We start from the raw sequence: 56492 nt of genomic DNA on the forward strand, positions 1-56492 counted from the left end.
CTTATCAGAAGTGGTTCAGAGAGGAAATAACATATATACATACTCAATTAGGTATAGAAATCTATCTTATCCTAGAGGAAAATAGGAGAGGAAAGGAATGGGAGAAGGAGGACAGGGGGAGGAGAGGGGGATGTAGGTGATAACCAAGAGGTAAGATCATGGGAGAAAGTCAGATACAATTTGAGGAGGGACAGGGTGAAAGGAGAGAAAGAATAGGGAGTAGGAAAGAATAGTATGGAGAGAAATACAGCTACCAATAGAAACTATGGGAAAAATATTGAGGTAATTTCTCTGATGGACTTATGATAAAGGATATTGTCCATCCTAAAGGCAGAACTCATGATTTCTGAATATAGACTAAAGCACCTCTTTTTTTTATCTCTCACTTCATTTTTATTGAGGTTTCCTCTTTCTTTGGGAGGAGGGGAATTATATTTATTTTTGCAACATGACTACTGTAGTAACATGAAAATAAAATTATCAAAAATTATCTCTCCTAGATCTATTTTGCAGGTTGTTTCTTTTTCCTAGAAGTACTTTATATTTTGATCAATTTTTTAACCTTTGATTTTGTCTGATGGAATCTTGGCCTCATAGATTCATTAGTTTCTATTTGTCCAATTCTAATTTTTAGGGTTTTATTTTCTTCAGTTAATTTAGTGTTTCCTTTTCCAATTGGTTAATTTTGCTTTTTTGCTGAGTTGCATTCACCTTCCAGTTTTTTATTTTGGATTTTAGATGATTTTCATTTCTTTTCCACTTGGTTGATCTTATTTTTTGAAGGATTACATTCTTTTTCCAGTTATTTATTTTCACTTTTAAAGGAGTTGATTTCTTTGGTCAATTTTTCACAATTTTCCTACAAGGCTCTCATTTACCTCCCCCCCCCCATTTTCCTTCTTTTTCTCTTCTTTGGTTTTTAAATTCTTTTTAAGTTCTTCTATGAGGTTTTAGATTTTTTTTGAGACTTCCCACATAGGGAATTTGTCATTGCTTTCTTCTTCTGAGGTGCCATTTTTGTCATCTTTATCTGCATATTTGCTTTCTGTGGTTAGAACTCTTTAGTTTTTTTCCTCATTTTGATTGTTGAGCCCTGCTCCTGGGGTATAGAGAGTATATTACCAGGCTTTTTGTGCTGGGGCTAGGGGTCTGATCACTTGCCAAGATGTTGCCTATGCAGCCCAGGCAATGCCTTTTTATTGTTTCATCCTTTATGTCCAGGCTCCACCTATGTTTGTTCCCAACCCAATCCTGTATTTTTCCCCAGCGTTCTCAGGGATCAGACTCTGGGGTTGGGACCATCCCTGTTGGCCTGCTTATCCAACTATCAGGACTTGTGCTGTTTTCTAGCTACCAGGACCTGGGCTGCAATGTGGTTAAAAACCTCTTGATGTTTTGTCCACTCTCCCATCTAACTGAGCTTTACTTGCCCTTTTCCCCCAAAGAGACAGATTTTCTCTTAAGATCTTCCATTATGTCTTACAATTGAAACTTGTTTCAATCTTTTTGTTGTTGTTGTTTGTTTTTGATGGGGTCTGTAGCTTTAACTCCTGTGTATAAACTTCATTTGACATAGTGAAGGAAAAAGCTCTGGGAGCATGCTAGCTTCATGCCACCATCTTGGCTCTGCCCTGGATGTTTGCCTGGGGTATTTTCAATATATTTGTTGAACTTAGTAATAACACGTGTTCAATGAAACTCATAAGCTAGGGAAAAGCAGTTATACTTTCTACTTTGTTTACAAAATTGTTTCTGTAATGATCATTATTTTTCAGATTACTTATGACTTACTCTGAACTTACTATGAGATGTAGCCAAAGTCTGAAGGGTTCCCCCCCAAAATCAGTGTGATAAAAAACATAAGCATCCTATTTAAAAATTCTAGAAAGGGGAAAAAATTTATGTAGTCCATTTCAATTTATGGTGAGTTGAAAATTCTTTTCATTTGACTTGTTTGTTGTCATTACTCTAAATAAGTATGTTTAAAATTCTCCTAGTTCATTTAAATCCTCTTCAGTAAGGCTTTCATCAACAGAAATAGCATCAATAGCTTCATTTTCCTGTTCTTTATTATTCTCTTCCAAATCACTTTAAGTCCTGAATTTTTCAAGACTGACCACAGTAATAACAGTTTCATCCACTCCTTTGAAATATGCTGGCCCAAATCTATCATCTATTTATTTATTTTGGTTTTTTGCAAGGCAGTGGAGTTAAGTGACTTTTCCAAGGTCACACAGCTTGGTAATTATTAGGTGTCTGAGGTCAAATTTGAACTCAGGTCTTCCTGACTCCAGGGCCAGTGTGCCTCCTGCTGCCCCTCTATATCGTTTATTCCTACTAGATCTTCAACCTAGTCACAAACTGTTCCTTGAGTGTATTGGTATCATCTGTTTCTTCATAGGCATTGATCATCAGTACTTTTTTTGCCTTAAAGTCTGCTTTTCTCTCCATATATTTTAAAGTTTATCAATCTTTTCTTGTCTTCTTCTTTTCTTCCAAGCAAGAAAAGACTCCAAAACATTTGGCCCTAAAGGAGAATGCTCTTTCTGTTAGATCTAATGAAATTTTGTCTTTTTTTCCTTCTTTCTTTTTTCTTTATTTAATACAAAAAGAGCATGATGTATACATATAGCTCTCACCATCTCCAGGGCAAACCCCAAACTAGCCATATTTGTTGTTTTCAATAGCCTCAATAAAATGCTTGCTGACCAGTTGAATTTATGGGGGGTTTTCCACCTCACAGTGCTTCTTGTTCATTAATTATTCCATCTTTTTCTCATCCCAATTACCCATGGGATCTTTTCCAAGTTCTTCATCTCTTACATTATATAAACACTTCGCTTTTCACATTTTCTTTCCAGAGATAAATCATGGAAGAACTTGCATTTATCTCCTTTAGTGTACTGTTTTTGCTTGAAGAATGTACAAACTACTGATTTGGGATCTACACTTACTTTCTGAGCAGTAGTTACTGATTTGAAGAGCTCATTAATTTCCTGAAATTCTTTCTTATTGTCATCTTTCTTTAATTTTTTTATCACCTTCATTTTGTGCAGCCTGTCATAGAATTTGCTGACCAAATTTAACTTGATGAATCACAGCCTTGATGAACTTTTGTTGCTTTGCCGTACCTTCTTGTTACCTCTGGCCAAAGTCTGGTTCTTATTGCCTCTAGCCAAAGCATCACAGAGAGGATCCACGCTCTCTTGACCCAAATGGTCAAGGAATGGGGGAAGCAGAGGTCACTGCCACCCAATTAGGAAGGGAAATTCCTTTGAAGTAATATTTCTTGGTTCAAGAGCTAAGTTTAATCTCTTTCAGGGTATAGTTCCAAACTATTTTTGTGAATGACCAATATGCAATTCCACCAACATTTGTCATTTTCTTCTTTTATTAAATTACTTTAATTTCCATTTTCTAATTATTAGTAGTTTGGAGCAAATTCTCCACCTATACACATATCTTTCATCTTCCCTTGAGAAGTACCTGTTCATATATTTTAATAATTTGTCAAGTTGTGGATTAGCTCTTGTTCTTATAAATCTGAATTTGTTTCTTGTGTATCTAAGAAATGATGCCAATGTTTTTCCAATTAACTATTCCCACTATGCTCTTAGCTGTAATGGATTTATTTGTGGGAAAACTTTTTAATATTATGTAATTAAAATCATCTGTGTTGGTTTCTGTCCTTGTTTTGCCATGAACTCTTTCTCTTTCCAGAGATCTGACAGGAAATTTCGTCCTTGCTTTTTTCTTTATGAGATACTCTTATGTTTTTTTTTTCCTGCCTCACAATGCTTCTTGTTCATTACTCATTCCATCTTTTGTATCCATTTTTACTTTATCTTGTGATGTGAGGTGCTGGTCTAAAGTTAATTTCTAAAAAAAATTGTGCATGGATTTTTTTCAGACATTTTTGTTATAGAGTCTTTTTTTGAATGCTTCACTGTTTGGTCTGAGCAGAATCTTTCAAGTTTCAAAGGTCTAGAGTAGAAATATCATACTCAGGTGCAAACAACTGGCAAAACTCCCAAGGAGGCTGGAACCAGATTAAAATATAAATGGGAATTTTAAAAAATAAATAAAAATATACTACAAAATAGATATTAATTTGTGGTTTTCTAAGTCAATATGTACCTGGAAGGAATCCATTTTTATTTGACTTTGACCTTACTGGCCTAAAGAACTTGGGAGTTTCTACCTTCTGACTGATATCCTAGCATCAGTCCCTTGGTACAACAGTGACTGGCAGCAAAGTCTGCATCAGGAGCCAAAGATAGACTGGACTCACAGCTCTACAAAGACTCTAGTCAAAAAACTACATCTATGAATACTTCCATGGATTGAAGAAAGAACCATTTGAGCCTACTTTTACCTGACTTTTCTATAGACTCATGGAAGAATATTTTAGAGACATTTGGAGAAACATTTATACCAATTCACCTTAGTAAATAGTCCTTTAAGCTACTAAAGACTGGCTGACTAAATTGTTTCTCAACTAATAATCTTGGGAGGAAGCACAAAGGCTCAAATCACCCCAGAATCCTTAAAAGTACCCATATAATCCTGAAGGAGATGGGTAGCTAGTCAGATTCTGGGGACCTGAGTGGAACTGGAAATGGGTTAAGAATCCTTAGAATATATGTGGGCTACATAATCTTAAAGAATCTCCTCTAATAAGACATAGATAAATAGATAGATAGATAGATAGATAGATAGATAGATAGATAGATGTATACATGTATATATGTATATATACACATACAGACACACACATGCATAATTCTTTGATAAATGCAAAAAATAACTATTCTATCACCTTCAGGTCATTAATAACAATTGAGACAAAGAACAGGGAGAAATATTTGTTAAAGATGTTTGCTACAGACATGGTGCTTAGGACTTCAAATTCATTGATTGAAAATAAGGAATACCCTATAGATGATGATTATAGGATCATAGATTTATAGCTGGAAGGAGCTGAGGAAATTGAGGTGAGATAAGTTAAGTGACTTACTCAGGGTCACATGCCTCAGAAGGACCTGAGGTCATATTTGGATTTATGCATTCCTAACTCCTGAATTAGCCTCTCTGGTGAGAGGATTTGCTGAGCCCTTCTCAAAGCTGCTCATTCATCTTTCGTATCCACCTCTCACCAAACTCCCTTTGGTGGTCCCAAATCACATAAGTTTTTTTGTCCTTCATTCTCAAAGAATACCACGGGCAAGTGATACCATGAAAAGCGCATGAATTGTATTTGAGTGGGGGGTGCTGGGCTAAATCACTAGCTTCTTTTTCTCCTCCAGAGTCATCTGGATCCAGTGGTCAGGTATGAATCAGGACAAATGGAGATGGCCCTGGATGTGAGGCAATCAGGATTAAGTGACTTGCCAAAGGTCACACAGCTAGTGAGTTTCAAATGTATCTATCATCTAACTCTATCTCTATCCATCCAAGGGCAGCCATATGGTGCAGTGGATAGAGCACTGACCTTGGAGTCAGGAGGATGGGAGTTCAAATCCTAATCACATGAAGACTTTTCTTGCCAGAATGGACAGATGAGGAAAATTTGCTGAAGCAGGTGCTGTGGAGTGTTTTGAGGTTAGTCAGACATCAAAGATGCCAAAATCATCCATTACATCTTGGCCCATCTCTAGATGTCTTAATTTTGAATTTCCACTGAACTTAGATGACTCTGGAAGATAAAGTGAGGCTGACTACTCTGTGCAACTCTGCCTCCTTAAATCCAATCCATGCACATTAAGACATTACTTAAACTATCTTACTATTTTACCCCAAAATCTTGATGTCTCTGGTCCTTTTCAAAAATAAAGAACAAATAATTCCTGATTCAAATATGAGTACTCCATTATATTATTATCTAATTGGTGTCCTTCTACCAATCTTGTTTGTGAATGGTTTGGGGTTGATGGTTACAGGCCTCAAGAGCACTGACAGTTCTCCTCAATAAGAGGAGAAGAGAAGAGAAGAGAAGAATTCAAGATATATCCAAGAAAAATCATAAAATATGTACAAATAATGACATTGTAGTTATTTGGAGAGTCCTCAGGGCTGATCTTTCTGTACACACATTTTAGAAACATAGAATTAACAGATTATGAACTGGTCCCAGAATTGTGGAGGAGTTAGGAAACACCCTGAGTTGCACATTTTTCATGACCTCAAGCTTCTTCCTGAACCAAAAAGCCAGCTTTTTTACATCAATATTCATCTAGTAATGCAATCTGGCTGTGAATCATGGAACAGTATAATCTCTAAGGAATCACAATTGTGGGTCACATAAAGGGCAATGGAGACATGCAAGTTAGATATAAGTAGATTGGAGGGTAAGAAATATCCTCAAAGAGAGATAAGAAGAAAGGTATAAATGATGGGTATCCTGAATGCTACATTGCTACTTATGTAATCGAGAAATCAAAGTAGCCTCCAAGCCTGTCTATTAATGCAAAAGAGACAACCATTCCCCCTACCCCCACCCTGGCAATAAAATTGCTCAAATGCCATCTATATTTCTTTCTAAATCCAAATTATTTACCTATGAAGGGGACATTACCTTATATTCTTCCAAAGTTGATCTGTTTTTATTATTTAAACAAAAATATCTTATGCCCATTCAGCAAACTGTTTAATTTTTTGAAAGATTACCTTTATATATCTATATGATATACATGATATGCATGTATTGGAGCACATGTGCAGGCGACATCAACTTGTTCCTGAGACATTGGAGGTTGCTGTTTGTACTTCATTCTTGAAGAGAACCATGAAATCAGGACATAATACCATGACATGAATTGTCAAGTGAATTGGATTTAAGTGAGGGCTATGCAAATGGTGAATGGTTTTGGGTTGATAGTTACAAGCCTCAAGAGCACTGCAAATCTACTTCAGAGCCATCTGGGTCTAGTGGCCAGTCAGGATCACTGGAAATGACCCTGGATGCAGTGACTACTTCCTTTTTTGCCAAATCCTTTCTCATAAACTCTATGCATTTAATTATCATCTCTATGTCCCAGTTCCACTTATTCAAATGTCTGTTGTTGTTGTTGTTGCTGTTTGAGTTGTATCCTACTTTTTGTGACCTTGTGGACCACAGAATGCCAATACTGTCCATGAGGTTTTCTTTCTTGCTAAACTTCAGGTGTTCACATGGACTTTTTATGCCCAACCTTTGGGAGAGCATTTCGAGCTTGTATTAATCAGATCAGCCATAACTGGACACTGCACCTTGTCTCTAATATAGTGATGTCATTTTGGTCTTCTTCGATAATGAAGAACAAGAACCAACCAACTGGAGTAGTTCACCATTTCCTAATCCAGTACTTTAAGGCAAACAGAGTTAAGTGACTTCCCCAAGGTCACTTGGTTAATAAGTATGAACAGATCTTAATTCAGATCTTCTTGACTCCATGCCCAGTGAACTCTACATCAAGTTACCTTGCAGCCTATTAGATGTTTCAAATTGGATATCTGGTGGGTATTTCAAACTTTGCCAAATAAATAGAAACAATTATTGCCATTTTCAGTTTTCCTTCTTCCTCCACTGAAATCCATTCCCCTTTTAGAATTTCCTTATTTCTGTTGAGGGCAAGACCATTCTTCCAGCCCCCACATTGAAAATGAAATTATTCTGTCAAGTCTTCTCTAGGACTTATCCAGTCGGCAGACAAGTTTTGACAACTGGACCTCTGGCATCTGCTTCATACTGTTCTCTCACATGACTTCTCAGGTTCTTATTATTTCTGACCTGGACTATTTGCAATAGCTTACTAACTGGAGTCCCTGCCTCAGGCCTTTCTGTCTCCAATTCATTTTCCACACAACTCCTGAAGTGATATTCCTTTATTTAAAAATTTTTTACTTTAAAAAATATTTTAAATTTTGAATTTCAAATTCTATTCCTCCTTTTAGTCCCTTCCTCACTCATTGAGAAGGTAGGCAATATGACACTCATTATACATGTAAGGTTATATAAAACATTTCTATATTACTCATGTTGAAAAAAATCAAGAAAAATTAAAGAGAAAAAATATAAGAGAAAAATGAGAAGAAAATCTACTTCATTCTGTATTCAGATTCATTATTTCTCTCTCTGGAGTTGGATAATACTTTTCATCATGAGTTCTTTGAAATTATCATGCATCATTCAGAGTCTTTCAGAGTTGGTTATCATAATATTACTATACAATGCTCTGGTTCCATTCACTTTCCTTTTGTTAATGCATATAAATCTTCCCATGTTTTTCTGAAATCATTTGCCATTTCTTATAGCACAATAGTATTCGATTGCAATCATAAACCACAGTTTGTTCAATCATCCCCCATTTGATGGGTATCCCCTCAATTTCCAATTCTTTGCTACCACAAAAACAGTTGCTATGAATATTTTTGTAGGTTCCTTTCCTTTTTCTTTGCTCTCTTTGAAATACAAACCTAGTAGAGGTACTGCTGGATCTAAGGGTATGCACAGATTTATAGCCCTTTGGGCATAGTTCCATCTTGTTTTCCAGAATGGTTAGATCAGTTCACAACTTCACCAACATTGCCTTTGGGTTTTGGCTCAAGCTATATACTTCATTCCTGTAATATATTCCCGCTCACCACCTATTTCTGTTATTTGTTGTTCAATTGTTTAAGTCATATCTGATTCTTTATAACCTGAATTTGGGTTTTCTTAGAATAGATACTAAAATTGCTAGCCATTTTCTTTCCAGCTTATTGTGCAAATTAGGAAACTGAGGCAAACAAGGTTAAGAGATTTGTCCAGGGTCCACAGCTAGGAAGTGTCTGAGATTAGATATGAACTCAGGAAGCTAAGTCTACTCAGTTTCAGTCCCAGTACTTCATCCATTGTGTCACCCATGCTTATTATACATATAGCTGTTGTCTCCCTTAAAGAATATCTAGAATATAGAGCATATGCTTTTCTGAGTTGGGTCTGTTCTATTTTTGTCTTTGTATTTCTAGCATCTAGAACAGCTCCTGGCATTTAATAAATGCTTGTGAATAGCTTAATTATGTGGGAAAGATGCCAATCTCCACCTTTCATGATTAAAGAAAAGATGTCTTCTCATTCAATCTAGGGCCTGGATGAAGATGAAGGTTGGTGAAAGCAATGCCCAGAAGAGAAACATTATCTAATGGAGTATATCATGGCATTATCATAATATTTATTATCAATTTATAGCATTATTTATAAAGCATTAACAATAACATTTGTCATTAATTTTTCATTGTTTATTTATAGTATTAAAAGTAATCAGCTTCATACTCTTTAATCTAACAATAACACCACTAGATCTGTATCCCAAGGAGATCATTAAAAAGAGAAAACAATCTATTTGTACAAAAATATTTATTGCAGTTCTTTTTGTGGTGGTAAAGAATTGGAAATAGAGGGTATGCTCATCAACTGGAGAATGGCTGAGCAAGTTGTAGTATATGAATGCAAAGGAATATTATTGTGCTTTAAGAAATGATGACCAGGTGGATTTCAGAAAATCCTGAAAAGACTTACATGGACTGATGCTGAGTGAAGTGAGCAGAACTAGGAAAACATTGTACACAGTCATTGTAATAATGTGGGCTGATCACTATGATAGATTTAGCTCTTCTCAGAAATACAATGATCTAATGTAGGAGAAATGTGTCTATTTGGGGGTGGGGTTTGAAAGGCAGTGGGATTACCTGACTTGCCCAAAGTCATACAGCCAGTGTGTGTCTGAGGCCAAATCTGAACTCGAGTCCTCCTGACTCCAGGACCAGTGTTCTCTATTCACTGTGCCACCTAGCTGCCCCCATCTAATTTTTAATATTAAGGAAAAGATATTTGTGCCTGTCTGAAATTTTCTGAGGGCTTCCTTGGCAGCATGGGCCCTAATCAAATGTAAATTCCCTCCTATTGTTCAATGTAACTTCATTGTTTAAATGTAAATTCACCCAGATAAAAGCAACCTCAACTTTGCCCTTTACCCCTCCTCCAACTTTCAGCCTTTCACAGTGGTTACCTGACCTCAATCCCATAGAGGGATGGGGATCCCCATTTTACCCATGTTTTCCTGACTCTTCCCAGTACAGGAGGTGGGTAAGACTATTAAAGTTTGGATTACACTCCTCTTATGACTGAACTCACTTGAGTCAAAGTCCAGCAATCTCTTATGACTGTTTTCCTTTCTCCCTTTCCCTCAGGCATTTTTTTTCTTTTTTAGTTTTTGCAAGGCAATGGGGTTAAGTGGCTTGCCCAAGGCCACACAGCTAGGTAATTATTAAGTGTCTGTCTGTATTTGAACTCAGGTGCTTCTGACTCCAGGACCAGTGCTCTATCCACTGCACCACCTAGCTGCCCCTCCTTCAGGCATTCTTGCCTAGACCTTTGCTATTTGGTTTGTCCTCAAGCAGTATCCTGAGCTTTTTCCAACTCAGAGGCTAGTCATGAATTTTTCATTTTCAAAACTACTCTCATCTTTATGACAGCTCTACCCATTCCCCATCATCACTAAGACAATTCCAAAAAACTCAAGATGGAAAATGCTATCCACATTGAGGAAAAAAACTGATGGAGTCTGAATGCAGACCAAAACATACCATTTTCACTTTGGAGTTTTGTTTTGTTTCTGCTTTGTGTTTTCCCCCTTTTGTTCTGCTTCTTCTTTCATAACACGGCTACTGTGAAACTATATTTTACATGCTTACATATGTATAACCTATAATAGATTGCTTGCCTTCTTGGAGAGGGTAAAGGTAAGGAAGGGAGAAAGGAATAAAAATTTGAAACTCAAAATCTTTCAAAAAAATGAATGATGAAAATTGTCTTTACAAATAATTGGGGAAAATAAAATATTATCAATTTTTTAAGTAATCATTGTTATTTGGGAGAAACTGGGCCAACTATTTCAGTTGTTTCATTGATATAAGGAAGTCTTAGATGAGGAAACTCCCTTTACCAAAGCAAGTTGGGACCTGTCCTATAACACATAATATTAAAAAATTCTCCAGAGGGCTATAAAGGATTTGCCTTGTTTTACAACTAGAAAATACAGAGGCAGGATTTAAATGCAAATTTTGCAGTCTCCCGGGCTATTTTTCAGTATTGTTGTTATTTTAGATCAACAAGTATTTATGCAATAAATACTGGTCCAGATATTGGAGATGTACAATTATTTCAAAGAATGAAACAATCCCTGCTCTCAAGGAGTTTCCCTTCTAATGAAGAAAACAATATGCCCATTGGTGACTTACCTGAACAAATATAAAGCAGGACACTAGGCAGAAAACTATGAGGTCCTTAAGGAGCAAGGATATGGGCAGGAAAGAGATCAGACTAATAACACATATATATGGCACTGTGAGATTTGCAAAGTGTTTTACATTCATTTCAAGCTTCTATTGAATAAAAGGACAGCTCAGATCTTGGATGGATGCCCTCCCTATAGCTAACCACATGGTGTTTGGTCTATTTAACTCTGGTAGGATAAATGGGATGAGTCAATTTATTAGGCTGGGTGGGCTAGATCTCCAACCAGCAGCCCAAGTGCCTCCCTCCGGGCACTGATTCCACCAGAACAATACTGAGCTGTTTCCCTCTTCTGCTCCCCTCAATCTGCCTGCCACTCACCCTGCTCTCACTTCTCCTGCTCTCAAATACAATGGGAAAGTTAATCATAATGTTTTGGCTCTGTGGCTGAATGACCAGTGCTTTCCTTCAAACCTGGCCCCTTGTGGGAAATGTCAAACATACAGTTTGATCTATTTTTACCTCCTCCTCTTTCTCTTTCCCTCTTCTCAAATGCCAGGCAATGAATGATTTTCATTGTGGTGAGGAAAGTCAATTGGTTCCTTCTCTTCTTTTCCAAAAGCTCCCCCCCTTCCCTTCCTCTAAAGTACTTTCACATACTGTGGTCTTTGATCAAAACAAGTGATTCATTTTCCCATCAAACTTTACCAAAAGGACAAATCACAGATGATGTCTTGGCTTGCATGTGAATTGTATCAAGTGAGCCAGAGTTGCACTACATTTATTAAGTGCTGTCCCTGCCTCCAAGGAGCTTTCAATCTGGGGGGCGGGGGGGATACAGTATGCAAAGAAATAAATGACAAAAAACTATGAACAGGTTAAATGGGAACTAGTTAATGGAGGGAAGGTTCTAGAGTTTAGAGGGGTTAGGAAAGACTTTCTGGAAATTAGGGACTTTTAGTTGGGAGTCAGCTTAGTTGTGATGGCATGGAATTGGGTGATATTATCACAAATATCAGGGTTCTTGAAAGTGAAAAATTCATGGCTAGACCTGGAAGTATGAAAGTTCAGGATTTCTTATTCCACAAGCCTGCAAAATCCACAGATTAAATCTTTTCCTGGGGAAATAGTAAATTACTAGAGGATAGGCTGAAAAACAAAGGGCTGGGTGAGAATGCCTGAGGGAGAAGAAAGGAAAACAACCTTAAGAAGTGACTGGGCTGAGACTAGAGGGAATGAGTCTGATCTCAAGGGGAATGTGGGCCAAACTTTTGTAGTCTTGCCCATTTCCTGTGCTGGGAAGAGTCATTGGAAAAGTGGGTTAAAAGGAGACCTCACCCTCTCTACCTTAAGGGGTTGGGTGCCCACTTCAGGAGACTGAGAAGCAAGAAGTTGGAGGACTTGTAGAGGGATAAGCTGAGGTTCCTCTTATCTTGGAAAATTTACATTTAACACTGAAGTTACATTGAACAATGGGAGGGAATATGCAACTGATTGGGGCTTATCCTGCAGAGGGAGCCCTCAGAAATTATCAGACAAGCACAAATAATATTTTCATAATATTAAAAAAAAACTAGACAGATATTTCTTCTTCAACATTGCCTTCCTGAGTCAGAACCTCCTGTGATTTCATCACTGATAAAAGAAACCACATCACTCTCCTGGCTTCGAGATGACCTGAGTTCTACCAATATGTGACCTTGGGCAGCACACAATGTTATTATTATTATTAATAATAATGATATTTAAATAGCATATTAAGTCTTTACATAACACTTCCTGTTGTTTCTTTCCTGAAATTCAGTTAATTCATCTAAAAAAGAGATGATATCCTCTCTACCTACTATGCAAAGTTGTTGAGAGGAACAAATGAGATTATGAATATAGAATATAGTGAAAAGTTGTATAGTCACAGAATTGAATGGGATTTCAGAGACTATCTGATGTAAATTCTCATTTAAAAAATTAAGAAAATAGGACAAAAAAGGTTGCTTGATGTAAGGGTCCCATACCAGAAGAAATTTTGCTTCCACAGATAGTGCCAAATAAGAAATTGGCCAAAGAATGTTAAAAAATAAGCCTGTCCAGCTCCACAAGATTAATTGTCCAAGTTCCTAGTTTGGGGAGAAAAGGGGGATTGAAAGATCCAAATCAGTACTGGCCAGTTCTGACTCACAAGTTCATGACTTGGTCATAGTGCCCTAAATTAATCCATGTGCTTAATTAACTTCATACATATTAACTTCTCTACCTATGGAGGAGCTTAAGGTTCATTATAATAATATGTGATGCATATGGAGGCATGACCAGGATGAGGGAACATATCAAGGTTGGGGGGCATATAAGGTGAGGGTAGAAAGAGTTGTAAACTGGAGAAGTCTGGACCAATCCTGGCTCTTATGGAAGGAGTAAGGTTGAATTAATGGTATATAAGCTGGTTCTTGACTCTGAACCAATGTGGGATACTCTGAGAATCTCTCCAACCACTTCTCACAAGAACTGTAATAAAAAAAATCCTTTACTTTGGTCTCAAATTTTGTTCATTTGACAGGTTTGAAAGGGGAGACATTCTCCATTTGTTATACCACTAGGGGAGCAGTGAGAGATGGCACTACACTTGGACTAACCCCTCTAACCCTGCCAGGGAGTAACTAAACTCCATTTTTCACATCTTGGGATCAACAGGTTGAATTTGGACTATGGTATTTTTTGCTCATAATTCTATTCTTTGGGAATAAGCAAAGCAAGCACTAACCTTTTTGTGACGTAGACTCTCAGATATTTGAAGTTAATTATGAAATTCCCTCTAAATATTCTCTTCTTAAAACAAAATAAGTACAAGTTATTTTGTTCACAGGCTTATATTTAATATTTTTGTCGTTCATTTTTCTTTTTTTAATTAATTTTTGTTAAAGATATTATTTGAGTTTTACAATTTCCCCCCCCTTACTTCCCTCCCCCCATGTCCTTCATTTTTCAAAGAAGACTATGACATCAGGGAAGTGATGCCATGACAAGCACATATATTGGATTTGAGTGAGGGGGTGCTGTGCTAAGTCACCAGCCTCACTTTCTCTTCCAGAACCATCTGGATCTAGTGGCCAGATATGAATCAGGATGACTGTAAATGGACCTTGTGAGGCAGTCAGTGTTAAGTGACTTGCCCAAGGTCATACAGCTAGTAAGTGGCAAGTGTCTAAGGCTGGATTTGAATTCCCATCCCCTGACTCCAAGGCCAACATTGCACCAGGGCAGAAAATCTGCCTTACTCCTCTCACATTCCTAGACATAGAAGGAATACTCAGTAAGCAGGCTTACAAATATACCTTCCTTTTCCCAGACTCTCCCTGATATAATTTCTGTTATGCACCAATGTTAGATGACTCTTTGTAACACACGCATCTCTCTTGCTCTGAAAGCTTCAGTGACTCCCCTTGTTAGCCCCCAACTTTCTGAGGCTTGAGAACTTCCCCCCCAAAATCATCAAAATATTTAATGGAATATTACACAATTATGATTATAATACTATTACCTAACAAATTAAGTATATTTATATGACTTTTTATTTTATTAACCATATCATCTAAATATATTTATGAATATACAATACATGTCCTAGGATCCTCAAAACTCTGTCATTAAACAGATTAAGGTTGATTCTGAGAGCTAATCTCACCAAAGAAGCCATTAATTGTTTGACCCATTGCCTAGAGTTAATCCAGAGTTAGAGGTTTTATAAACAGCCTCTAAATTTTTCTTTCATTAAAGCTTATGTCTAGTCAGTTCCAAACATGGATAACAGAGGCATAGGCTGATGGACAGGTACTCCAGATAGCAATGAAAATGGTTGGGACAGACTACCTTAATTTCATTTAAAAAAAGATTTAAAGACACACTCAAAGGTCTCAAATAGTTTTTCAGTTGTATTTAGAAGGGACTTTAATTTGGGCTCCATTAGGGAAACAATTTGACATTCTGCTGGATCCATATCCTCTCATCCATATCCCTCTTAGACTTGTAGATCACCCAGTGGTTTAGAGGAGAGGCGTCGTCAAATATGAATGTAACCTGAATCAGATTAAAATGTAATTGGAAAATATTTAACAATACAAATAAAATACAAATAAAAATACAAATAAAAATACAATAAAATAGGTCAATGAGCAGCTAGACAATTCTTATTTATGGCTTTAGTGGTTCCAGTCTCTTTTCCAGTTTGGCAACATTGATTTAGAGTACTCCCAAAAGGCAAATATAATTTGGGGCTGCTGAAAGAGCAATCTCCTCTCCATCAGAACTGAGTAAACCCAGGTAGCTTATGTCTCTGCTCTCCAAATTCGATGCTACTTCAGCCTTATCTGTATAACCATTTTATTTATCTGGGGGGGGGGGGTTATGTGTTTCCTTTTGGAAACACATATGCATACATTTGCCTCTGCCATATGCCTCTTACAGTTTCCCAATTGCTACCAAATTTTGGGCTAAGAGAATCCAATCTTGTGATCTCTCTTCTCAGGATACTTGCAAAGATATGCAATTCCCCGATTCTTCTACTCTAATTTTCAGTCCTTGAACAGAAGAGATTATTCACAGACTCATTATTTGACAAAAATTGCTGGGGAAACTGGAAAATAGAAACATTACAAAGATAATATCATGCTAATCTTTAAATGAATACATGACTTAGACACCATAAACAAATTAGAAAGGCAAGAAAGAAATTACCTTTCAGATTAATGGATAGAGAAGCAGCTGATGCACAAGCAAGGGACAGAGCAAATCACAAAAGATAAAGTGAAAAACTTTGATTTCATGAAATTTTAAAATGTTTGTACAAACCAAACCAGCTAAAATTGGAAGGAAATAAGTAATTGGAAAAATGTTTACATCAATTTTCTTTGGTAAAGATATAATAAGAATTGGTTCAAATTTATAAGAATAATAGCCATTTTCCAACTGATAAGCTGTTAAAGATATGAACAATGTCCATTGCTCCTGATCCATTAAGAAGGAAGAAATAAAAAAAAAATCATGCTCCAAATCATCAATAATTAGGAAAATTATATTAAAATAACTCTGAGATCCTACTCCATGCCAATCAAATTGGGAGAAAAAAGAAAATGAAAAAATGCTAGAAAATAAACACAATATAATACTTTTGATGGAATTGTGACTTGGTCTAACCATTCTGAAAAAAAACTCTGGAGCTATATTCCAAAAGTGACTAAATTGTGCATACTCTTTAACCCAGAGATACTACGATTAGACTCAAATATCAAAGAGATCATAGAAAGAAGAAAAGGGCTCATGTATACTAAAATATTTATAGAAATTCTTTTTGAAGTGGCAAAAAACTTGAAACTGGGAGTGGAATGCTCATCAATTGAGGAACAGATAAATAAATTATGGAATATGAAAGTAATGAAATACCACTGTTCCATTTTTAAAAAATGACAAAATAGATAATTTCAGAGAAATCTGAGAAGACTTGTATGAAGTAATGCAGAGTGAAATGATTATAACCAGGAAAATGAATTATTTGATAAAAAAAACACTACAAAGTAAATTTGAAGGATTTAAGAACTCTAATCAGAAGAAAGACAAGTCATGCAGATCCATGTTAAAGCATATTAACTACTTCCTTAAAGAAAAGTTAAGGCTTTATGATGCATAAAAGACATTTGTTTGGACATGGTCAATGTAAGAATTTGCTTTGTTTTACTATATTTACTTATTTTAAAAATTGGGGACTTTGTTGTTGTTGTTTAGGGAGGAAGGAAAGAAAATATCTTTTTGTTTATTGAAAAAAATTTAAACCCAAATATTGCAAGGAAAACTGTCAAATCCCCTCTATTAAAAGATTTCTCTAATATAATATTATATTATATACACTTCCTCTTCACTGATTAATAAATGAGATAATGTATATAAAGTAACAGAATATTAACATATCATATAAATGCTATATATTATCATAATTGACCAAATGTTCAATGGAGGTTACTGAAAGGACTTGTAGAACATTGTCTCCTATATCTTGAACTCAGGTCCTCCTGATGCCAGGGCAGTGCTCTATCCACTATGCCACCTAATTACCCCTATTTTGATGCTACTCATTTACCCTATAATAAGGATTACAGAGTTGAAATGTTATGTGAGGACATTATTTGGCCTAGTTATTTATCTCTATCAGGTGCTGCCCTGCTGTCTCTGAGGGAGTAATAGAGTAGTTTAACCCTTGTCTGGTACTTGTCTGATGGAAAAGGCTTTAGACAATAAAAACACAACCAAAAAAACCCTTTCCTCATATCCCAATTCATAGATTTATTTCATAATTTTACATTTCTCCAATGAATTGCCTGTGTGGAAACTGGAAACCACTAAAAGAAGTCTTCATTTTTCTCAGCTTATTAGGCTCTGAAAGTCAGGCAGATAGTGGTACTTTACCACTGGAAAAAAATGACAGGTCACTAGGAAAAGGTTTTCTTCCTAATGGTCATTAATAATTTTGACTCTGTGGCCTACAGCATATTTATGTGGAGAAGCATTATCTGTCTTTTAGAATCACTCGGTAAGAGGCAAAGAAGGGACTTAGTTGGCTTTTGAAATATCCCACAAGGCATTGTGGATCAAAGTCACAATCAGAATAAGGAAAATAAGTAACTAGAGGTGACATAGAGAAATAATGCCCACAGAGAATGCCCTAGTGGACGCTTTTAAATGGACCGACTTGTAAATGAGTAAGTGGACTATGTAGGCTTCTAGGAGATATAGGAGATAAATAATCTCCCAATTCCCATCCTTGATCAAAAATCACATCATTTCACATTTATGTCAGCGATATATTACATCAAATTTCACTAAATTCACTAAATTTCACTATGTCAACATAATGGCATTAACCCAATCATATGAGACTGGACCATTTTAGCAGCACCCCCTCCAAACACAGTCCTATCCCACCTCTGTCTGGACACTGAAGATATCTTCTATCCTTCTAGAGCAGAAAGGACCTGGACTAAATGATCTTGAATGACCCTTCTAATTTTGACTCCTATTGAGTATGTGTCAGACGCTATGCTAAGCATTGTACAGAATAGTTCCTGCCCCTGGGAGCTCACGTTCGAAGTGATTTTATCTTGCCACTTAAAACAATCAAGAGGAGTGTTGCCTGAAATATTTAAACCATACTTTTAAAAACAAAAGCAAGCAATTTATTGAGAAGAACTAACTATAAAAACAGAAAATTTCAAGACTGGCCCTATTCAATACACATGACTTGTTGCTCAAAAATGTCTCACAGGAAAATTTATTTCTGTATTTCTTCTGATAAGAGACACTCCTCAGATTTCCACCAGGATCGTCCCTTAATTGTTCATTTGCTATAGACTCTTATCTCATGGGCAAAACAGTAGTGGGTACATGACTAAGTGTAGCCTTCCTTGTCACTAATGGTTGAGCAAGAGGTAACTTACTGGTGGTGACAACAGAAAAAAGAAGTGGTTAAAAGTCAGTATCAAAGTAGGTTCAGGTGTCCACAAAAGCAAGTGGCTTTACCTGAAACAGATTCATTGTTGTTTTTTTAATGAAGGATTTTATTTTCAGTTTTACAAATGTAGCCCTATTTTTGCTTCCCCCCACACACACAGAAGCCAGTCTGCTAGTCTTTACATTGTTTCTATGGTATGCATTGATCTAAGTTGAATGTGATGAGAGAGAAATCATATCCTTAAGGAAGAAAAATAAAGTATAAGAGATAGCAAAATTATATAATAAGATAACAGGTTTTTCCTAAATTGAAGATAATAGTCTTTGGTCTTTGTTCAAACTCCACAATTCTTTCTCTGGATATAGATGGTATTCTCCATCGTAGATAGCCCAAAATTGTCCGATTGTTGCACTGATGGAATGAGCAAGTCCATCAAGGATGATGATCACCCCCTGTTGCTGTTTGGGTGTACAGTGTTTTTCTGGTTCTGCTCATCTCACTCAGCATCAGTTCATGCAAATTTTTCCATGCTTCCCTAAATTCCCATCCCTCCTGGTTTCTTTTTTTTGGTTAATATGACTTTATTTGTACATTACTAAAATATTCTTGTTTAAGAGTAAACATAATACCCCTCCCCCCACAAAAATATAGAACCTCATGAGAAATAAAGAAAGAGGAAAAAAATGTGTTTCAGTCTGTGTTCTGATACCATCAGCTCTGTCTCAGGTGGATCACATTCTTTATCATAAGTCCATCACAGAAGTTACTTCCATATTTTTCCACAGTTGCTGTTGCTGATTGTAATACCCTCAATCCATTCCTCCCCACTACCATATATTATATTTTCTCTCTCCTTTCACTCTGTCCCTCTTCTAAAATGTGTTGTAGGATAGCTGAGTGGCACAGTGGCCCTGAGGCCAAGAGGCCCCAAACCCACATACCACCCCAGAGACCCAGCAACCACCTGGCCCCTTGGGTCTCCCAATCCCAGCACCTTGCAAAAAGTAAAAAAATAAAATGTATTGTATCTGACTATTCTCTCCTATGATCTATCCTCTCCTCTATCACTCACATCCCCCCACTTCCCCCTGTCCCCCTTCTCTCCTTTTTACTCTAGATGTCTATACCCTATTGAATGTGTATGCTGTTTCCTCTCTGAGCCATTTATGATGAGAATGAAGGTTCCCTCATTCCCCCTCACCTTCCCCCCTTCCATATCATTGCAAAATTTCATTGTTAAAAAAATCTCTTTTATATGAAATATCTTAGCATATTCTACCTCTCCTTTCTCTTACTCCTAGTACATTGCCCTTTTAACCATTGACTTCATTTTTACAATATATTATATCTTCAAATTCAGCTTTCTCCTGTGCTTCATCTATAAAAGCCCCTTCTACCTGCTCTATTAAATGAGAAGGTTCATATGAGTATTAACTATTTTCTATGCAAGAATACATGCAGTTCATCATCATTAAGTCCCTCATAATTTACCCTTCTCCTCCATTCTCTATGTTTCAAGTGAGTCCTGTACTTGAAGGTCAAACTTTCTGTCCAGCTCTGGTCATTTCACCAGGAACATTTGAACTCCCCCTGTTTCATTGAAAATCCATCTTTTTCCCCAGAAGAGGATGTTCAGTTTTGCTGGGTAATTGATTCTTGGTTTCATTCCAAGCTCTTTTGCCTTCCAAAATATTATATTCCAAGTCCTACGATCCCTTAATGTAGTTGCTGCTAAGTCCTGTGTGATCCTGACTGCAGCTCCATGATATTTGAATTGTGTCCTTCTGGCTGCTTGTAATATTTTCTCTTTGACTTGGGAGTTCTGGAACTTGGCTATAACATTCCTGGGGGTCATTTTTTTGGATCTCTTTCTGGGGGAGATTGATGGATTCTTTCAATTTCTATTTTACCCTCTGCTTCTAGGATATCTGTGCAGTTTTCCTGTAGGAATTCTTTAAAAATGAGGTCAAGGTTCTTTTCCTGATAGTGACTTTCAGGTATCCCAATAATTTTTAAATGATCTTTCCTGAGTCTGTTTTCCAGATCAATTGTTTTTTCAATGAGATGTTTCACATTTTCTTCTAATTTTTCATTCTTTTGGTGTTGAAGTATTGTGTCTTGATTTCTCATAAAGTCATCAGTTTCCTTTAGCTTCATTCTATATCTGAAGGATTTGTTTTCCTCGGAGAGCTTTCTTATCTCCTTTTCCATCTGGCCAGTTCTGCTTTTTAAAGCATTCTTCTCCTCAATAACTTTTTGAACTGGTTTATGCATTTGACCTAAGCTGGTTATTTTCATGTTATTTTCTTCAGCATTTTTTTTGGATCTCCTTGACTGAGATGCTGACTTCATTTTCATATTTTTTCCTGCATCTCTCTCATTTCTTTTCCCAATTTTTCTTCCATCTCCCTTACTTGATTTTCAAAATCTTTTTTGAGCTCTATCATAGCCTGAGCCCAACTTCCATTTTTCTTGGAGTCTTTAGATGCAGAAGCTTGTACTTCCTCATCTTCAGATTGAATATTTTGATCCTCCTTGGGATCATAGACAAAGTATTTGTCAATGGGTCAGGTTTCTTTTTTTTTTTCTGCTTACTCATTTTTTCAGCCTGTGCCTGGTTTTGGAGTGCTTCCTGAGCTTTTGAGTTTTATTGGGACATCCCCCCACAAGAACCTCAGAGTGTAAGGCTCTGACTGCTCTCCTGGTCTTTGAATGAGCACAAGCACACCCCTCTGCCATGGGCTGGGGTGGGGGGAGGTCCCTGTTCTGTGGTGGGGCTAGACTGCTATCAGGATCTGGACAGATCTCAGAAGATTCCTTCAAGGAGCAGCTGCCTAGAGGCTCTTGCTTGCCAGCTCCATGGGCCTGCTTCTGTTTCCTGGATCTGGGCTGTGCATGCCCTGGACATACTGCATACACTGAGTGCACTGAGTGCCGTGACCATGCTCAGGGCCTGGGCTTCGTGCTCACTCTGGCAGAGGTTTCCCTGGCTTGGGAGAGATCTTCCAAATTGTGCTTGGTTCTCCCTAAGGTGTAGGTTAGGAAACTGCTTCTGCTGCCAGGAGCCATGGCTCCCAGGTGCTCTAGGGTTGTTCTCAGGAGACTGAACTTTCTTCACTCTGGTGGTGCTGCCCCTCTAACTCCATGGAACAGTTTTTCCACTATTTTCCAGGTTACCTTGGGATGGAGAATTGTCTCATTGGATCTTTCTGTGGGTTCTGTCTCTTGATAATTTAATTAGATCATAATTTTAAGATTTTTGAAATATTTTGGAGAGAACACCTAGGAGAGGCTCTTCACCTGCTGCCATCTTGGTTCCACCCTTCCTTTTTCTTGAAACTGAATCATTGTACAGTCAAATTACTTTCATTTTTTCTTAATAATTAATTTTGCAATTCAGTGAGGTTTAGATGCAGAAAATGAAAGACTGTCTGGCTCACAAAACCAATAGCAATATCAGAATAATGTTTTTAAATGGAAAAATAAAATTCTTAAGATTAAAAAAGAAATAAATTGAAATAAAGATTTAATTTCTCCCAAGCCAAGTGCATGGACACCCTAAAATCTATTCATAGATTCCAGATTGAGAACCCTTCAATTACAGATTTATGTGGCAGGAATGGTATAGTGTCCTAAAGGCTGCACAGACTAGTAGTTTTCCCCACTATCTGTAAACCCACGATATTTCCAGAAGGATATTTGAGACTTCTTCTATCAGTCTTAGACCCTAAAACATGAGTTGCTAGGTGATCTGGAAAGAGGGGGAGAGAAGGAAGAAGTTCTTTGTTCAAGTGTGAAGAGTGAACCTCTGAAGGCATCTAGGACTAAAAGTAGGTTCCTCTTGACGCCAGATGTATTCAGAAAGATGAAAGGCTTTCAGAATCAGGACACACTCTAAATGAACTTCTTTTGATTAATGCACCAGAGCTGTATCCAAGAATGTTGGGAGAGAGGACATACTTAGCCCCCTTCCCCCAAAAAGGGAAATTTAGTAAAAGTTCATTCTGTTCCTCTAAGATAAAGCATTATCTGCAAACTTAACTAAACAAAGACAGTAGCCTATACAAATAAATAAGACCACCACAGTAGGAAAACCAGCACTGATCCTATGATACTGGTCTGAACAAGCATAAAAGGTCATTGGCCACCATCTGCTGAATGAGATGGAGAATGTGATACAGTGAAGAGAGAAACCTTAGGCTCAATAGGAGATTTAGGCTATGTGTACCATACCAACTCCTTAATGTGCTGCTAAGAGATTGAGATTAAACTGGACACATCGGAGAGGGCATTTACTGGTGGATATAACTGTATTTCTGCAGTCTTTAATATGAGTTGATTTGTTTTCTCCAAATTAATTATTCTTTAAGTCTTGTGTATCCATGGATGGTATAAGTATACTTTGTGTACCCTTATTGGTGTATCATATCCTGAAAGGATAAATAATAATAATAATACAGAGAATTAGAAGCTTCATTTGGTATCTCTGGCATAAACTTAATTCTAAATCTAGGAAGAAATCTTCTCATGCCAAATATCTCATTTTATAGATGAAGAGTTTCATTGTCTTGCCTATGACTACCCAGTTAACTAATGACAGAATCAGGATTAAATCCCTGGTCTCTTGAACTTTGTCCAATACTTTCTCCTTTATAATACTTTGACCAATAGATTGTAAGATTCTGCAGAGTGTTTCAAAGGAAAGGTAAAGATGACCACCAAATAAGGAATCCTTGAGGATCACACAAAAAGTAGTTCTATTTGCTAGGTGTCATCTGCTTAGAGGCAAAAAGATGGGCACCATGCTTCCTAGGGTAGCAGAGCCATCTGCTCATAAATATATGGGTATCAAAAGAGAAGTAAAAATGGAAATTTCAATCCCTGAATGTGAGAATCAGAAATCCTGGGTTTAAATCCCAACTCTGCCACCGACTAGCTGTGAGACCTCCAGCAGGTCACTTTGTTCATCTGCCAAATGAGAGGGTTGGGTTTGATCATGGGGTTCTTGATCATTTTTATGGATCATAGTTCCTTTTAGTAATCTGTTGAAGACTATATGCCTCTCTCAAAATAAAGTTTTCAAATACATAGAATGACAAAAGAAATTAATCATTTTAAATCATAGACCCTTTGATGGGTATCATTGGACCCCGGGTTGAGAAGCCCTCCACCACAATGGTCTCTAAATTATCTAAGCTCTACTATACCATCTTGCTTTCCTCCTATCTAGATCATGGTACAGGAAGATGCTGAAATTGATTGGCCACAAATAAATTTAACTTGATGTTTAACTGACTCATGGTCTTTGCCATCTCAGGCAGCACAATCACATTAGCAGCCCCATAACCCAATTACAGCTGGTGTGTATAGCCCTGCATGTCACTGAAGCTTCTCAATGCAAATGAGGATGGTGTGCACACCCAACTGCTGTCGAGCCTGGGCAGCTCAGCAACTGTTTCCCTTCTGAGAAATCACTGGTGGCACGAAATCTTTAGTCTATTAATAGAGATCTTCCGAGCCCTGACAATAGCAGCTCAGAAAAAGAAAGGGAGAGTACCCGCACACATAAGGCTACTGGTATTTTGACTGATGAAGGTGGAATTCAGCCAGATCCCACAGCTCATGGCTCACATGGTGCTGCTGGTATTTCAAAGGGGGAGAGCTTTTCCTTTGCAAAGGCATGGGCTTGAAAGTCACAAAATGTTACCACAATTGCTGTGTGAAGAAATGAATGCATTAACAGTACCAGTCAAGGGAAGAGGAGAGACACAAAGCTATTTCCTTGTAACTTTCTTGAGATGAGATCAAAGCAATTCACTATAGGTGGCATTTCATTCATCTAATATAGGGGTGCAGCTTAATGGGGGGCAGCTAAATGGTACATTGTATGGAGCACCAGATCCTGGAGTCAAGAATTCCTGAGTTCAGATCTACCTGAGACACATAATAGCCATATGACTCTGAGCAAGTCACGTCCCCCCAGTTTGCCTCAGTTTCCTCATCTGTAAAAGAACCTATAGAAGTAAATGGTGAACCACTCCAATATCTTTGCTGAGAAAATTCCAAATGGGGTCACAAAGAATAGAACGGGACTGAAACCACTAAACAACAAGAGTTTATTTTTCCTGGAGTCAGAGGGCAGAACTAGTACCAGTGGGACAAAGTTAGAAGAGAGCAAATTCTGATCCAATATAAGAAAAAACCTTCCTACCAATGAGGGAATGTGCAAACTCAAAAGAGAGTTCTAACCATTCTGTACACATTCTAGTAGAGACCAAATAGATGTTATAGAGGACTGAGAATGCACCAAAGTATCTCATAAAGTCCCTTCCAAACTCTTCAATTCTATCATTCCCATGACCCTGAACTTTTTCCATGTGAAAAAATAGGGTACATAAAAGACAAAGAATCATAACTGGACTTTCAGGTTCCTGATTTGTACTTCAAGGATCCTTTACATCATCCACCAAAAAATTCCACTAAAAAACAATTAAGTGCTTTTCATATAGCAGGCACTGCACTTGGAGTTGAAGAGATAGAAACAAAAATGAGTTATCTAAGAGAATAGGACTACTCCTGCCTTCCCTAATTCATGACACTGAACTACATTTTTTCTCCTATAAAATGAGAAAAGCTTTCCTAGCTCTATCCTATTTGGTAGGCATTGGCCATGATTAAAGGTGGCATTATAATAAAGTAAGATGTAGGGGAAAAAACTCCCTGATATCACCTCCATATTTATTCAGTTTGAGAAAAATTATCCAATGGTGATGATAAAGATCTTTAAATTAGTCAATAATTTTGACATGGCCTCAGAGGTATGTGTCTTTGCAAATAGGAACGGAGGAAGTCACTTATTTGGGCTGGAATCTGGATATGGGGACATGATTCTATATCTGTATCTAAATTTATATCTAAACACATGCATGTATAAACACAGTAGTGTCTCTCAATTACGTCTCAGTCTTATTTAATGGTTCTGCACTAACTGTGGGTTTCCCTAAGGGCTATTTTGGGCTACCTTCTCTTTTCATTTTATGCCATCTCATTTTATGGTATCATGGATTCGGTGATTATCTCTATAATAATGATTCCTAGACCTCTAAATACAACCCTGTTCTATTTACTGAGCTGCAGATACATTTCAATTGTCTCTTAGGCATTTTAATCTATCCTGTGGATGTCTCAAACTCATCAAACTGGATCTTAGTCTCCCTGTCTCAATCCTTTCCTCCCCTAATCTGCCAGGGAGATTTTTCTTAAATCTGAACAAGTGACTGCCCTTATCAATGAATTCCATGACCTCCAGGATCAAATATAAAGTCCTAAATTTGGCATTTAGAGTTCTTTCCAACTTGCCCCTTCTCTGTTTTTCGACTTTCCTGTGCCTTCCTTACTTCCCTCCACACACACTCCACAATCCAGTGACATTGACCTACTTGCAGTTCCTCAAACAGAACACCATATCTCCTATTGCCATGCCTTTCCATGGGCTGTCCCCTGTGCCTGAGATGCTCTGCCCCCTCACTTCTGCCACTTATTTTCCTTGGCTTACTTCAAAACTTAGCTCAAATCCTATATTCTGTAGGAGGTCTTCCCCAGTCACCACTGCCTACCCACCAGCTGCTAATGTCTTCCCCTTTCAGATTACCCTCATCTATTCTGAATGTATTTTCAAATAGGGGAGATAACCCTCATGAAACATATTCTTGAGGACAGCAACTTTTAATTTAATTTAATTTTTTGCTTTACTTAGTATCCTCAACATTTAGCACAGTTCTCAGTATATAGTAAGTGGTCCATATATGCTTGCTGACTGATTGGAAAGAGCACTAAAGTTAGAGTATCTGAATTAAATTATTGCTTCTTCTATTTACTTAGACAAGTCTCTTCCTTCTCTTTAAAAATAAGGGGTTAGAGGCAGCTAGGTGGCATAGTGGATAGAGCACTGGCCCTGGAATTAGGAGGATCTGAGTTCAAATCCTGCCTCAGACACTAATAATTACCTAGCTATGTGACCTTGGGCAAATCATTTAACCTTGCCAAAATAAATAAATGAATGAATGAATGAATGAATAAGGATTTAGTAAGAACTAAATGATGTCTAAGTTCCCTTTGGTTACAAAATGGTGGATAATGAAATTAAAATTTTATAATACCACATCATAAAGCAATACATACCATGGGCTAACTTTCCAGAGAAAATTCTTCTGCATCTCCAGAAAGCTAAATTAGTGGATGAAAAAAATAAGGAGCAATGTCCCTTCCAGTTCTAAATTTATGGTCTTTTAACTAGAAAATACAAACCAAGGAATAAGCCAAAAACATTTTTATCATGGAATATTTGAGAGGGGCAGAAGAGATGTTCCTTCAAGTGGCTTAAGATCTTATTTAAATTAATGTAAATGTTAACTGAAAGCAAAAAAATGTTGGCAAAGTGGTGTGGTCTAAGTGGATAACACAGAGCAATGGAAATCAAAAGAAATGTGTTCTGGATATAATTCTGTCACTAAGTCCCTATGTTACATTAAGTCACCAATTCTCTCTGGGGTCTTAATTTCTTCATCTGTAAAATGGGGACAGGGGGAGGATGGTTAGAATAAATGACCTCTGAAAATGTTTCCAAGATCTTAACATTCATTCTATGACTCAGATACTGGCAAGATGTCAGAGGAAAGCTTGCATGGTATTAAAATAGCTTTATATGAACAGTCTACAAAATAAAAAATTAGTTAACTGTACCTGCATTTACCCAACAATCTCCTCTTCCTTTGACAAATGATTTCCATCCTCTCTGACTTCATTTTTCTCACTCAAAAATGAGATAGATCATACTAAATGATTTCAAAGAGACCTTTGAGTTCATACAACCTATGATTCTTCTTACCCATGCCTTTAACCCAAGGAAATACTTGTTCATATTAATCTTGCTTATGATTACATCTGAAATGCTTTGGAATTTCCCAGTAAAACATCAAGCAAAATTTCAAAACCTTACACCTTCATTCAAGGTCTGCCAAAACCTAACACTACCATTAGTTTCAAGTCTTATCTCTTATTACTACTAATCCTAATTGCACTTTATTTTCACATAGTCACCTCCTGATTTCTCTCTTTTTTTTGTTTTTACTGTTTTCTATGCTTGCAATACCCTTTCTTCCCATTTTCAATGGTTGCCTTCCTACCTTTCCTCTTTAAAGCTGATTTCAAATCACCTCTCCATGAAATCCGGTGGAATTCCCCACTGACCATCCCCCTCCTCACAACTCTTTCTGATGAGCTTTCCACCAGTCATTTTATACTATCCCATTTGATTAGAAAGCATGTATGCAGTGGGGGGAGAGGGGAGGCAATATGGATTAAGTGGCAGTAAGTTTCTGAGCTGAATTTGAACTTAGGTCCTCCTGACTTCAGGACTAGTGCTCTATCCACTGCACCAACTAGCTGTCCCAGCAAGCATGTCTTAAATACTATGTATAAAGTATTAAAGTATACAATGAAAGAATCCTTGTCCTCAAGTAGGACAGCAACCCTGTAAGATAGGCACTATTATTATCCCCATTTACAGGCAAGGAAACTGAGGCAAACAGGCTTGTGACATGCCCAGAGTCATACATTCTTAAATGCATGTCTATATTGATGGATTGAACTAGGTCAATTCAACTGCCACTTAGTTTTTTTGGCTAGTTTTGGTTAATTTGGAGTCAGTCTTCTTTTCTTTCTGTGTTTTTTTCACTAACATATTAAAATAACATATTAAAAGTCATGATCCTGAGCATATACACCCCCCTCCTCCAGGCTGATGTGTTCTATGGAAAAGAGAAGAAATTATAAAAATCCTATTTTTTTAGCACTTATTTTTCCAGCTCTCTCTCTCTCTCTCTCTCTCTCTCTCTCTCTCTCTCTCTCTTTCTTGTCTTTCTTTATCTCTGTCCATCCTGACTAGCAGTACAGAAGCTACACAGGTCAATTCAGTTACATGAAAGATTTGACTGACTCCATTTCTGGCCTCTGTTTGTTTGTCTCTCCTTAGGTAACTTTATGATAACTCCCCTACCTCCACTCCCAGAGGTTCACCATATTGATACTGAACTACTTGACTAACAGTTTGAGCCAATGTGCTCTATCCTGGAGAGCATATCAGGGAGCAAAGCGTTAAGAATGGAAAGGTAAGAAAGGATTAGATTATGAAGAGTTTTAAAAATCAGAGATCATTATACTGAATTGGAGTGAGAAAAGAGGAGGCAGGAGACTAGTTAAAAGACTATTGGAATAGTAGGGGCGGGGGGGGGGGGGGGAGGTGATAAACACCTATAGGGGTAGTTATTTGACTAGAGAGAAGGGAAGATTTCCCAAGTAACATTCATCTACTACCAGGAAGCCTTCATCCCATGGTTATTACGCATCCCCAAGACAGGTACTTCAGAATCCCAGCAAAATATAATATTGGCTCCTTCTGCTAGAAAATGTTTCCAAGGTCATTTAAACCATCCCTCTGTATTCAGGCTGCGATTTCCATAAATCATTTTGGAAATCTCACCCAGCTATGAGTAATTGAAATCAGAGCTACTGAAACTAAAAACCCCCCAGGGGAGATAAAGACAGCCCTAGGGCAAGGGAAATGAACTTATTACCCAGTATAATAAAATTTCCTTGGGTGAATGACTATTAGGTTTGGGTTGGGTTTTTTTGTCTTTGTATTTTCACAACCTAACCTTGCACTGATCAGATATTTAATAAATGTTTATGAAATTTAATTAAGGTGGGAAGATGGTGGAATAAGGCAGGAAATTACCTGGTTCTGAGTCAGCAAGCCTGGGGGCAGCTGTGTCAATGATAGCTGTGACTTTGTAAACTTTTGTCCCATATTTGGTCCCCATAAAGGGAGAGGAAGAAGAGGCCGAGTGTTTGATCAGGGAAAGATGCAAGAGAGGGGTACCTCTGCTACCAAGGCACCTTAGCCCCAGATGAGGAGCAAATGGATGAATGCAGTCCCAGAGGGAGGAGACCAGGGATCCTAATTTTGATTCCATGGCAGAGTAATCGATGCTTGTGTATAGGAAGGCCAGATCAGGGGCCACAGAAAGACTGTTTGCTATGACTGTATTGCAAGGAGTCCAAGTGACTTGAAGGTATTGTGCTCAACATTCTTCTGGTTCTGTTCATGTCATTATGCATCAATTCATGTAAGTCTTTCCAGGTTTTTCCTGAAATCATCTTACTTGTCATTTCTTCTAGCCCAATAATATTCTATTACAATCATATACCACAGCTCTTTTAGCATTCCTCAATTGAAGGGCATCCCTTTGATTTCCAATTTTTAGCACTACAAAAAAGAGCTGCTAGAAATATTTTGTACAGTTTTTTGGATGTCTTTGGGACATAAGCCTAGTGGTAGTATTGCTGGATCAAAGAGTATGCACAGTTTTAAAATTCCATGGATGCAAGCCACTTAACCCTGTTTGCCTTGCAAAAACCTAAAAAAAAAAAAACTCCATGGATATAATTTCAAATTGCCCTCCAGAGTTTGGATCAGTTTACAACAGTGCATTGAGGTCCCAGTTTTCCCATATCTCCTCCAACATCCAACTTTTTCCCTTTTATGTCATATTTGTCACTCTAATTAGTGTGAGTGGTAATAATCACACTCTAATAAGTGTAAGTGGTACCTCAGAGTTGTTTTAATTTTCATTTCTCTGATCAGATAGTTATAACTTAAGAATATTATCATTATTAGAGAAGCTAGAAAGAATGTACAAAGAGGACTCAGGATTACAATTATGATGATATGATCCTTAAAAAAATAAAATTGGGGCAGGCAGCTAGGTGTCACAGTTGATAGAGCACTGGCCCTGGAGTCAGGAGAACCTGAGTTCAAATTCTGCTTCAGCCACATAATAATTACCTAGCTGTATGACCTTGGAAAAGTCACTTAACCCCATTGCTTTGCCAAAAATAAAATAAAATAAAATAAAATTGGGTAGAGAGAGATAAAATAGAGCAAATTATCTCATACAAAAGAAGTATGAATGGAAGAATTTTTAATGATGATGTTTTGTCCTTTGTTATTGAAGAAGGCCATGACATGGGGGGGGTGATACCAGGACAAGCACACGAATTGGATTTGAGTGATGGAGTACTGTGCTAGGTCACTAACCTCACTTTCTCCTCCAGAGTCATCTGGGTCCAGTGGCCAGATATGAACCAGCATAGCTAGAGGTGGTCCAGGACGCAAGTCAATTAGGGTTAAATGACTTGCCCAAGGTCACAAAACTAGAAAGTGTCTATTGTCTGAGGCTGAATTCGAATTCCTGTCCTCCTGACTCCTAGCCAATGTTCTATCCACTATGCCACCTTTTACAGTAGAGGGGGAAGTAGGATGGAGAACAGGCAGTAGGGGAACCATATTCTCATCAGAACTGGGATTAATAGGGAATAATGCATACATCTAGTTAAGTATAAAAGTCTCCTTAACTTACAGAGGAGATAGAAGGGGAAAAGGATAGGATAAAACAGGGAATTTTTTAAAAGTATGTAGATTAAGAAGCCTGCAGTCAAAAGTAAATTAGTCTTCTGAGGAGGGAAGTTAGTGGAACTGTGAACTGATAAAAACATTTTGAAGAGAAATTTGAAATTATTCCCAAAGAGTTATAAAACTGTACATAGCCTTTGATCCAGCAATGCCAGTATTACGTTTCTTTCTCAAAGTGATCATGGAAAAAGAAAAAGAACCTAAATGTTCTAAAATATTTATAGAGACTCTCTTTGAGGTGGCAAAGAACTAGAAATTGAGGGATACTCATCAATTGAGGAATAGCTGAAGACATTGTGGTTTATGATTGTGATGGAATACTACTGTGCTGTAAGAAATAATAAATAGGTAGATTTTAGAAAAACATGGAAAAACTTGCATAGCATGCAGAGTGAAATGAGTAAAACCAAGAGGATGCTGTATGCAGCAACAGCAATATTGTTTGAAGAGTAACTGAATGATTAAGCTATTCTGAGTAAAAGGAACATCAAACTAACTCTGACAGACTTATGAAGGGAAAATGCTATCCACTGTTATATGGAAATATAGATTACAGGGTTCCACATATATATATATATATATATATATATATATATATATACATATATATATATATATATATATATATATATATATAACTATATCAAAATTGGCCTTCTTTGAGGAGGTGGGAAGGAAGAGCGAAACAGCTCAGAACTCAGAATGAAATGAAAAAATAATGAAAAGAAATTTAATAATTAAAGACTAAGAAAAGCAATTCTTTTGCTTCTCATTTCAGTGCCTTCTGACCCTTGAATATCAAGCAAGTCTTCCTAATATCAGATTACAGTCTTTTATGGTCTAAACCTGTGATTTCACTAGTATTCATATCCATGATAAGGAAACTTCCTCTATTATGCTAGATGGTACAGCAGATAGAATACTGGGCCTGGAATCAGGAAGACCTGAATTCAAATGTGGTCTCAGACACTTACTATCTATGTAATCCTGGACAAATCTCTTCACTTCTGTTTCCCTCTGTATCCTCATGTGTAAAATGGGGTTGATAATCATTGTAAGGATCAAACAAGATAATAATTGTAAAGCCCTTAACATAGTGTCAGACAAATAGTAAGTGCTATATAAATAAATTTTAGCTATAGTTATTATTGTCAGTGTCTATCAGTACCTTCTCTGCAGGTCAAGAACCTAGGTTTTCTAGGCACCTAAGCTACACACACTATGCCTTCTCTCTAGTTGTTCTAGATATATCTAACATTTTCTCTTTTATCATTAATAGTAGAACCAAATATTAGCAATTGACTGTCACCTCTACCTTCATGGACTTACTTTTACATTATGACTGCTCCCCACCCACCAAAGCTGTCTCTTTTCTAAAAGTTAAATCATATAATTTCCATCAATTTTGCCTCATTTTATCAGTCCTATTTGTCTGTATCATTTGGATCTTCTGACCTTTCCCATCTCGTTGAAGGTATAATTTGTGTAAGTAATTAAATAGAGACTAGGGAAGAAAGGGATCCAGGCCACAAGATGAATCCTCAAATTCAAACATTCCTGCTGATTTTTTTTCTTGATAAAGTTTTCTACATTCTTGTTTCTTTGTCATACCATTATCATCATCATCATCATCATCATCATCATCATCATCATCATCATCATCCTAGTGCCCATTCAATTCAATCCATCAAACCTTTATTAAGAACCTATTTGGGGCTTCACATTGAGCTAGGCACTGGAGACAAAAAAAGGCAAAAATGAAGTAATTCCTGTCTTCAGAGAGGTTACATTCTACCAAGAGATATGACATGTAAGTCACAGGTAAGAAATACAAAACGACCCATGTCTACAATCATTATTCTGAGAAGTAACCCTTGGAGATATGCCATTTGGCAACTGCTCCTGTAAGAGTTACAGTCACATCACCTTTATTGAAGATACAGAAAGGAAAGTTCTTATCACCAAAACCCTTGGCATGTCCAATGGTGCAACATCTGAAACTGATAGGTTTTTTCCAGTGGCAAAGACATTAAAGAAGAGGCATCATCACCATGTACTTTTCAGCTACACTCTGAGGGTCACAGGATCTGACTTACAGCTGAAGACTTCCATACATATTGTCTTCCCCATTAGAATGTGACCTCCATGAAAGTCTGTCTTCCTTTATTCTTATATCCCTATGCTTAACATGGACTTTTGTCCACAGTAAGTTTTTAATACATGTATTATTCATTTATTCATTCATTCAATAGACCAGGTAAGGAAGGAGGAAAGTCTGAACAAGGATCAAGGCCAAGGGAGAGGAGAAAAAGAGATGGATATGAGAGGCAATGTGTAAGTGAAGAACAACGAGAATTAGAAATGATCAGATATGGCAGAGAGAGGGGGGTAAATGAAGAATAATTTGAATCTGCATATACCATCATTAGAAATGAGTCTGGAGAAGAGATGGGCTTTAAATAAGTTATGAATTTCAGTTTAGTCAGTTTAAGATCACTATGAAATATCAAGTAGAGTTGTCCAATGGACAATCAGTAATATGGAATGTAGTTCCATGGTGAAAAATATGGATTTGGGAGTCATCTACCTATAGATGAACCTATGATTGTAGATAAAGAAAAGAAAAAAATTCATATTATAAATATATATAAATTATATTTTCATAATTGGTAGTAGAATTAGATATTAGCATTTGATTGTCAGTCATAATGTTACATTATGACAGCTATGTTTTTGTTATGATTATAGATAGATAGGGAGGGAGCTATATAAAAAGAGAAACAAAGAGAGACACAAAGAGAAAGAGAGTAATTAAGGCATGTGAGAGATATTCACATTTAGTGAATGAAAAAAGAATGATGCAGCAAAGAAGAATGGGAAAGGGAGTCAAATAGGGAGAGTTCAGTATTGTCAAAAATGACAGAGAAAACCAGGTTGAGATCTGAGAAAAGGCCATTGGATTTAAGAGATTATCTGTACCCTCAGAGGGAGCAATTTCAGTCAAATGGTGAAACCAAAAGCTAGAGAGACAAGAGACTGAAAAGGAAATGGAAGCAATTAATGTAAACAGTTTGTTTTTATTCCTCATAGTTTTGTAAAAAGGGAAAAGAAAAATATAAGAATAGCTTCAGAGAATAACAAGGTCATGTGAGAGTTTTTAAAGCTAGGGAAGACCTAGTAGTGGAAAAGGAGCCAATGTATACAAGAACTTGAAGATGAGAGAAAGAGGAAATAATTAAGGGAGCAACCTCTTAAAAGAAAATATGGGATCAACAGCACAGGTGCAAAGGTGAGCTTTAGCCAGCAAAAAAAGAGAGGATGGAGGATGATGAAAAGAGTTTGTTTTTTTCCATTGTGAAGTTGGCAAATATAGACAAGAAAGAAGATAGAATTTGCATTTGACTCACTGAGAGTTCACCTCACTGGATTTGTAGTTTTAAGGATTATTCTCTCCCTAGGGACTCACACAATCCTAATAATTTATGGTACTACCAAAGATCGAACCTCAAAAAGGAGGAGACCAGAATTCATAGCTCAATATCTGGCATTTGGAGGGAAAAAAAGTCAAAACTTGGATATTTAGTTTGGTGTACTCCTAACACTCAGGAGTGCAGTTTGAATCTAAGAGTTATTTCCAGATTAACAATAGGATGAAGATGGGGGTGGGGCAAATAGATCTAAGTCTCTCTTGGAGAACAGTGGGTAGAGGAGATTCTAGAGATATCCATTCAAGCCTTTCTTCAAGTTACCCCAATGTAAACCATACTAAACAGTACAATATATAGATAACAGAAATTACATGGGGAACACACACACACACACACACACACACACACACACACACACACACCTCTTATGTCGAGAAGATTCCCATCGGCTTCACCATTGCCAAAGGAATCCATGACACTCTTCTTGGATTACTCCAATGCACTTCTGTCTCCTTCCCCTCACCCACTCAAGGGTGGGGTGCTTGCTGCTTCACATCATCACATCCCATTGAGTATCATGGAATTCAGAGATATCATTCTCATTTTCTTTCCATTTGTCTTTCCTTCTCCCTTATTTCTCAGGAAGACTGAGTAGGGTTATGAAAATTATACCCAGATTTTCTTCAAAGTTAGAAATAGTGACCAGTTTCTAACCCAAGTGCTTATAACTTAGAAGAGGGGCAACTCCTCAGTACAATGCAATAATGGGATTTGGGGCTATAAAAATCCTAGTAATTATCTAGCCCAGCTGCCTCACTTCATGTTTGAGGTACTGAGAGCCAGAAAGATGAAGGAACTTGAGGATGGAAACATAGGTTGTCAGTTAGAAGTGCCAGGATTTGAACCAGTATTATTGATTCAAAATCCATTTGTGCTTGCAGTTCTACTGGACTATAGTCTACTTGTATACTGCTTTGAACTTCCCCTATAGCTCCAATGTTCCCCAATGTCATGGGTGATGGGATTCAGTAAGAAAAATCCTGGATTTCAACTTAAAATTGCTGAGGTTAAATTCTAATTCTGCTACTTATTTGTGAAGTAAGGCAAATTATTGATCCTCTCTGGGGCTTAGCTTCCTCATCTGTAAAATAGGATGGTTCTAATTCTATCTCTATGATAGGCCATGTCTCAGTCAACTCAAAACATGTTACACAAGGTTTTGTACCTAGTAGGTTTTCAAATATTTGTTCAGTGCATGACTGATTGAAAGCTTTTCCTTTAATTCCTCACCTCATGACCTAAAATCAGGAAACAGGGTTTAAATATATAGTTTCAGGGTCCAAATCACATACAGAGAAGGAATTAAGACTCCTGATGGCAGACATCAGACACCAAAGGCTGCAACCTCTCTTTTCCCATCATGTCTTCCATCTGGCTGACATTTTAAATGTGCTTGATGTAGTACCAATTTTTCTGTAAAAAGAAGAAAAATGAACTTTCAGATTAAATTATTTTCAGTGTACTTTGCTGCATAATCAAATGATTCTATTCAGCTTAACAATGGAATTTTTGTGATTGTTTTTAGCTTTTTCCCCCTGGAAAAATCTGTCCTCTACTTCCAACCTCACTGTCTTTCTTTATAATGCTTTGGAATCTGGTACCCATGGTGAAAATAAGTACAGACCATTCTCACACACTAATTCAATTTTTACATAAAGAATTCTGAAAGAAATTCATATTCCAAAAAAAAAACATTTATTGTACAAAACTGTGTTCTTTCTCTCCACTTTAGTCTCTAGGCTCAGTGGCTTCACACTCCCCTCACACACAGAGACTGTCACACTGTTGCTGCCTACAAATGAGAGACTAGCAAGTGGGATTGGTTTAACCTGAGACCTCTGAAGCCCATTCTGCCCATTCCTACCCCACTCTAGTTTTACATATATCTTCTGTCAATCAAGCAGGAGGTTTCTCCAGCTAAAGCATGCCACCCAATCTCTCCTTTCTGTGCTCATGCTTAGCCCCCAATATATTGACCTCCCCTTCTTCCTGTCAGTTCCAAATAGGTTCTCATGTGGCTGACCCCAGTGCCCCACCTTCCTCCTCCTCCTGCTCTCTTTCCCTGGCTTCCAAGATCCTTGAGCCCCTTCCCTCCATGAACTTGCTACCTCCCCCTTCCCTATCTCAGTTGACAGATTCACTTTACAGTCATATAGATCTGCAGAGATCCACTTATCCAAAGGGAACATTGTCCTACCACCCTTTAGATATCACACTGAAATTCCTGACCACAAGGTTAATGGAACAGCATCAATTAAAATTCAGATAAATTCAGTGCTGCCAATTATCAACTCACTTCCAGATAGCGTTTTGTGAAGGAACATGTTGAGGAAAATGATTTCTCTCTGAATAACTGAATTTTAGAGTTGGAAGGGACTGCACTGCCCAACTGCACTGCACCGTCCAACTCACACAAAAGGAATCCCTACTCTAACATATTCCACAAGGAATCACCCAGCTCTACTAATAGAATTCACCACCACCTCTCAAAGCAGCCCATTTTTCTTTTAGTCAAAACAATTCAATGATTTAAGTCCCCTTATTATTTGTCTACCATCATTATCATCATTACCACCATCACCACCATTCTCAAGTGTATAGTTTACAATATATCTCCCTCATTACAATACAGACAAGTATGACAAATCTTGCAATCCCCATTTTAAGGATGAGGCAACTGAGGGTCATAAAGCTTTTAAGTGGAGTCAGAACTAGAACTCATATTTTTGCGTTCTAGGGTCTCCCTGGGAAGACTTACACTGATGAAGACAAATGAGTAGGATGTTCTCTAATTTCGTCTCCTAGCCTCCTGTTTCCTGCCATAACCCCCAAACCGATAGGAGCAACAATAACTACAGGGATTTAAACTGGGAGGAATAAGTGTTGCGGGACCCTTGAGATACATAGAACACAAGGCTATCTGGGAGAAAACTGAAATTATACATATTCAGAGCTTTGTCAGCATTCTGAAATCAAAGCCCAAGAGAAAGAAAGTATTTAGAACATTTAACACTTATACAGTACAAATCCTAACATAAATGTTTGACCTTGTAAAATGGATGATAAAGGAACTAGAAACTCAAACAAAAACCCATATATGTATCCTTTGACTCAAAGGGGCAGTTGTAGGGGGATCTCTTCTGATTGATGGAAATTGATTACTGAATGTTCTGTGCTGCTTGAAGGGGACAACTGGAGTTGGCAGGAATGAAAGAAAAGGAAAAAATCCAAACTCTTCTGGCTTCTAGCTTCCAGAAAGATGTGAGACTTCAACTCCTCTTCAGGTTGATGAAGGGAGAGAAATATCTGGGAAGAACACATTCTGTCCCTATTATGCCACATATCCCCAACTGAGATCTGAGTCTCTTTCTCTCTGTCTCTGTCTCTTTTTCTGTCTCTGATTCGCTATCTCTGTCTGTCTCTGATTTGCTATCTCTGTCTGTCTCTGTATCTATCTGTCTGGTGTCTCCGTCTTGTCTCTCTCTGTCTCTCTCTCTCTCTCTCTCTCTCTCTCTCTCTCTCTCTGTCTCTCTCTCTCTCTCTCTCTGTCTCTCTCTCTGTCTCTCTCTCTGTCTCTCTCTCTGTCTCTCTCTCTGTCTCTCTCTGTCTCTCTCTCTCTCTCTCTCTCTCTCTCTTTCTCTCTGTCTCTCTCTCCTATCTCAATTCCAAAAGGAAAGCACATTCATTCATTCATTCTGTGTATTGTATGGCACTTAGACTCCTGGTGTGTATTTTCTCTGATTTCTGTATTGCTAATAAATGGGTTTATTTGCTTTTTGCTATATATGTTCATTGTGGAACTGGTATTTGATGGAAAGGAGTCAACCCTTGGATAAATAGTTTGGGACACTCTTCAAAATGAAGAAATAACAATCAGGAGTTTAAATTGTTATCTAAAACTTGCATCTTCTAATACTATTTAAGGGAGCAGATAGATATAATTTTAGCCTCTGTCTCTGAGGAGAGGAGAGTGGACAGATTTTGATCCCAACTTTTTGTTTCTTTTACTGAAAGGAATCAAAGTCTCCATTGGAGAAGGGTAGGGAAAAGAGACTCCAAGAAATACCTCTTCTTGTTTCCCTGTAAGCCACAGGTAGAGAGACCCTTGTGGAGATACATAAACCATGTGGGAAAAAACAGTATTCTACACTCTACACATATGATTTTAATAAGATACAGAGCTCCTGCCACTAGAGTAATTGTAGCAAGGTCGGCAGTTTCTCATCAAAAAGAAGAGGGTTATCCTTAAAGAGTCCAGATCTATATTGACTGGTGCAAACTTTTCATTGAAGAAAAGAAAACAGTGTAATATAGCAATTAAGTATGAAAATAATTTAATATGCCTGCTCTAGATCCATTGAAAGACACTATCAGATGATGAATTTTCATTTTGCTAAAATAAATGGCAAGCAGGATGATTTTAGAAAAATCTGAAGAGATTTGCATTGAACTGATGTAGAGTGAAGTAAAAAGAACCAGGAGAAGGTACACACTAAGAGCAATATTGTATGATAAAGAACTATGCATGACAGCTATTCTCAGCAATACCATGATCCAAGACAATTCCATAGGACTAATGATGATATACTAACTCCAAAGAAAGAACTAATATTGTTTGAATACAAACTGAAGCATGCTATTTTTCTTTCTTTTATTCTTTTTTTTTTTGTATTTGAGTCTTCTTGTACAAAATGATTAATATGGATATTTTGCATGCTTGTACCTATACTATCTTGGGTAGACACATATTTGAAAGACACAATCAGATGACTGAAATTATTTATCACAAACTCTGTTATGGACTAACAAATGACAAATTCCCATGCTACAAATACAGATCTTAAAATATCATTGAGGGGCAGCTAGGTGGCATAGTGGATAAAGCACCGGCCTTGGAGTCAAGAATACCTGGGTTCAAATCTGGTCTCAGACACTTAATAATTACCTAGCTGTGTGGCCTTCGGCAAGCCACATAAACCCCATTTGCCTTGCAAAAACCTAAAAAAAATATCATTGAGAACTCAGTCTATAAGATGTACTGGAACTTGATTATTATCATTGCCCAAACACTGATTAATTATGAACAATGGTTTAATAGATGCTTCTTCACTGCATACTCATAATCTCCAAACTAAATGGAAAGGATGTGGAAGGGACCTTAGAAGCTATTTAGTCCAAACCAAGTTCTCCCTTTCATTTTGCATCTGAGGAAACTGAGATGCAGGAAGATTAGATAACTATACCCATGTCATCTAAGTAGTAAACAGTGGAGATGGGGTTTGACTCGAAAACCAGAGCACTTTCCAATGCACAAACTGTCTTCTATGTGAAAAGCTTTAAAAATATAGAGACACAAAATAGAAATGGAGAGAATCTACTGATCCCCCAAAGAAAGAGATCCCAAAAGACCAACCCCTAGGAATATTATAGCCAAGTTCCAGAACTCCCAAGTCAAAGAGAAAATATTACAAGCAGCCAGAAGGACACAGTGGAGCTACAGTCAGGATCACACAGGACTTAGCAGCAACTATATTGGAAGCTCATAGGGCTTGGAATATAATATACCGGAAGGCAAAAGAGCTTAGAATGCAGCCAAGAATCAACTACCCAGCAAGGCTGAATGTCATTTTCCAGGGAAAAAGATGGACTTTCAATGAACCTGGGGAATTTCAAATGTTCCTGTTGGAATGGCCAGAGCTGAACAGAAGGTTTGATCTTCAGATGCAGGGCTCAGGTGAAGCATAGAGATTGGAGGAGAAGGGGAAAATATGAGGGACTTAATGATGATGAAGTGCATGTATTCCTGCATAGAAAAAAATGACACTGATAATACTTATATGAACCTTCTCAATTAACAGAACAGGTAGAAGGAGATTTTATAGATGAAGCACAGGAGAAAGCTGAATTTGAAGATAAAATATGGTGTAAAAATGGAGTCAATAGAAAAAAAGGGAAATGTAATGGGAGAAAGAAAAAGGAGAGGGGGAATAGGCAAAGATATTTTATATAATAAGATTTTTCTTTATAAGAATGAGCTATTGCAATGATATGGAAGGGGGAAGGCAAGGGGGAATGAGGGAATCTTTGCTCTCATCAGAGGTGGCTAGGAGAGGAAACAGCATATATATACTCAATGGGGTATAGACCTCTGGAGTAAGAAGGAGAGAAGGGGGACAGGGGGAAGGGGTGGGGATGTAAGTGATGGAGGAGAGGATGGACCATGGGGGGAGAGTGGTCAGATATAACACATTTTCTTTTTTACTTCTTGCAAGGGGCTGGGATTGGATGGCCTGTCCAGGACCATAGGGCCAGGTGGATGTTGGGCCTAAGGGGTGGTGTAGGGGCTCGGGGCCTCTTGGCCCCAAGGCCAGGGATCTGTCTGCTGCACTACTCAGATACCCTACAGCAGAGTCAGAGTGAAAGGAGAGAGAAAAATATAGTACATGGTAGTGGAGAAATACAAAAGGAGGGAGTTGTGATCAGCAATGGCAACAGTGGAAAAATATGGAAGTAACTTTTGTGATGGACTTATCATAAAGAATGTGATCCACCCGTGACAGAGTTGTTGGTGTTGGAACAAAGACTGAAGCACATTTATTATTATTATTATTTTTGGAGGGAGGGTGCAGGGCAAATGGGGCTGGGGGGCCTGCCTGGGGCCGCATAGCAGGGTGATCCTTGGGTGTCTGAGGCTGGATTTGGACCCGGGTGCTCCTGGCTCAAGGCCCAATGCTCTGCCCACCACCCAGCCACCCCTACTATTATTACTATTTTATTTTATTTTGGGTCTTTTTTTCTTTTCTTTTTTTTTTTTTTTGCAGGGCAGTGGGGTTCGGGTGGCTTGCATGTCACACGGCTGGATGATTGTTGGGTGTACGGGGCCGGATGTGGGCTTGGGTGCTCGTGGCTCTGGGGCTGGTGCTCCTCCATTGCGCCACCTGGCCATACCTACAATTATTACTATTATTTTTTTAATTTTAATTTTTTTCTCTCCCTTTTACTTTATCGCTCAAGCAAGTCTACATTTATGGGGAAGGGGGTATTTCGTTTACTCTTAAACAAGAATATTTTACTAATGTAAAAAAACATTATTTGTACAAAATGAGAATAAATATTAAATAAAAAATATAGAGACAACAATAAAAATTTAGAGTCACATGGAAACAATTACTTTATTATCCTGCTTATCTCTTATTTATTATCTCAGCTGAACTGTCTGTTACTAAAGATACTATCAATGAATCCACAGAAGATGCAGTTATTATAAAAAAAAGTCATTTTTATCAGCCTATTCAGTAATCTCTATAACATTAAATATCAAAGAATACCTGCATAGTATCTTATTGTTGGACTGATTTTAAGGGAACCCCCCAAAAAAGATGAGAAAAATTAGATAATGATAATAATTGAAATTAATAATTATTATAATCATTAATAACAATATTCAAAAGCTTCTCCTAATCTATGGATAATATATATATATATATATAAGAATTCAGATAACTATATCTTTTCAAAGAAATATCACACATTTGCCCCAGGACCATTTCTATCTGAACACCATTGAAAGAACTAAGAAAAATAGCACAATAATGGTAATTTACACACACACACACATACACACACACACACACACACACACACACACACACACACACGTGTGGGGGGGTATTTTAAGATTTACAAGTGTTTTCATCACAAAAATGGTATGGGATGATTAGAGTTAAATATTATTAGCCTTGCTTTACCAAAGACCAAACTACAATTATCCCTTTCACATTGTGGGGTTAGGTGTTCAGTGTCCCTACTGTCTGAAAAAAATCTATTTAAAATTTTATGCCCCCCCTTTTCTGTATCAAGGAAGTCTGGATTATTATGATATTAAAACATAAAATGGGTTGATATTATATAATACTATACGTGTATTTTATGCATTTCTGAGTTTCCAACTTTTTCCATGTTGTTTACTGGCCTTCATGTGTCATCTAAGAAAAGGAGAAAGGAAGGAAGAAAAAGAGAGGGAATAAAGAGAAAGAGAGATAGAGACAGAGACAGAGAGAGATAACCAAAGAAAGAAAAACCTAAAATTGCATACTATTTCCCTAACATGCCCCTTCTCTCACTAGAGAGATCAGTCAAAGGCAGAGATAGGAAGGCCTTGCATTGTGATACTTCTCTTTCCAAGGAAAACTTGGGTTCCAGTTTCCAAGTATTTTCCTAAGGAGTAGAACCAGTTGTGCTCTTACCAATACTGTGCAAAAACAGCAACCTCTTCTCTTACAAGTCCAGCATATTAACAAGAAGTATCACCTGACAGAAGTACCTCCCTCCCCTATGAACAGGCAAACACAACCTCCTCTCTCTTTTCCAATCCCTCAAAGACCCTTTTAGATACCCTCAAAGTATATGGGGGGGGGATCACACTTGAGCAAGCCTTCCTATGGATTTGACTTACCTGATAAAGTTATTGAGTTTGCTCTCCAAAAAGGCGATCTTCTTTCTAGAAGCATGTCACATTTAAATAACCCCTTCTCTCTTTGAAAGGTCCAATACTTGATGTCTGAAACTTGTTATTAATCCCTGAGGCATTTCTCCAACCTGTGACACCCCTTCCAGACCAAGAGGTCTATCTATTTCTGCCATGGGCTTCCGAATGAAATTGTTTAGTCCCCAGTTGCTACTAATTCTTGAACAAAGAAATCCCATTCTCAGTCTCTAATTAAAAATTATAAGGAAAAACAAAGGCAGAAAGTGCCCAGGAACTTGAGGGTCAGGAACCCCCCCCCCCCAATGGGCCTCCTAAGCTGTCATATTCAGCTTCTTTTGACAATATCCCATACTCAGTCCTGGCACGCATTTCTTTTCAAATCAATCAAAAGCACAGGCTTACACCTGCTTTAGAAAATTACTCTTATAGAGTGAGATGAGAGGGAAAAGTAATAATACCCCCCACCTGTCTTGCCTCTTTTTCAGCATTCTTGGAGAAAGGAGAAAGGGAAAAGGAAAAGAGGGAGTCCTGGTAGTGAAGAGCTGTCTGTAATTTGTTTTATATGGGGAAGAGCTGCTCTTTTTTTTTCTTTTAGTTTTTGCAAGGCAATGGGGTTAAGTGACTTGCCCAAGGCCACACAGCTAGGTAATTAACTCAGATACTCCTGACTCCAGGGCTGGTGCTCTATCCATTCTTGCACCTAGATGTCCCAAGAGCTGCTCTTCTTAGAGCCTGTCCCCCTGATTCTTGGTTAACCAGTCATTTTGAATTCCTTGTGTCCTATTAGTAGGACTGATGAGTATGTCCACATTTCAAATCTCCAAAGTGATTTAACCTCATCAAAGTGATCGAAAGACATATAACTTGATCAGAAACTCTCCTGAGTAACCCCTCTTCCAGTCAAAACCATGAAATAATGACATTGTCCTTATAAGTCTCTTCCCAACACAAAACCAAACTAACACATTTTAAAAAGACCTGGTTTAGGGGCGGCTAGGTGGCACAGTGGATAGAGCACCAATCCTGGAGCCAGGAGTTCCTGGGTTCAAATCTGACCTCAGACACTTAATAATTACTTAGCTGTGTGGCCTTGGGCAAGCCACTTAACTCCATTTGCCTTACAAAAACCTAAAAAACAATTGGTTTCTAATTTTTCTTTGTTAGCTAGATATACCTAACAAGCAAGTTGGGATGTTAAATCTAAGACTATTCATTCAGCCTTTCAGGACATCATATTTCTTTGGAACACTGAGTCTATTAACTTGGTTCTTAGCTCTAAAATATATTGTCATCCAAATAAGGAAATGGCTGATTTTGTTTTGTCCTTAAAAAAATCAGGATGTGCTTTCTGGAGCAGTTTCATGTTTCAGAAAATCACAGAATTTTAATGGGAAAGGAGCATAGAGATTAATCTGCATCTGCTATCCTTTATACAACACTGAAAACTTGGAGTGATAGAGAACACTCTACCTCCAAGGCAACATATTCTACTTTAAGATAGCTTAAATTTTAAGCAAGATTGTCTTGAATTGAACTGAAATCTCTAACTCTATACCTTCTATCAATTGCTTTTATTTCTTGCCTTTTAATTTCAAGCAATTCAAAACTGGATTATACTAGGTCAGACAACATTTGACAATAGTGTTCTTTAAGCTGAAAGTATCCCAGAGGACAATGCGGGACATTTGCCAGATGGCTTACAGAATAGTCAATGCCTTCCCCACTTTTTCAAGGGTGACTAGAGGCATATGAAACAGAGGGTCATCTAATTTAGTAACTGGAATCTTCCACTGCCCAGTAGTCTGACAATGTGGGGATCATTGTAATCTGTATTCTCTCTATCTCTTTTTTATATCATCTAAGTATTTATGACTTTTTTTTATTATTGGGACTTATGTAATACATTTTATTAACATTGAATTTTTTTTGCTTTTGCTGAGTAAAAATAACTTCAGATACCACCTAGGTACCAATCTCTGCCAAGGAGAAACAAATCCAGCTACTAATCAAGCAGTGGAGAAGTGTATGCCAAGGTTGAAGTCTGCAGTTCAAGTCAGACCCTTTCAGTTTGTGCCACAAACAAACGTGGGGTTTTGCCTTAATAGGTCAAATTGTTTTTCTTCACACCCTTGGAGACACTGAAAATGTTATGAAACTTCACTATGAATACTGAGAATTGTACAAATGGCACTAATTTCACCACAAGCCCCAAGTCAAAGCTAGGGGCTACGCTATGCTAATATTTTTTTTTAAAACTGAACTGCTCAGAGAATGATGGGAGGGGGCACCTTTGCTTTTGTAAAGAGATTGACAGAGAAGGATTTTGATGAACGGAGAGATTCTCAGGTCAGTCAGAGAAGCACCAAGCTGTCTCAGCCTAGTAAAGTCCCTGGCTGAGAGGTGACTGAGAGGATATGGAAATGGGAAGTATTTCAATCCCCACTTTATCCTTTTCCTTTACCTCATCCTGAAAATGGCAGTCATTTACAATGAAGTTTTTCTGTTCTTTAGGTCAGTTTATGACTTCTTACCTAATTTGTCTTTGAAAGTATCTTACCCTTAAATAAAACTACAATAAATAATAACTTCCTGCATTTTTATTGCATGTAGGAGTAAAGACAATTGGAAGAAGTCAATGATTATCTTAGTATACACAGGATTTAAACAGGACAGAATTCTGCAAGTTTGATTCAAAATAGCCATGATTTTATCCTTGCCAGTGATTGCAGCTCACTGTGAAAGAATTTTTAAAGTGATTATATTAATAATTGTATAAGCCCCCCTAAATAGCAGAAAGAGTCGATCCATATGAAGGAGGACCATTTTATCCCTAGAGGTTTATACTAACAAAGGGATATAACTTTTCAGACCCTGATGGATCCTCATTCTCATTTAGACAACTACCTATATGGGCACATCCCCGAGAAGCTGGAGAACCTGGAGAACTGGGCTCATCAATGCATTATGTTGTCTCTTCCTAATTCCTCCATTTCTATCAAGGGCACTACCATCTTTCAAGTAAACTTAGGTTTGCAAACTTGGATGCAACTTGTCATTTAATATTGACCCTTATAGTCAGTTGGTTGCCAATTCTTACTAATTCTGCTTTCACAAAATCCATCCCTTTTCACCAATAAAATGACTACCACTTTCAGTTCCTTCATCATTTCCTCTCAAGCCTCCTATATGGTATTACTTGATTTCATTCTCTCCCCTCCACACAAATACCAGATTAACTATCTAACCACCAAACATAGTTCCAACAACATCACTCTCACACTCAAGAAGTTTCAGTTCTCCCTCTTATCAGTCGGATAAAACAAATTCCTCCATTTGTCATTTAAAGCTGGCTATTTTTCCAGATCTGGTTCATATTACTCAGGAGGTACTCTATATTCCATTTTCTAGTTATTTAATATTGCATGGGCTGGCTCTCATTCCTGGAAAGCCCTAAATTTTTAATTTTCTATTTTCTGGGATTTCTAGATTCCATTAAGGAACAGTTCTGATGGTATCTCCTACACCACATCTTTCCTAATACCTCTAATTATTAGTGTTCCTTTCCCCCCCTTTACCCTGAAATTACTTCATAGTTTTGTGTATATTTGGGTTGGGTTTTTTTTTGCTTCTGTGTAGATATGTAAACTTGAAGGCAGTGACTATTTTGTATCTCTATTGCCTAGCATAGAGCCTGATTCATAGTGAGTATACAATAAATGTTGTTGAATGAAAAGTTAACCTTTGGATGATGTTGAAGGGCACTATCTTAGTCCTGTTCAACAAGAAGAAACTGTATTGACTGGCCAACATGACCAGAAAGGAAAATGGTCAATGTTGGGAGGGATGCGGGAAATCTGGGACACTAATACATTGTTGGTGGAGCTGTGAACTCATCCAACCTTTCTGGAGAGCAATTTGGAATTATGCCTAAAGTGCAACTGAAATGTGCATACCCTTTCATCCAGCAATACTACTACTGGATCTATACCCTGAAGAGATTATGAAAAAGGGTAAAAATATCACTTGTACAAAAATATTCATAGCAGCCCTGTTTGTGGTGGCAAAGAACTGAAAATTAAGTGAATGTCCTTCAATTGGGGAATGGCTCAGCAAACTGTGGTTTATGTATGTCATGGAACACTATTGTTCTATTAGAAATCAGGAGTGATGGGAATTCAGGGAGGCCTGGAGGGATTTGCATGAACCGATGCTGAGTGAGATGAGCAGAACCAGAAAAACATTGTACACCGTAATAGCAACATGGGGGGTGATAATCAACCTTGATGGACTTGCTCATTCCATCAGTGCAGCAACCAGGGACAATTCTGGACTATCTGTGATGGAGAATATCATCTGTATCCAGAGAAAGAAGTGTGAAGTTTGAACAAAGACCAAAGACTATTACCTTCAGTTTCAGGGGAAAGCACTCATTGTCTCATTATGTAATTTTGCTATTTCTTATACTTTATTTTTCTTCCTTAAGGATATGATTTCTCTCTCATCTCACTCAACTTGGCTCAGTGTATACCATGGAAACAATGTAAAGACTAAGAGACTACCTTCTGGTGGGGGGAGGGAAGCAAGAAATAGGGGAAAAATTGTATAACTCAAAATAAATCATCCATTTGGAAAATGGCTAAGCAAATTAGGGCACATGAAGACAAAGGAACATCACTGTGCCATAAGAAATTTCCAATTTCTTAACTGGAAAAATACATAGAGGCAGCAGAAAATCTTAATAAACTGAAGTAGATTAAAGAAAGATGAACAAGAAAACAACATATACAATAATGATTATAATAACATAAATGTAAATGACAAAAAGCCTAAATTAATACTGTGGAATAATAATAACCAAGCTTGATTCTGAATAATAGATGAGAAAGTTTGCCTCCCTACTTTACAAAGGTGGAGGACCATAAATGTGGAATATTATCTATACTGCCCCACTCTTTTGATGAATTGTTTGCAAGAAATGACTCACTGAATAGGGAAAAAGAAAGGATATGTAGCAAATGTATTTGGATATGAAGTTGTAATTTTTTTTTTAAAAATCAATACAGTTTTGGGGCATCTAGGTGGCACAGTGGATAGAGCACCGGCCCTGGAGTCAGGAGTACCTGAGTTCAAATCCGGCCTCAGACACTTAAAATTACCTAGCTGTGTGGCCTTGGGCAAGCCACTTAACCCTACTACCTTGCAAAAGATAAAAAACTAAAAAAAAATACAATTAAAAAATGTAAAATGAAGCATCTGGCACTGGACACCACACTTAACCTAGTGGCTACCCCACTGAATGAAAATGCTGAGTAAATGTCAAACTCTATGACTTTCAGAGAGTAGACAACCTGCTGTCATTTGACTTTGCCTTTCTAAGTGAAAACCTCAATTTCCTGTATCAGGAGCATAGAGTATTATAGATTTACTCAATCAGAGTAAGCTCTTGAGCATCCACATCTTAAAAACTCTACTTTCCCCCCACAGTTTGTGAAGACCTAAGCATTTGTCCTGGTTATAATTGGAAGTGGCTCCCTACAATGAACATGTAGAACATGCTGAGATCCAATAACAGAGCATTTACTTTTCACAGGGGAAAATAAAAGCAAACAAGCAAGACAATAAAAATAAAGCAATGCAAAATAAAATATCTGCCATTTATTCATCTCCTCTCAGTCTTTCCCAGGTCTCAGCACATGTCAGAAAACCTATAAGGTGCCTTGAACCCAGAAATTCTAGGAAATATACAATTCAATTTGCTTAGTCAATTCAATCTTCTCCTCCTTTGTTTAAATCAGCAAAAGTATGTAAGCAAAGTACACTTTGTAACTGATACTTGTAACACATCCAGGATCAGTTGAAAAAATTTAGAAAGTCTAGTCCCAGGGCCAGCATAAACATGGATATGGGAGAGATCAGTAACTCCTCTTGGTAGTGTTTTGTTTTTTTTCTTCAGGTTTCTGTCACCGTCGGGAATCTTTCTGTTACTGTTTTTCACTGCAATTCAGTCACTGGCAAGGATGGAGCAGATGATGAAAGTTCTTTCAATTCAATACTACCCCACCTCCTCTATCTCCCCCACCCACCCCCTGTCTCGGACCTACACCACCACTTTCCCTTCACCTCTCTTTTCATAATCCTTCCCTCGTTCTCCCTTCCTGCAGTAAAAGCCCTACTCAGTGGATAAGGACAGACTTCAGCAAGAGAAATGCTACATCTGAATCAATTCCAGAGAAAGGAGATGGAACTTTTTGAGCAGTATTATGTCACTAAAAGCTCTTGTGTGAAAAACAAACTTGCAGAAAAGTAGGCAGGAGACCCAGCTAACCTCCACTTAAACCAGAGTAGTCAATTTATGTAAAAATGAAGCATTCACAGCTTTTCATCTCTGTGCAGAAGGAGCTTTCTTTAGTCTCCCTGGGTCTGCTTCTTATGCAAATCAAGGCTTATAATGACAGGAGTCACTTCCACCTCCTCTCACTGTGCTCTATCATGTCTGCAACGAACTGGAACCAGAATAGGTCTGAGCTCTTTGTCCCCACAACGTCTCAGTCTCTGTTGTCTTTCTATCCAGAGGTTCTTATGGTGAAGAATTAGAGGGTCCAGAGGTAGAGTTGAAGTCAAGGAAGATACCTATAGTTGAGACAAAAATCCTACCTTTTGCATTATAGTTTTCTTTATCCATTTGAACTATTCTTTCTCCACCTTCACATTCCTTAGTTCCCCCGACTGAAAAAAAAACAGTCAATTCCAATCTATTTTAATGGGAAGCAAAGAAATATCACCTTTGGTAAAAGAAGGGCAGTTATTTGTGGAGAGTGGCAAGATAAAAATGAAAGGAGCACAATATTTGGGGATCACATCTGAGATTTGGTCCTGGTTCTGCTAAGATTATGTGGCATAGACCAAGTCAATGAATAGCCCTGCAAATGAGTAGATGGATTAGATGATTCCTAAGGTCTTCTCTCTCCAAGTTCTAAAATCCTTAGATGTTATGGTTGAATATTTGAAGATGTGAAACACAGTGTAAATGTTTACTGCTAGGAACAAATTATCCACAAATGCCTATACATTGCCTGGGCAACCCAACAACTTTAAAAATCTTAAGTGGCTCTTATTCTTCTGAATTACCATATTCTATGTATTTAGCTTGAAGAACAAATATAGTCCTCAAAATATCTTGGTACATTTTCTACCCATACTTAACATTTAATTCCTCTGTCTTCATCACCGTAGCACATCACCATTTCTGAAATGCCCCCTTTCCTTAGTATATCTTGATCCCTTCCCTTTTCAGCTGAGAAGTGGAGGGTTTCTATCTAAGGAAATAAAAACTATTGAATGCATTTTCTTGCTGGGTCTGTGCCAGAAACCTCTTTAAACATAAACCAATAGAAGCTCTGAAACAGAAGAGTTTTCTGTCCATTGTTCCCTGGGAAGAAACAAAGACAGGGGGGAAAAATGGATAGATCAGAACCAGATTTAAAGCAGCTATGCCTTCTCTCCAGCCATCCCAAGTCCATCTGTAGGAATGAAATACAGGAGTTATGGTATATTACTTTATCACTGACATTACATTAATCACAACCCTCATGCTCCTGCCAGTCACTGGGTTAAACTATTCTTAACATGGAGGTTAAAAAGTTATAAGCTGCCTCCCTATTCCTATCATTCCTTCTCTACCCATCTACCCCTAATGCTGAAATAATGACCTCAGCGAATATGGTCAAATTCATTGCCCATGGACACCTCCAAGTAATAAAGAACCATTTGAATTTAGGTCTTCTTTGCTTTGCTCTGCTCTGTGGATATGGAGTATACCACCTAGATTTTTCCAGAGGAAGCTTCAAGAAAAATATACAAGAAATCTTGACTTCAAGGTAAACCTAATCTTATCAATGAAAGAGAAATCAGAGGTCATCTAATCCAAACCACTCATTTTAATAGAAGGCAAAATTGAGATGAAATCATTTATTCAAGGTCTTGCTTTTCCTCCAGAAATTTCTAAAATGTCTTACCAGGAAAAGACAAAGAAGGTAATTTCCAATCCTAGAGCTAAAAAGAAGGAAATTGGTTTAGATGGGCTTCACAGTCCCTCTGCTCTAAACATTTTGATACATGACTTGATATACTATGTTTCCCAACCCCCATGCCATACTTATCTCTTAAGGATAACTTCGTAATGTGTTAGCAATGACCTTATGGACTCAATACTTAATGTATCATTCCTGAAGACCAACAAGGTTTTTTATAAGTATAGCCTTTATTCATTAGTTCAACTTGAGCTGATTGTCACAAGAATCCCATGCAGTACCATCTTTGACTCTTAGGAGCAGGTTGTCTCATACTAATTGGAGTGCTATCTCAACTTGCCAGTGTTTCAAAGTTCATTCCAAGACTTCACAAATACTACAACAGTCCCAGGACAAATTAAATGCCAATTGTACCATCACCCCAACTAGTATTTCCCAATTTTGTCATTATTCCACCAATCTTTGTTGTTGTTATTACTGTTTGTCTTTCATTCTTGAAAAGGGCTATAACATCAGGAAGGTAATGTTATGACTTACAAGTGATTTCTATTTAAATGAGACAGGACTGTGCAGTCACTAGCCACACTCTCTCCTCAATAACATCACATTGTAGACAATGGATTACTATTAATATTATTTTCTTCTCCTAATCTCTTTTCCATTGAGTTCAGACAGAAATGTTCCTAAGACAAGTTGCTTTCTAGATATTATTATATCACATTTAGTTTTTCTGTAAACTTACATTTATAAAAATAACTTTTTGTGGTTGAATACAAGTATTAGGTCATCAACTTATCCTCACTAGGCTCTTTGAAGTCCTTGTCACAACTAATAGCCAATAGGGCAATAGGGATCTCATGCATGTCAACTGTTCTCACATGGTTTTGATTTCTATCATTTCTCTATAATATGAAATCTTTTGATTCTGTGTACTTTGAAGATTATAAATATTTGTTTTGTGACATCTATTAAAAGTACTCATAAAAGGGGTAGTTAAGCGGCACAGTGTGGCCCTAGAATCAAGATCTGATTTCAAATATAGCCTCAGATATTTGACCATAGGCAAGTCAGTTAATCCCAAAAGCCTCTCAAAAAAAGCAAACAAAAATAATCCAAAAAAAAAGTTCTTAAGATTTTGTGGCCCAATTTTATTTTTTGATAGTTATAATTAGCAGTTTTGTCTGTGACAATGGTCCAGCTCCAATACAAGTTATTGATTGAGTTCTTCAGTGTGTTTTTTTAGAATTTTTTAATTTTTAAAAATTTATTGAATTTTTTAAAAATTTGCTTTACAGGGATATGAATTTCTGATAAATAATTCTAGTCATCTGGTCATATCTGACAAGGTGCTACTCTTTTTTGGCAATGATGTGCCACACAATTATTTCTTGCGTAATATGCCATGATCACTAACCCTGGTCTCCTTGAGAAATAACTTTTATAATTTCTTGTGACAATGTCCTGGTTCTGAACTGTTATCATAAATCCCTTTGTTTCAAAAAATAAATAAACAACACGGTTATTTTCTCAATACTTCTTTGTCATGGATTTTGTTTTTCAACCCCTGAAATAGAATGAGCAATAAGATGTCTATTTTCATCAAAAAATCTCCTTCTTTAATGTTTTTGAACCTCAGAGAGGAAAGGAACCTCTAGAGATCAGCTTCTTAGGTTAGAGAGGGAAAATGCCTTAGGCCCTATGGTGGACTTTGGAATCACTTCATAAATTCTCTGTTGAACATGGAAATGAAATTAAATAAAACTGAATTTATTGATTTTATATAAGGACTGGAGATGTTGTAAGAAGAATACAGTAAATAATTGGAAACTGAGTTGAACCAAGAATCTATTAGAAAATATTCAAATATATAAATAATTTTTATACCTTTTAGGGTAGCTGTTGGTACAATGGATAGAATATCAGGCTTAGAGCAAGGCAGATCTGAGTTCAATTTGGCCTCAGAAAATTTGGCCTCAGAAACATATGAGATCTGTGACTCTGGGCAAGTCATTTATAATCTCTATTTGCCTCAGTTTCTTCATCTGTAAAATTGGAGTTATAATACCTCTTCCTAGGATTGTTGTGTGAATGAAATTAGATAACTGTGAAATGCTTAGCACAGAGTCTGATATATAATAAATACTATGTAAATCTTAACTGTTATTCGTTGTTGTAGGGCTTAGCAAGATACAGCATCAGTGCTTTATAAATATCAGTCATTATTACCTTACGATATCAGAGCATTTCTGAAAAGTCCTTTGACTTTTCCTTTTGGGCAGCCAGGTCCTACCTTTCCAAGGTCTTCGTGGCACCACACGGACACAGCCAGCGTGTTCAATAATGAGAGTTCAACCAGGAGAGATGCATAACAGGTTTTATTAACAGGACACTACATCTCTAACTCACATAGTTGAGTAAGGGTATATATAAGCCTAGTCCCCCTGTTATCAACATTTCTCATCTCCAGGCACTGTGAAAGAATAATGGGCATGCCACAAAAGGTGTGTATCCTGGCTTAAACAGGATGAGGATGAAAGGCAGAGAGATAAGGACCAAAGCTCCTTCCTGAGAATCTTAAACAAGATAAGGATGAAAGGCAGAGAACAAACAGAGAGAAGGGCCAGAGCTCCTTCCTGAGTTCAGAGCACTCTGGTATGGACATTCCTGTTGTCCCCGGTCTCAATGACTCTCAGGATGAACTCCTCATGGCCACGTAATCTGTCTATTAACCCTTTATACATTTCACATTTGGGATTCCATAGGCAGGCCCTGGTGAAATAACACATTTGCACATTTGCATCAGAACAAGAATATTTAGCTCAATTTGAGTACTTAGAATACATCAACTTAGCTTACATACTGTATGGTAGTTGATAATGGTCATGGTAAAAGGTCTGTGTCGGAGCTCCATCTGATTCTTGAGTTATAGCTTTTCTCTCAGTTGTCTTCTCTAGTTGAGATTTAAGCGAAGTGCCAAACCTGGTGTCCATGTCTGTGCTCTAGACATGTTATTATCATTCATTGCTGTTCAGTCTTTTCAGTCATATCTGACTCTTCATGACCCCACTTAGGGTTTTCTTGTTAAGGATACTAGAGTGGTTTGCCATGTCCTTCTCCAGCTCATTTTACAGATGAGGAAACTGAGGCAATCAGGGCTAAGTGACTTATCCAAGATCACATAACTAGTAAGTGCCTGAGGCTAGATTTGAACTCAAGAAGATAAGTCTTCCTGACTCTAGGCCCCACACTCTACTGCACCATCTGGCTGCTGTTATCACTCACACAATCACAAAGATATAATATTAGAGCAGAAAAGGAACTAAAGGAGAAGTTAGTCTGGTAGTTTGCAACATGTGGATCACAGACAACTTAAGGCACAGGTGGGCATAGAGCTATTGCAAAAGGCCCAAAAATTCAAGTTTAGGTGCCAGGTAATGTCATGTTTATCTTTGTGAAACTTCAACAAAATTTGTGGAATGACAGTATAAGAAATATTCCAAACTTACTTCAATTGAAAGAATAAACACTGATTCTCATAATAGCTGTAGTTTTAATTTTCCACAATAGCTATTTTCATCATGTATTTCTTCAATGAAAGACCAGTTAGAGTTCTATTGTGTAATATATATGATGTATCCAATATATATTATATATATATATTATATAATTCCTATTGTATGAGGGTTCTTCAATCAAAGACTGGTGTGTGTGTGTGTGTGTGTGTGTGTGTGTGTGTGTGTGAGAGAGAGAGAGAGAGAGAGAGAGACAGAGAGAGACAGAGAGAGACAGAGAGAGACAGAGAGAAACAGAGACAGAGACAGAGACAGAGACAGAGAGAGAGACAGAGAGAGAGAATGAATTTGCTTCTGTAGAGATCAGAGAGAGTTCTCATCCTTGAAAAGGCTGGAATCCTCTGACATAATCCAATTACCTCACTTTCTAGAAGAGGATACTTAGGCTCAGAGATTCGAAGTAGCTTAGGATCATAGGATTTAAAACTGTCAGAGACCTTAGAGATAATTTAGTCTAGTCCCTTCTTTCCCATTTATAAGAAAACTGAGACCCAGAAAGTTTATATAACTTATTTAGGTAATAAGACTAAAAAATGGTAGAACCACCACTTGATCCCTAAACTCCCAATTGCCAAATTGCTCTTGATAGTGCCCCCAAAAAGAGAATGAAGCCTAGTAGAAGAAAAGTGTTGGTTATTCCTGAAATCAGGTCTCAGATCCAAGTTTTGACATTTCCTATGAAATCTTAAGTAAGCACATTTGCTCTCTTTGAGTCTTAAAATCTTTATGGATACATGAAAACAAAAAACTATTATTATTTTCTACTTCCAAAGAAAGTCATTTGTAAGCTTTAAAGGCCTCTAAAGCAGTGATATCAAACTCAAAGAGAAACAGAAACCTGTGGGTCAAATATTGACTTAGAAAATCACACATTAACATTATGTGTGTTCTCTTGCATTTTAATTTATTTTATTAAACATTTCCCAATGACATTATAATCTGGTTCAGGACACACTTGGAAGTTTTGCAATCTCTAGAAATGTAAGCTATTATTATGTCTGTGATGGGATGCCATATGGTAGCTTTATTACTGGATCAATTTAAGCAAACAGATGTTTTATAATTTAGACCCAACTGTGCAGTAAGTTGGTCAGTGGCAAAAACCACAAAGAACTGTCAAAAAAATCTACCCATCCTGTTCCTTAGTTTCTTGATATAGTATACCCTTTTCCATCCTGCATGTGATATGCTTAGCTCCACTGTGCTAAATAAGATGCATGACTATTTCAAATTTCATAAATAAATATCTGTAGTGACGCATGCAGAGCAACAAGTAAGGCAGATAAAAGAGCAAGATAGATAATTCTAGCAATGAAAAGTCCCTTTTCTTCACACTCATTGGATCACTAACAGTTTCTACTCCCACTCCTATGTTCCAAGGTCAATGTTAAGTTTAGTTATCCCTTCTACGTTGAGACTTTGCCCATCATAGTTTTGATATATCACAGCATCAGAAATTAAAAGGGAAAATTTGAGGCACTTTTGCAGAAGATACAGATGACACATAAAGGCATCCAATAATAAAGAAAAAGCTTAGAAACAAAGAATTTTATTACAATATTATATACTATCAACATATTTTAACTTTGAATACTATAATAATTCAGCCTTTTTTGCTGGAAGAGAGGACCAAAAAATC

The 56492-nt window shown here is 37.4% G+C and overlaps 1 pseudogene; it reads right to left on the reverse strand.

Annotated features, from left to right (window-relative positions):
- Window positions 1-1982: 1982 nt before the first annotated feature.
- Window positions 1983-54271, reverse strand: LOC141494258 (zinc finger CCCH domain-containing protein 15 pseudogene; annotated as a pseudogene).
- Between the last annotated feature and the right edge of the window lie 2221 nt (window positions 54272-56492).

Source organism: Macrotis lagotis, chromosome 7, assembly GCF_037893015.1.
Source record: "Macrotis lagotis isolate mMagLag1 chromosome 7, bilby.v1.9.chrom.fasta, whole genome shotgun sequence".
Taxonomy (NCBI): domain Eukaryota; kingdom Metazoa; phylum Chordata; class Mammalia; order Peramelemorphia; family Peramelidae; genus Macrotis; species Macrotis lagotis.